Source organism: Diabrotica undecimpunctata, chromosome 2 (genome assembly GCF_040954645.1).
Source record: "Diabrotica undecimpunctata isolate CICGRU chromosome 2, icDiaUnde3, whole genome shotgun sequence".
NCBI lineage: Eukaryota > Metazoa > Arthropoda > Insecta > Coleoptera > Chrysomelidae > Diabrotica > Diabrotica undecimpunctata.
In genome coordinates, this window is record NC_092804.1 from 133,682,269 (window position 1) to 133,754,357 (window position 72,089).

The window sequence follows — 72,089 nt, forward strand, 5'->3', positions numbered from 1 at the left end:
ATTTTTGACGAAAATGAGAGTAGAGAAGCAGAAGCTTGACATTATTCGATAAAACGATGAATGTGGGTATTAACGTGTCAGAGGGATAAATCAGTTTGTGACAAAACCATTACCTTTATTAATTTTTGGCTTGAGATATTTGCCGCTGTATGCCGCAGGTTTAAAATAAAAAAATCTAATTATGGTTCATAAAAGTTACAATTTTTATCGATTGCTTTAAAGTAATTTGCTATTTGATAATTTCGTAGAAGAAAGACTTTCAAATCACAATAATTGAAAATAGAACAAGAACGTAGCATATACGGGTAAAAATTGAATAAACAACATTCGCTCATTTTTTTTAAGTTTAAATAATTTTTTTTAATTTAGTTTAACCTTTTTGTATTTATTTATGCGTTAACTTTAAAGTGTTATTGGCGTAGTACAATTTAAAGTTGCTTAATATTGCTCGTAAGGTATCTTTTAATATATATTGAAGTCTCTCCTTGCAATATAAAGGACGCTCCAGTAACATATGGCGTCAGTATAACACTGAGCACAATATCACATAGGTAGGCACTGTGGTTTTAATTTCTCTCTCCAACAGATGTTTATGGGTAATGGCGGTGTGGTTAAATAGGATGGTTTGGCGTAAAGCCTTAGTTGGCGTTAATTTCCAAGGTAATATCGAATGTTTTACTTCTCGTAGTTTGGATGTTAACTGATTCCACTTGATCCTCCAAGTATTGATTACTAAGTTTTTGATTATAGGTTTTATATCTAGATGTGGAATGCTTCTGGTTTCTACAGCTTCCGGAATCGAGACTGCTTTTTTGCCAAGGAATCTACTTCTTCATCATTAGCAATTCCGATTTGTAAAGGAATTCATACAAAGTTGACATTTATATTCAAAGCTTGCAGTTGGTTTTGTGCTGATTTAATAAGTAGTAGACATAGATTTCTAGGATAGAAGTTATTTAAGGCAGTAACAGAACTTAAAGAATCCGTAGTAATGACAGAATACTATTTTCAACCACAAAATTTATAGCATTGAGGATAGCCGTTGACTTGTGTTAAATGAATGTTAATTTGGAAAATTTACGCCTCCTATACTTTTAGAGGCATTGGTATATATATAAAAGAATATGGTTACTGTATGTCTTGAGTAGGTATAAAAATTGTAAAATAAGCAGCTGTTCTCCAAAAATCCAACACAGCTAGCCAACTGCAGGATTAACATGGAAACATCATCACAGATAAAAATAAAAAATATGTATATAGACCAAATATATACAAGAACTCTTTGATGGTAATAAATTCCAACAACCTCCGTCCTACATATGTAATGACTACTTACCAATCACATCAAATAAAGTGGAAAAAACAATGGCAAAGCTCCTGGACCTGACAATGTATATACTGAACTCATGAAGATATTTAACTCCCACGGTAATCGACAACTAACAAAAATATTTATTGACATATATTTAAACGGAGCAATACCAAGATCATGGCTGAATTCAATGTTTATTGCTCTACCAAAAAAAGCAAAATCAGTATCCTAAAATGATTTCCGGGACATCAGCTTAATGAGCCACATTTTAGAGTTATTTCTAAAAATCGTACATTAAAGGATATATAGACTATGCGAAGAAAAACACAGCCGTACACAGTTTGGTTTTCGGAACGCAGTGGGTACGAGAGATGCTATCTTTAGCATAAAAGTGCTCTTTCAACGATGTAGATATGTGAATTGCGATATTTATGCATGCTTAATTAATTACAAAATGTATGATGATCTATAAGAAGAAACAGCAAATTGAAAGAATCAGTGTGAATGGTCAGCCAATAGAAAGAGTAAAAACATACACCTACTTTATACAAACATTAATGAAAATTGGGACCATTCCCTAGAAATAAAATATAGGATGGAGAAAGCAAGATCTGTATTTCAAAAAATAACTAAGGTATTTAAATGTCACGATTTATCAGTTCCCATAAAAATCAGGTTAATAGCGATGTTATATCTTTCCTATACTGTTGTACGGAGTTTAGGAGTCGGGGACTTTCACAGACCCTACGTGCAAGAAAATTAAGGCTTTCCAAAATGTGACTGTATCGTTGAATTCGGAAGATATCCTATGCCTACCACGTTACTAACCAGGACGTTTTATTAACAATGCGAAAAGATAAAGACTTGTTAACCACAATAAAAACAGCCAAAATCGAATACCTTGATCGCATCATGAGACCCAGCGAAAGATACGGGTTGCTGCAATTAGCTCTTCAAGAAAAAGTAGAAGGAAAGCGAGAACCAGGAAGGCGAAGGATTTCCTGGCTGAAAAATCTACGACCATGGTTTAACACAACAACCACAAATCTTTTCAGAGCAGAAGTTTGCAAAATACAGATTACTATGATGGTCGCCAACATCCGGAATGGATAGGCACTAAAAAAGAGTAGAATGTCTTGAGTTCTTGGAGGATATCGACACTTTAAAGGTAAAACTCATCAAGTACTTCTTACATAGTTTGGAGAAAATGAAGTTTTATGAAAAAGTGCAATATTTTTGGACACAGAACATTTATCTTAAATCCGATTTTATTGATTTTTGGGTTGGTATTTTATTTTAAGACGCTCTTTGATGTTGATAATTAAATTCAAAATAAGATTTTTCAGTTTCGTCAGAAAATGCAAAAATGTACTTAATAGATTTTTCCTCTTAAGATATTTATGTTTAGGACAGTACTTAGTGAAGTAAATATGTACGTAGTGAAAAGAACGTGTACTTAAGTAATTCTTCCTTTAGTAATGATTATTGACACACAAAACTCGAGACCTTATTCTCTTACGACATGGTCAGAAATCATAACGTAACTGTCCTGACCAGTTCCCATTTTAAGCATTAATAATAGTGAATAAGAATAATAAAACAACATAACCTATTTTCAAATGTATTCAAAAAAAGTTACTCAAATTAAAGAAACAAAATTTTATTCATCTGTAGAATCTTCATCCACGTCCGGTTCTGGAAGTCTTTCAATTGTATCTGTAGTAGAAATGGGTAAGTTTTGGTACCACAAATGAGTTTCTTCAGGTATTATTCCTGACCTGCATAATTTTTCCAAATCATACCTTTTTTGCTTTGTTATGGGTAGAAGACTCCCTGACTCATCCCAGTTGCGGTTTTTTATTGTTTTCGAGGCCAGATATTGGAGATCTTTAAACTCGTTGAATTTGAATTCCTTTGTTTGGTACGGTGGCTTAAACTCCTGGTTTTTCTTTTTTAATAACCTAAAAGTACTTCGCTCAGGTCTAGCGCTTTTAAAAATGTCTTTCCAATCAGTCATAGTAAACGCTGTTTTATTTCTTTTAGCATTTTCTATAGCGGCATGCATTGAATCGCACTCCATATGCGTATGACCCGATTCCAAAAATTGTAATTCAATTTTTTTAATGTGAGTCACCTTAACGGCATAAAGCAATACAGCTGCCACCTGTTGGTTCCTATTTTGCCCTCCATATGTATCGGAGAAAAATGATATTTCACTTATTGTATTTCACAACTGCCACGTTTTCCATTTAACTTGTTCCAGTAAAAGCAATATGCATTTGAACCTGCACTTTCGTAGATAGTTAGATTGTACAGACATATTTTACGAGAGTAATAAAATTGTGATACATCCGAGAATGGCAATTGTGATACATTCGAGAATGGCAATTGCAATACACTCTGCAAATCAAAATTTGCTGTTATGAACGAAGGATCAATTTTGCAGCGTTTTTTATCTTGTTCCTTGGCAGCATTACATTCATTTTTTCTATTAATATGTTCAGAATATTCTACTTCCAAATTTTTCTTTCTTTCTACATCTGCCGTTGCATATTTGTTACATAACGCACACTGGTCCTTCTTTGGTCTGAAAAATGAGAGATTATACTCCGTACAGAACATTTTTCTTCGCACATTTGTTTATATAGCTCATACATTTTTAATATCGACAACTTACAATCCAAATACTTCTTTTGTGTGCGCTTTCGTACGTAGTGTGATTTCGTACAAGGAAAGCTTTCAATGTGGTTTTTAACTAATGCAACTTGCTCATCAGAAGCTTTATTCCCAGGTGACTTTCTACCGCGTCTGTCAATGCCTTGATAGGTGCCTGTATTGTTCATACCTTCAACAGCAGTATTTATAGACCCATTCGATATACATAGTGTTTTTTAAAAGAAATTAGCACAAACTCTGAAACGACTCTTCGAATTTTTCAAATAATAAGCTTTTAAAACTGATCGAGCTTTACTGCTCAATAAATCGACTTTTCTTCTTCGTGGCGTGATTACCTGTAAACTTTTTATTAGAAAGTCTTTTTGACGGTGATTATCATTCAATCCCCAATATACTCCGCAAATCTCACTACGTTCTGCCTCTGTGAAATTATTAGTGCAGTTAAACCGACAACGAGTACAATTTACATCTTTTGGACGTTTAGCATCACATGGTTTCATTTTGTTATTATATGGCAAACACATCGATCGCTGTTTTTTCGTCTTGTTTACTTTCCAATTTTCTGGATTTCTTTTCCTTCACCGAGTAGGAGCTTTCGCAGTAGTGTCTTCTAGTGACTGTTCATCTGAATCTGTAATTGAAGCTAAATCTGTAATGGACCTATTTCTTCCATGTTGCAGATGATAAGTTGGGTTAATAATTGAATCATCGGAAGAAAAATCTTCACTGCTAGAGTATGATACCAATGGTAGTGAAGATTGTAAAATAAGATGATACCGTTTGTCTTTTTGTTCAACACCTTCGTCGTTAATATCCACTTGTGGGTCACGGGTTTGACGGTAAATGTAAGCTTAATATATGTCAGTGTTGCCATATACTCAATTGTTTCATACTCTCACATATAAAATTAGGTGCAAGATTTATAATTATTATATGAAATGAAAATTTAAAACAAACAAAAAGTATCTTTCTATTTTAATAACTCCTATACCTAATACAAAAAAATATGGCAAAACTGTGACGCAAAAACATATAATTCGATGCCAAGGTTATGTTCATTGCCCTAAAATTCAATTTAGCCCACCAACGTTCAGTAAGTGACACATAAATCACAGAATGCATAGAATTAAAATTGTGTGTAAGTTAATGAGTTTTGCTTCTCAGTAGTTTACATACCCGAAATTTAAACATATTAGAAGTAAAACTCCGTAAGTGTTTACTGAATTTTTCCTCTAGTATGTTTGTATAAAACGGTACTTAATGATTACTGATTTTAAACTAAATAGTAACTATGATAGCGTATCAACTTATTGAATTATTTACCTTGTAGAACATAAAAATATAAGTGTTTTTAGTGAAAAAATCATTTTTGCCCAATATGTCACTTAGTGAGTTTACCTCTAAAGTGTCGATATATTGATGGTTTTAGGATGGTTATTTGCTTTTTTAGGTATGGAAAGTTTGGTATTATTAGTTGGGAAGGAAACAGTCCAAGGAGGAACAGTGTTGACATTTAGTAAACAATGAGTATCTGGAAATTTGAGTTTACGTTTGGTTAACAGGATTTGCCTGTATTGATGCTGCATGTTAGTGAAAGTTGTTTCAATTCCAGCGGAAGTTCTTAAGCTTCACATTGTAAACTTTCAGTAGGGCTAGTATAAAAGGCACCTAGTATGGTCCTTATTGCAATATTTTGTATTTGATTGAGTTGTCCTAGCAAATATGGTTTTGCTGAATCGTAAATAATACAAGCGTAAAATAGTTTCGACCTGATCAATGTTTTGTACATAAGAGTCAGAGTTTTACTATCTCCTTCCCACGTGTTGTACCGTTGTATGAGTACCGTTAACTCATACATTAAAAGTTCTATAAGATAGGAAATTTTTCATTTGTATGTGTATGGAGAGGATTGGCTTCGAAATTATGTTCATTAGCGTTAGATCATATTAATGAAATATGATTGACTTAAAATTAACTGAATTGTAATATACCTGCTTTTAAATGGTACGTACTAGTACGTATCAATTGTATTTTAGTGACTACCCCAAGCATTTTTAAATTTATTATGAATTGTGCTATATTACCTTTTATTCCTCATCGAATGAGTGTTTGAGTAAGAGTAATATCATGTCGTCGAACTCTATTGTATACCCTAGTTATGTCAAAAAATACTACGATACATTTTTGTCTACATGTCATCGCACCATGAATCTCAGACTTTAAACTAATAAGATTATCCAGTGTTAAACGATTTTTCCGAAATCTGCTTTGTTCCGGAGAAAGTAATTTTTTATCTTCTAAAAACCACAGTAATCTGTTGGATATGATTTTCTCGAGGACTTTACATTACACAAATTAGAGAAATAGGTCTAAATAAATGTAACATTCATATAGAGATTTTGGTTGATTTTGTTTATAAGTAGGGATGATGCTGAATTTCCAGATTTTTGGGAACTTGCCATGTCTTCATGAATTATTGCAGATACTCAGCAACTGTTTCCTTCCAGATGAAGGAAGTTTTTGAAGAAATATTGCTGAAATGTTATCAGAACTGGTAGAAGAGTTTTTCATATTATTGAATGAGTATTCTAATTCACCGATGATTATGGGATAATTTAAAGGTGAAAGGTCATAAGGCGGTATATCAATACTTTTGGATTCAACTCTTTCTTTTTTGGTCAAGAAATCTGAAGGAAGAACGTCATAGCTTGAGAATTTTTCAAAACTATTAACTAAAAAGCTATGTCTAGACAGGAAGTGTTTTTTTTTGTTTTTCTTCAAAGAAGTTAAGGTATTTTGAAATATTTTTTCCGGATATCTTTTGTACCATTTGAGATTCATTAATTGGTGTAGATAAATTTAATTCTAAAATAAACTTTAATAAATTGTATAAAGACTTTATACAATTCAAGTATTAAAAAAAGTCAATACGAATTAAAATTCACTTGGCTAAAAACTCGGGACTTCGTAGCAGTGAAGTTGCAGATTGCTTAGCCAAAGAAAGCGCTACAACTAGACAGCATATCAAGAAAAATTTGGAACCTCAAAAATATTATATGATATCTAAGAGTAACGTTAAAGGAAAATAAGAATTGTATTGAAAAAGTTATTGTTGTCATAGCCTCGCACGATACACACTGTTACATCCAATTATTCCGACAGTATTGTGGCACCAAAATTATTATTTTACAAGAAATGATAATTATTCTAACCATTTTAGGTCGAAATTTGGACATGGAAACTTCTTACCCCTTTACACTTATACTTGTATAAAATAGGTGTAGCTATCACCCAACTTTGTGAAACCTGCAATGTGGTTTGCGTCTTTTGGATCACATTCTTATGATTGTAGTAAATTTGAAAGAAAATGACAGGAACTTAATAATAGTTCATTATTGTCAGACGTATACCCTTTTTTAAATCTATATTAATTTGCTATCAATAAATATGTATAAATTTAATTTACAGCTTTGAGATTGGAACTTGATGCATTTAGAACTAGTCCCACTAGTAATCTACAAGTTCTAGCTAAAGAGCCACCTCTAAACATAATGCGACAATAATAACCACTAAACTACATTGCCAAAATTCAATTTAAAAACATCATCCTCTTTTCTCTCAAACTTTTTACCCAAGCATCCTCTCTTTTAAAAAGGCAACAAACTATATACCTCTAATGGAATGAATAAAGTCACAAATTTTAATATGTATCAAATTAGTCTATTGCTATATACAAATGCAATATTTCCTCCATTTCTAATTGCATTTAAATTGACCTAACACTAAGAAAGTACCCCAAAGCAAATACAAACTTCTGGATAATTAAAAATTTTTTTGCAAAAATCATATCCCATTAACCCAACTACTTACAAATATTTGCCGACGTCTCTAAAACCCCTGATGCACAAGCTGCTGCTTACTTTTCTGATAAAGAAAAGCATACACTTACCTACAAATTGTAGTATACTCACAGGCGAGACCACAGCTATATTAAAAGCCTTAACTTTTTTCAAACCGAGTAACACGATGAAGTGCGTCATCATTATAGGTTTAGTTAATGCGACATTGAAAATAAAGCAAATTTATACAACAAAAACATTATATAAGCAATAAAAAATGAATTAGAAATACTACATTTCATGGGAGCGAAAACAGCTTTCATTTGGGTACCATCGCCTACTGGATTCTGGGTTAATAAAAAAGCAGATCAACTAGCAAGTACAAGCCGTATCAACTAGAAGATACTACAAAAATTACAAAATATCCATATTATAGTGACATGAAACATCTGATTAAAGTTCATTACAATAACATTTTTGGCAAAATTATTGGAAAAATTCAGCAACCAAATTAAACCCAATATGCCCAAAGGTGAACAGCTCTTTGAATAACCCCATAAGTAAACGAGATCAAGTAATATAGAATATATAAACCGTTTGGGAATTGGTCATACTGCTGTCACACACAAATTTTTAATCAGTAAATATCCACCACCAATTTGTAATAACTGCCCATGTTTCCAAAATCAAATAAGAATGTATGGAATTTCAAACGACCTCAAATCCATCCTGACAGAAAGATAAAAATTTAAATGTATTAAATTATTTAAGAGATATAAAATTGTATTATACTATTTAATGTACTTATAATATAAGAATATTAAAACTCTTGTGTTTGTTTGTCATCCCACTATAGTGTATTTTTATGTATGAGAGAGTAATAAAACAATAAATTATGTATGCAAATCCCTAAACTGTTGATACGGGTGACTCAATGAAAAACAGATATTTGTCAACAAGTTTACAGAAGTATATAGGAAAACAATTTTAAATTGAGTATGACCACCAGGTATAAAGGTTGGAGCAGAATAGAATACAATAGTTGTGAGGGTTACTAATCCCTAAATAAGGTTGCCAGTGTCGGAGTGATGGAGGTTAACAGGTACTAATGAATTTGCAAGAAATGTAAGATGTTTATTTTATTGGTTATATATAACCAATAAAAGTTTAATAAGTACCTACCTATTTGCAAAATAAAGTTTAATTCTTTAGATAAAATAAAACGTTTTATTTTATCTATTTGCAAAATAAAGTTTAATTCTTTGCCTATTTGCAAAATAAAGTTTAATTCTTTAGATAAAATAAAACGTTTTATTTTATCTGAAATGAGTGCATTCCACGAAGTAAGGGTTTCAACAATCAAACATTTAATTCTTTAATTCCAGGAATATACGACAGTAATTGACTAGATAATTACCTTCTAAACTTATTCCACAGAAAATGTGATAGTGGGTTTTTCCATTTTGTATATAGGAAGGTCCAAGTGGCGTATTCAAAATTCTTAACAGTTCACTAAAAGTAGGTACTTCAGTTGCAAGGTGCAGTTTATTGTGTATACTAGTGTTATGGAAAATTTGGAAGTGCCGTGTAAACGCCGAAAAATTGGTCCTCTAACAGTTAATGAAAAAACATTAATATTTAATTGTTTTAAATCATTTACAGACAAACGTTTATGTGAAAGTGTTGATGAGACCGTTGAGTTAGTTAGCAGTACACTTGGTGTTGGGAAATCTACGATTTACAGAGTTATTAAAGAAGAGAAATGTGGTAGTTTTCAAATGCCACGTAATGCTCCAGGGAAACCAAAATTTCAAATAGAATATCATTTTAAAGAAGGACTTCGACGGAAAGTGCATGAATTCTTCTTTAGACAAGAATTTCCAACATTGGATAAAGTTCTTGTCTCAGTTCGAGATGATAAGGATTACCCAGAAATGAGTCGAAGTACGTTATGGAAACTTTTAAAAGAAATAGGCTACCGCTGGAAAAAGAATCCCAGAAAGTCTATTTTATTAGAAAGAAGCGATATTGTCATATGGAGAAGACATTTTCTAAGAACCATAAAGGAAATGAGAAACCAAAAAAGAAAAATATTTTATCTTGATGAAACATGGATCAACGAGGGTCATACACCAAATAAATTTTGGCAGGATGAAACTGTTACAAGTCAAAGGCACGCTTTTGTAAATAACTTATCTACTGATTTAAACCCACCATCAGGAAAGGGACGCAGGCTGATAATAGTACACATTGGCAGTTCAGACGGTTTTGTTGAAGGTGGTTTATTAACTTTTGAATCAACTCGTACCGGTGACTACCATGAAGACATGAACGCTGATGTCTTTCAAGAATGGTTCGAACAAATGATAGATCTTCTTCCTAAGAACTGTGTAATAGTAATGGATAATGCAAGTTATCACTCCAGACTTATAGAAGGACTGCCCACAACCAAGTGGTTAAAAAAAGACTTGCAGAATTGGCTGAGTTCAAAAAATATTACGTACCATCCCGGATCTATAAGAAAGGAACTTTATTCGTTGTGTAACCTTCATAAAGAAAAATTTAAAAAATACGAAATTGATAAAATTGCCAAAAATCGTGGAATGACAGTACTTAGATCCCCACCATATCATTGTGAAATAAACCCAATTGAACTGGTATGGGCACAGATAAAGAGTGAAGTTTCAAGAAAAAATACCACTTTTAAAATTCATGATGTTAAACAGTTGTTTTTGGAGGCCGTAAATAATGTAAAACCTGAAAACTGGGAAAAGGCAGTAAATCACACTATTAAAGAAGAGGAAAAAATGTGGAAGCTGGACAATATTACTGATAAAATGATCGAGCCAGTTATTATAAATCTTGGTTCTGAAAGTTCATCTTCTGAATCTGATTTGGATTTGTAACAAGTAGCTGTAAGTTTTATATTAATATTTTTATTCATCTATTTAACATACCTTAGACGGTTTTAAAAACTCTTTTTCTCTTTTGTAATTTTTAAAAATTAAAAAAAATGTGAATTTTTTAAAACCCTTTTTAATGTAGGCCAGTCAGTTCTAATATAGTGTGTGATAAAAGAGGTCACTTTTGTTTACATACACATAACACTTTATAACACTGAAATAATTCATTTATTTTTTACAATTATTCAAAGTAATTTTTCAATTAATCTTGAGCACGCCCATGGAGTGGTCGGAGCTACCAGTTAAAATTATGCTAATTACTCTCTTGTTCATAAAAATTAACTATAATAATAATTCTGCGTGGTTGATGTGGATTAAGTTTTTTAATTAAAAAAAATATGTATAAGATGTATGAAATTATTTTTAAGAGTACTAAAATATGTTATTTAAAACTTTAGTGTAGATGTTAAGCTCATTACCTCTGTTGAATATGCCAAATATCTTACCTTAATACCTATACTTTCTATGTTCAACCCTTTTTCTCTGTGATTCACCTTAGAATAACCATTAGGTGCAAAAACTAATTCTAGTTCCCTCCCATCATAGTTTTTTTTATTTCCAAAATAGTAATGCAGTTATTTTAGTAAGAAGAATTAAAGTAAGGTGATGGTTATTGGTATTACACTTTGCTGCTGGCGGGATGGGTACAATCGGGAAGCTCGATTTCCAAAAAAAGTCGGTTGTCATAATTATATATTATGCCGTTTAGAGAACCTTTTTAAGAGCCGCTTAGGCTCGTAAGATTTCTAGATTTTTTATTTGTTTGACTGTACAATATTTATTTATATTATCAACACCATACGAATTTTGTACATTTAATTATAATATATTTAATACGTAAATAACTCAATAAATATTATTTACTGATTTAAATATTATTATCAAATAAAAATAAATATAAAAACATATCTACACTTTGAACCCTGACATAAAAGAGTAAGTCAATCTAAAAACACAAGTTAAGACTTTATTTTGATTTAGTTTTATAGGTAGGTATATAATATGCCAAATTTTGTGTGGATATTTGTATTTTTCTTAGGTAAGTTATAAAACAGTTTTTTTTATAGAAAGAGATAATAATATCGTCTTGTATTATAATATCTACCTACTACGTGATTTAAGTATGTTTACGATAACTATAATTTTTTATATTTTGTTGCTCTTTAAATATACTTTTTATGACGTGTTTTTTCCATACTGCGGTCAGTATGGGCACAGACATAATTAATGGTAATGACAATTGAAATTTTGGCCAATAAAAGGGCATATTCACTCAAAAAGTAAGGTTAAATATGGTAATTTGCTTGTGCTTGTATAAGACCACAATATGTGTATGAAACGATAGATACATTTACATCAATAAATGCAAAAAATTATGTATGAACAAATAATGTTTTTGTTACTACAGACTTACTTTACTTAGTGTCCGGTCATTCATAATATTTCGGCCCAGTATCGGGCTACGTCGGTTCCATCTTTGTTGGCGACCTCCAAATTTTCGAGGGTACATCGATGAGGACAGTTTCTGCATGTAAGAATATGCTCCATATTCTGTGTTTCTCCACATTCACAGTTCACGTCATCTTGGTCTATTTTTCCCCATTTTGCCATGTTTGATTTTACTGGAGCGACCCCATTCTTATCCTATTCATAGTTTTCCACGTTTTTAAGTCTAGAGACTGGCCGTTTCATTGGACCTGGGGACGAGGAAAATACTAAGGCGGTTCATCCTGCACTGTTCCAATGAAATTTTTTCTGAATTTTACTCGTTTTTGTTGTATTTGAGCTTTGTATATGGCATGCCGTTTGTCCGCTATCTGTTTAATTTTCTCTATGTGCTCTGCAACGCCTCTGCATGTTAAGGGTTCTGCAAAACCCGCTACTTTATAATATAGATTTGAGAGTGGCGTTGGTTTCATGCACCCCGTTACTATCCTGCATGTCTCATTTAGCGCAGTATCAACATGTTTGGTTTGGGCAGATCTGCCCCAAACGGGGCACGCTTAAAAAGTTGTTCTTAAGACGGGGTCTTAAGACGTTCTTAACGCCTCAAGGAGCGTTGTTCTTAAAACGCCAGGATGTGCACCGCATTTACTTCCCGGTAGCTTTCTGAGTATACTGTTCCTACTTGTTACTTTTCCTCTTGTTTTTTGCAATGTTGTCTGTGGGTGAGGGACCGGTCCAGAGTTACCCTAAGAGATATAGGTTGATTTGTGTGTTCTAATGTCTTACCATTCCACGCAATTTGGAGGTGGAAAGCGCAGACTTGGGTTTTAGAGGGATTGGGTCTTAGGAAATTCTGCAGGTAGTACGCTGTCATTGTTTTTAAGGCAGTTTTGAGTTTCCGCTCTACGTCTTCAAAATAATATCCTTGAGCATATATTGCAAGATCGTCAGCATAGAGGAAGTGCTTGGTTTCGGTCGAGACCACTCGTTTTGGCCCATGCCTCTACTACATCTCCATTTGTTTCCGAATCTACATAGCCCCAAAATAAACTGTAACTGTTAAAGTCTCCCAGTATAAGCTGATTAGGTTGTGATTGAAAGTTAGTTTGGGGTGAAAATATAAAAAGCTGGTTTGGGGGCTTGTATACCGAGGTTATCTTGTAGTTTCCGATCTCAGTGTTTATTATCTAGACTATGGTTTGAGTTCTCACAAATACCGCGCTCCCATGCTTATTGTGTTGTACCTCCGCAATCGGTTTCATACCGGAGACTTTCGGTCTCGCTGCAGTTAGGTCTCTGTGGGTTTCAATGGATTTCCACGGTTAGTACAATTACACCTAGAGCGAAGAATAATTATGTTACAGGAATAATGTCTCAAGACTTAACAGTCAACTCAACTCTCAATAGTCTTGCAGGGTTAAACCGGAGTCTATTACCACTGCGTCGAGCTGTTGACATTATCTCCAACGTCTTCTTCTGGGTTTCCGAGGTCGCAGTCTCCCGAGCCCCAAACACTTCTACTGGTCAGTGATCACTTAGTAATGCATTGATATATATCCTTAGACATATACCAAAGCTTAGATTTACAGATTATAAATGGATTTTTTTGCAAAAATGAATTCATAAATTTATATAAATATGGCTTGAGAAGAAACTGCAGTCAATTATTGACTATCTGATCCAATCACAAAAAAAAACAAAAATAATAACCAATGATGTAAGCACCTATTAAAGTGCAGAATGTGGATCTGACCATTAAATCTTGGTAGCTTAAATTATTACTATTAACTATAAGAAAAATACCAAATAAACCCAGAACGAAAATAGTGCCGAATCCAAAACCTAAAGTAACCAACCTTTAATATTGATAGCGTAAGAGCTTAAGATAAGCCAGGCTGCAAAACTGAAGATGAAATAAAAACAGTAGAAGAGAAGTACTAGCTAGTAAAAAAAATTATACAACAAGCAACAAGAAAGGCTTTAAGATATATGTACAAAAGTAGAAAAGAAAATAACGAATAGATCACAGATTAGATAAAAGAAACAATAAATTGAACAAAAAGACATATCTATATGACTTGGTTAAAAAAATGAGATCCCGAAGCCAGAAAATTTATCCCTTTAAAGAAAAACTTATAATACATATTTTTTATATATTCAGTGAGATCACTTTAATATATAAGATATGTAAAATAAATCTTATATATTAAAGTAATCTCACTCGATATTATAAAAATAGTTGAAAACATTTAATATGGAATTAATTTATATTTAAATGAGAATAAGCCACAATTAAATGTTAAAATACGTTTATTGACGTTTCAATTTCCACTTCGGAAATCGTTCTCAAAATACAAACATTAGTAAATTAAACAATTTTGTTTTTTGTTACTTAGTGAAAAATTGTTCTAATAATTTAATTTAATCTGACTCATCTATATTGACAATTCAGACATACCTTATACATTTTAAAGTAGACGACTTTAAAATGATATTGCCAATATTGTTGAGTTGCGTTCCTGGGACGACTTTACTTATGAGATAGTTCATTCGATTACATGAAATCAACTTTAACTTGAGAATATCCGTCATAAAAGATCATAACATGTCATTCGTCTTTAAAAAGACAAATACATGCCATGATGACAGTAAAATTCTCCTGTTAGTGATTCCATAGTAAATTATGAGGGAAAAACCAGGAAAAAAATCTCATAATACTATCCCGACATGGTAAGTATTTGATCGTGCATTTAGTTTACCTTCAATAAACACCCAATTCCAATTTTATATGTTTGTTATTTAAAAAACATAAATGATGTATTCTCTATATGTTACTGACTTACCAATACTGGTATTTTCCTTTTAATAAGTTTCCTTTTAATAAGTTCCTCTTTCAATATGGGTAACCAGATCCTACTACATTCTGCCGAGGAATTCGCGACACAATTGGTCTCATTTAGCATAATTAGAGCCGCTTCTTTGATTTTTCTCTTTTTACCATCCGTTTCTTTTAGGACTATATTTGAATCATTCCATTGAACCCTATGTTCATTATCCCGTGCGTGTTTACAGATTTGAGATCTATAAAATTCTCTATTTTTAATATAGGATTGATGTTCACTTATTCTAACATTTAATGGTCTTGATGTTTCACCTAAATAAAACTGATCGCATTCACAAGGTATTTTATAAATGCAATTCTTTGTCCTTTCTTGTTCATTGTTAGGTTTGGTTTTGGTCAAAATAGATCTCAACGTGTTTGTTGTTTTGAATGTTGTTGAAATGTTGAATTTATTTCCTATCCTTTTAAGCTTTTCCGATAATCCTTTTATGTATGGTATTGTTATTTTCCTCGTATTATTCCTTGCATATGCTGTAGGATCTCGTTCTAAGTTGTTTTGTTCTATTCGATTGATTGTTGAAAATTCCTTATTTATAAACGATAAAGGATAATCATTTTTTAATAAAACAGATGTTAACAAATGTTTTTCCTCCAAGAACGAATTTTCGTTAGAACAAGTAATTTTGGCTCTATCGTATAAGGATTTAATAATTCCCTTTTTAATATTAATATTGTGATTTATTTATTGAAGGTAAACTAAATGCACGATCAAATACTTACCATGTCGGGATAGTATTATGAGATTTTTTTCCTGGTTTTTCCCTCATAATTTACTATGGAATCACTAACAGGAGAATTTTACTGTCATCGTGGCATGTATTTGTCTTTTTAAAGACGAATTACATGTTATGATCTTTTATGACGGATATTCTCAATTTAAAGTTGATTTCATGTAATCGAATGAACTATCTCATAAGTAAAGTCGTCCCAGGAACGCAACTCAACAATATTGGCAATATCATTTTAAAGTCGTCTACTTTAAAATGTATAAGGTATGTCTGAATTGTCAATATAGATGAGTCAGATTAAATTTAATTATTAGAAGAATTTTTCACTAAGTAACAAAAAACAAAATTGTTTAATTTACTAATGTTTGTATTTTGAGAACGATTTCCGAAGTGGAAATTGAAACGTCAATAAACGTATTTTAACATTTAATTGTGGCTTATTCCCATTTAAATATAAATTAATTTAAAATGCCACAAGAAAATAGCTTCAGAACAAATTTAATATGGAAGTCAGAATAGATGGAAAACGTACGAAACCTATAGCTACACGTAATGTAATAAGACAAATGAATTTTTAAGCTCCATGCTATTCAGTCTAAGAATGTATAATGTCGTAAATAGCGTAAAGAAAAAGGGTACAGAATGGGGAACAATAAAATTAAAATAATTGTTTTAAAGTTAGTTTCTTGTCGCATTGTAATACAATTTACTATTTTGTCAGGAATAAGCCACGACATGAAAATCGAAACGTAACAATAAACTTATTTTAAAGTAAAACTGTGGCTTTTTCCCAATAAAAATAGTATATTGAAATTAAAATTCTCTGTTATGCAAACGATGCAATATTGATAGCCAAAAGTGAAGAAAGTCTTCAAAGACTAGTTTTCAGATTTAATACAAAAGCAATAGAATTTACCGTATTTACCATGACGATTTTAATTCAGAAAAATAGAATAATAGTAATCAGTAAAGAACCAATAGGATGTAAACTGGAACTCGGTGAAGCAAAGCATTGAAAAAGTAATGTAAATAAAGTAGCCCCCAGCCAAATACAAAGAGCAAATAGATAAGCAGTGTACCCTAATAACACTATATGTTGTATCCGACATATTAAATCTAGTAGATAACGTCAAGAAACTACACACACACACACACTCACGCGTTTAAACCCAGCCCCTAGGAACATGTGTGAACCATTGAACTAAGGGACCCACATGTCCCAAGATCAAACGGGCCACACTTCGATATGAAATTGTACTTATCTGACCTCCAAATTATGGCACCACCCCTCCCTAACGTGTGAATTATGATGGGGTGGCTTATGAACTAATCGTTACTTTGGATGCCCGTTTTCCTTGGGTTATGTGGTTATTGGGTTATGTGTTGAGTCCTCTTTGTTCACAGATTGTACTTTGTATTGTTGACCCATCTTGTGCATAATTGCCAGGTCGAGGAAGTTGAACGATAGACAAAAGCTGATGTGTCATAATGAGCGACTGAGAATTGAACAAAAGTAGGATATCGAAGAGAAGTTATGTTCTAACGAACAATCCCAACATAGTGTGAGAGGGGTGGGGTTTAGCTCACAGCGCTTCTGAGTTCCATTACTCAATTAGTAGATTATTCTCCTGGCTTAGCATTGTTGTTGTCTACCAAAACTTTTTATTGCACTTCTGACAGTTGTCATTTGTTTGACAATTGTTCGATTTGAATTTGCTCGACCATTACTGCAAAGTTTCGCATTTGCTCATGAAAACTTGTTATGAGGCTTTTTGCCTCTTAAGTTGCTGTTACTTTTGGTATGTCTTCAGTTGGTATCATAAATGGTACATAATTGCTATCTCATCAGTCAATGTTTATATTGACTGATTTATTCTTTCCAATTCTAAGCTCTCTCTGATTCTTTTTGATTCCTCCTTCTCGAAGTCTGATTAGCCTTATCTAAAGCGCTGCCCTTTTTGGTTCGAGTCTTCTTCGTTTTTCTAAGACTTTGATTCTGGAGCAATATCGTATTCAAATTTATAGATAATTGCTCCTAATCAGAATTTTCGGGGTTTGCTGGGAGGATTCGATTAGATGTGCCTAACGGCTTGGAGATTGCAGTGGGCAATCCAACGACATTATTACGAATCTGTTTTTTTTTTCAACCGATAATTCGCTGTCCACTTACTGTTCTCTGCCTATAGACTCTGAGGCTGTTGCTACTTGATATTAAATTCAATCACTCAATATCCCGCAGTGTCATGTCAGACGTCTCATGGAGGTAACCTGCGGGCTTTCGCCCGATATGTTGCACTAACGTTATCTAAAAGACAACCTCCAAGAGGACTCAATAAATTTAACTTCCCTTGGATTAACTGTTTACAAAATCACATTTTTCGGTCCTCTGTTTGCCAGTCAAGTTATGATTAACTATAACTATCTCAACATTTTGGTGCCTTACTCAATGACGTGTGATAAGACCTGTATCGATAGCTTAATCAGAACAATCCTTGGCACGTCGACACTAGCCACAAACTACTCTGATACTTTAAGAATTTATAGGCTTAAAAGATGACAGGAATATATATATATATATATATATATATATATATATATATATATATATATATATATATATATATATATAAGAGCTATTTAAAAACAAACGGACTAAGATAGTACTAGAACAGGAAAAGTTCGACAACGGCCCAGACATAACAGAAGATGAGGTATTAGAGGCGATAAAGCGAACAAAAAACAACAAGGCAACAGGTCCTAATGAAATACCTATAGACATAATACGGTTTATAGATGAACAGCAGATTGGAATATTAATCGACTTATTCAATACAATATACAAAACAGGAATCATTCCTAGAGATTGGCTGATGTCAACATTCATAACATTACCAAAAAAACAAAATGCAAAAGAATACCAAGATCACCGGATAATAAGTTTAATGAGTCGTAGCCTCAAAATATTTTTAAAAATTATACACCGGAGAATACACAACAAACTTGAGCAGGACATAAGTAACACACAATTTGGATTTAGAAATGCACTGGAAACAAGGAAAGCCCTGTTTGCTATGAATGTACTTGTGCAAAGGTGCACGGATGTTAATCAGCCAGTATACATCGGCCAGTACAGATATGAGAGACATCAGGATTATTAGCGCTATTTATTATAATCAGATCGCTGTGGTAAAAGAGAACAACGTCTTTTCACATGAAATACAGATTGAGATGGGCGTCAGGCAGGGCTGTGTCCTGTCTCCTACTTTGTTCAATTTGTATTCAGAGGAAATAATCCAGGAAGCACCAAAAGAACTAACTATGGGAATAAAAGTAAATGGCCGACCACTCAATAATATATGGTTTGCCGACGACACTATTTTATTAGCGGAATGTTTTGAGGATTTACAACAAATGGTTAATAGAGTGGTAGAAGTCAGTGAAGAAAACGGACTGTCCCTAAACACAAAAAAGACACAATTTATGGTAATTACAAAATCCCAACAGCGCCAAGAAAACATAACAATACATGGAGCACAAATTAAAAAAGTTGAAATATATATATATATATATATATATATATATATATATATATATATATATATATATGGGTACAATAATTGACGAAAATAATAAGTACACAGAAGAGATTAAGGCAAGAATAGGACAGGCAAGAAATTCTTTCAATAAACTGAAAAAAGTACTCTGCAACAGGGACATTTTAATTTCTTTAAAGATAAGACTTCTGAGATGCTACCTGTTCTCCGTATTATTTTATGGGTTGGAGGCTTGGACATTAAAGAAAGATGTTTCGGACAGATTAGAAGCCTTCGAGTTATGGGCCTACAGAAAGATATTAAGAATAAGTTAGGTGGATAGAGTCACGAATGTCGAGGTGTGGAGAGGAATGAGAAAAGATATAGAGGTTTTAAATACAATTAAAGTCAGAAAACTGCAATATCTGGTAGATGTCATGAAGGGCAAGCGTTCTAACTTGCTGCAATTAATAATACAAGGAAGAATACAGGGCAAAAGGAGTCGCGGAAGAAGACTCATCTCCTGGTTAAGCAATTTGAGAGCTTGGTTTAACTGCACTTCTGCTGACCTCTTTAGAACAGCGGTATCGAAAGTGCGAATTGTCATGATGGTTGCCAACCTTCTTAGAGGAGATGGCACATGAAGAAGAAGAAAATAAAACTAATAACGACATACGCATCAGAAATAAGATCTGATACAGCCAAACATAGAGAGTGTTAGAAACAGCAGAAATAATAATACTCAGAAGAGCTTCAGAAAATATGCTGAAAGACCAAATAGGGACTGACGAAATCAAAACAAAATGTAATGCACAGGGATAAACAGTCGAGTGGGCATAAGAATGACCACACAAGAAATACAGTGACACTCTTTTATAGATGACAACAATTTTCCAATGAATTACAAGTGCAAACAACATTGACCACTTTGTTTTAGGGTCTGGACTATAAAATTAGACCTGATTATCAGTTAAGACTTTTATAGATAGATATATAGTTAAGATCTTTGTAAAAAAACCTAAATTAACTATACTACTTAGAAGATAGTTTATTCTAAAATAGTTCTTAATTTATTTGGAAGATGAATATATATATATATATATATATATATATATATATATATATATATATATATATATATATTATATATATATAATATAAGTAACAGCGTTTTTTAAAATAAATTTCGAGCAGAAAAAACACGTTTTAAAAGAAATAAATATTTTTCACGATCACTTAAAAATCAGGTTTAACAGATTATTTGCCAAGCCTGAGTGAGTCTTTTTATTCATAGAGGTACAAGTAAACGAGCTAACCTGAAATATTTCTGAAATTGTTTAAATTACTGCTGAGCGAAATCAGCATTGGTAATTTTGTTTGTATGCAATCAGGATAAAAAAATTAGAGGTGAGTTCACGTTAACCTGGCGTATTCGTATTTTCTTAGTACGTAATAAATTACACAAACGATTTATTGTCTCTGTTATGCAAAATGTTGATTTTGTTTTACCTTCCTGTTTACCAATTATGTAATTTAGTTATTCTGATATTTTAGGATTAACTGATTCCAGGAATATAAAGTTTCCTGCAACAACTAGTAAGTTTCTTTTTCATTTCCAATTTATAATCAAATTAAAAATAATAAAAATAATAATACATAATATTTTAGATTTAGTTGTTACATTGACTCTTATCAAACGTAAGAGCTATAACACTGTTAAAATTAAATCCGTTTTATCATTAGTTGTTCTAACTAATTGTCTCATTTTTCTTTACATACTTGAGGTACATATCTAGTTTAGACTTTTTTTATATAACATTTTACTATTTTTACTGGGAATAGGCCACAATTTTACTTTACGTCTTTTTTTTTTGGCGTTCCATTATATATTTACCACGGGAGAAAATTTCCTCAGAACTTTTTTATGTTTCCTCTATCTGTCTCTATATGTCTTTTTTTATTTAGCAATTCTTTTGTTTTTTAAAGTGCTTATTTACAGTCTACTTACTAAAATTATTTATTTGCTGATACCGCTATCTTCGTAGCTGTTGCCGACCAGTGACGGTTAAAGTTAACACCACCTATCCATCGTCCGTCAGCAAATTCAAACAAAAATATAACTTCCAGACCAACTTTTACCACTTTTAGTCCGGACAAATTTATATATGTATTTAATATATTTTTTACCACCAAAAATGAGATGTTTTAACCAAATAATGCTTCAAATATAATATGCAGCATAATTTTGAATTACGTCCCGCTTGTCCTTAAAAGTAGAAAAAAGTTTCAATTATATTGCTTAATATTTCGTCTAAATATAATCTTCTAACAATTTTAACTGTACTAATGCCCAAGTATAAATTTTTAAGTTTTAAACTGATTGATTTACGAAGAGTAATCCGGTTGTAAAAATACAGACATGTCCCTTATCTAAGGGATTGGACTTGCAAATTTTTAGTTTAGTTGTATCTTTGCAACTAGCTTGTTTATAGATAGATGTGCATTGTGCATTCTTTTAATTTTGAGTTTTGTTGAAATTTTGTTGTGAGTGGATATAATAATTGTAGTATTTTTTTGTTGTTTGTTTTTTTGAAACTGTCTATTTGTGTATAAAGAAAATGTTTAGACCATGGAAAAAATCACCTACAGTTTTTCGTGCATGGGAGGAAGAGAACTCAAGTTGTGGTAGAGAAAGTGTAGTAGTTAACAATCTTTTAAGTGTAAGTGATACAAAAAACAATGACACTGAGATTGTAACTGTAGAAAAGTTTTTAAGACTTCCAAAGAAAAGGATTGTTTTGAATAAGCAATCTAAGAGAATTTGTATGAACGTTTACAAAAATCTTCAAAATGATCCTGAAAATAGTTATAAAGGCAGTATTATAAGAAAAGCGGCCTTTCTAACAGGAATTTCGTATTCTACCATGCGCGACATCGTGAAAAGTGATGTTAAAAAGAGAAAAACAAGATCAGATGCTGGAAAACCTAAACAAATTAATATCGTGATTGCTAAATGTTTAAGGAATTTGGTTTATGACGAATACAAACAAATGTAATACCAACAATTGATATTATATACACCAAGCTCATTGCAATGGGAAGAAGCTGCCGTAAAACCACTTTACGTAAACGGCTGAAAAAACTTGGGTTCAAATACAAAATCGTTAATAAACGTGTGGCTATATGAAAAGTAAGAGGATACTAAGTACACTGGTGTTTAGATTATCTAAAAAAATGCAAGAATATCGACACTAACAGCGGACTATATATTATTTAGACAAGACACGCATGATACCGCTAGCAAGGGTTAGACTTATGGGAGGCGTTCTGATAAACTGGCTGCAATACATGAAATTTGTGAAAAATGGTTTGAAAATTCACCAAAATTTGTTAACCCTAATGAAAATATTACTGTCAATGAGCAATGAGTTGCGTTTAGAGGTCACTGCCATTCAAACAGTACATTCCGAGCAAGCCAGCGGAATATGACATAAAAATTAGGCCTTATGTGACAGTAAAACTTCTTAGGCTCTAAAATTGCAAATATATACAAGAATCGAAGCAGTTGGGGCGCCAAAACGAAATCAGGGAGTGCATGTGGTGTACCACTTAAGTGTCGTACAGTCGGAGCATCCACTGAGGTATTCGGTATGTCTGAACGTGACTCGACCGCCGCTCGTGAGGCGGAGCGAAGGTTCTTCGCCTCGATCATCTACCTCATGGTTATTTATGTGTACTCATACCACACTCATTGAGAAGCTCACCGGTGTCTCTGTAGTCACGAAGGGTCCACCGGCAATGCAGAATACCTTATCAGTTCGAAGTTTTTACGTGACAATGAATTTTCTTTTATATGTATTAATTATTTGGTATTCTGATTACGGTGTATGCCTTGGATCCCGCAGAGATACCGGCCCTTGACGCTTCGACATAAGGTCAAGTAAACACTCCACAAGGTGTATAGGAATACCGGCGGAATGGTGACTACACGTTGGTCCTATACTTCGTACGCCACCTCCCGTGAAAACAACCTTATGTTCTGTAAAGACGTTGATTGTTTCCGTCGAAAGGTTCCTAGCAACGAAAGGCTACTTTAGCTCGAACACCGAGTAAGACGTAATTCTATGTTCACCTGGGACTTTTATTCACTTCTAACCATCGGTGGTCTAGTGGAACACTGTGCCAGTTCGGCACGATCCGAAATATATGTAACTATAGCGAGAGAGGGAAAGATGGCACTGTCTGACTCCGATGTTCTCTCCGAGCTGATAGTTTTTTTTTTGATGTGATTATAAGTTCCATTATCAAACTTTCCTTCACATCAACGAAAGATTGACCAACAGTTCATTAACACCGGTTCCTATACCTTTTTGCGAATACTTTGTAGCCGATAAAGCTTCGTATGTATTCACTATTAAGGTGTTTGGACTCTTCTTAAACGAAGTCTTCGAGCAAGGGTTCACTCTTGGGTTATAATAATAAACGTTGAATTTTTAAGAGGCTCTCGCCCAACAAGGTCTAGCTGGAGCAAGGCGTAAGACAACTTAAACCCGATCGGAAGATGCGCTGCTCTTTTGTACACTTCGTGTTTGCAATTCAGCAGCGATCTGTCGTCGGAAGGCTAATAACAAAATAGTTAATAAAATCGTTTATTATTGGCCGGCCAGAGTGACAACCTGTGTGCTGATTGGTGACTTCTGGCTCCATAAGTAGTGATTTGAAAGACCACAATATTACTTGAGATAACTCATTTACATTGTAAAATTTAGGACAACTTCTTCTAAAAAGAAAAAATGCAATGCTCGAGACTATAAGAAAAAATAGGAGTTTCCAGCACAAATCTCGAATAAAGAAGTTCATAGTTCGTCTTTTTACTTCACGCAAGATACCACTGTTTTTAACTATAATTCTAAAAAAATAAAAATATTCTTATAAGTACTTTGCATCATAAAAAGGCTGTTAGTGACAAGTAAATGACAAAAAGCCCCAAATTATTTTCTTCTTCTTACAGTGCCGTCTCCCTACAGAGGTTAGCAATCATAACGGCTATTTTTAATTTTTAAACTTGCTGCTCTAAACAAATCAATCATTTGTACATTGATACCAATCACGTAGATTCTTTAACCATGAATTCTGCCTTCGGCCAACAGATATTCTTCCTTGAATCTTTCCCTGTATTATGAGCCTTAAAATTTCATATTTTTGTCCCCTTATCACGTAGCCTAGGTATTCCAGTTTTCTGGTTTGTATAGTGGTGATTAGTTGTGTTTCTCTACCAACCCTCTCCAGTACTTTTTTAATATTGTTCTGAAGCTATTTTCTTGTGGCATTTTAAATTAATTACTATTTATATGGGAATAAGCCACAATTAAAGGTTAAAATACGTTTATTGACGTTTCAATTTCCACTTCGGAAATCGTTCTCAAAATACAAACATTAGTAAATTAAACAAATTTTGTTTTTTGTTACTTAGTGAAAAATTCTTCTAATAATTTAATTTTATCTGACTCATCTATATTGACAATTCAGACATACCTTATACTCGTCTACTTTCGTCTACAGTTGTCAACTTTAAAATGATATTGCCAATATTGTTGAGTTGCGTTCCTGGGACGACTTTACTTATAAGATAGTTCATTCGATTACATGAAATCAACTTTAACTTGAGAATATCTGTCAGAAAAGATCATAACATGTAATTCGTCTTTAAAGAGACAAATACATGCCATGATGACAGTAAAATTCTCCTGTTAGTGATTCCATAGTAAATTATGAGGGAAAAACCAGGAAAAAACCTCATAATACTATCCCGACATAATAAGTATGTGATCGTGCATTTAGTTTACCTTCAATAAACACCAAATTCCGATTTTATATGTTTGTTATTTAAAAATTAAAACATAAATTTATGTATTCTCTATATGTTACTGACTTACCAATACTGGTATTTTCCTTTTAATAACTTCCTCTTTCAATATGGGTAACCAGATCCTACTACATTCTGCCGAGGAATTCGCGACACAATTGGTCTCATTTAGCATAATTAGAGCCGCTTCTTTGATTTTTCTCTTTTTACCATCCGTTTCTTTTAGGACTATATTTGAATCATTCCATTGAACCCTATGTTCATTATCCCATGCGTGTTTACAGATTTGAGATCTATCAAATTCTCTATTTTTAATATAGGATTGATGTTCACTTATTCTAACATTTAATGGTCTTGATGTTTCACCTAAATAAAACTGATCGCATTCACAAGGTATTTTATAAATGCAATTCTTTGTCCTTTCTTGTTCATTGTTAGGTTTAGTTTTGGACAAAATAGATCTCAACGTGTTTGTTGTTTTGAATGTTGTTGAAATGTTGAATTTAGTTCACATCCTTTTAAGCTTTTCCGATAATCCTTTTATGTATGGTATTGTTATTTTCCTCGTATTATTCCTTGAAAATGCTGTAGGATCTCGTTCTAAGTTGTTTTGTTCTATTCGATCGATTGTTGAAAATTCCTTATTTATAAACGATAAAGGATAATCATTTTTTAATAAAACAGATGTTAACAAATGTATTTCCTCCAAGAACGAATTTTGTTAAAATATTGAATTTTCGTTAGAACAAGTAATTTTGGCTCTATCGTATAAGGATTTAATAATTCCCTTTTTAATATTAATATTGTGATTTGATTCGAAATTTAAATATCTGTTGGTGTGTGTTGGTTTTCTATACACCTGAGTTTCGTATCCAGTATCGTTTTTAGAGATTAAAACATCCAGAAAAGGTAATGTGTTATTATATTCCTTTTCCATGGTAAATGTTATTGTCTTTTCTTTATCGTTTATATCATTTAGGAATGTGTCCAACAACTCGTGTCAACAATTGTGTCGCGAATTCCTCGGCAGAATGTAGTAGGATCTGGTTACCCATATTGAAAGAGGAAGTTATTAAAAGAAAAATACCAGTATTGGTAAGTCAGTAACATATAGAGAATACATCATTTATGTTTTTTAAATAACAAACATATAAAATCGGAATTTGGTGTTTATTGAAGGTAAACTAAATGCACGATCAAATACTTACCATGTCGGGATAGTATTATGAGGTTTTTTCCTGTTTTTTTCCTCATAATTTACTATGGAATCACTAACAGGAGAATTTTAATGTTAGCATGGCATGTATTTGTCTTTTTAAAGACGAATTACATGTTATGATCTTTTCTGTATCCCGATTGAGAACGATTTCCGAAGTGGAAATTGAAACGTCAATAAACGTATTTTAATCTTTAATTGTGGCTTATTCCCATTTAAATAGTAATTAATTCAGTACTTTTCTATTTGTAATTTTATCAGTCCATAATATTTTTAATACTCTGCGGTATAACCAGAGTTCGAAAGCCTCGATTCTTTTTAAATTGCATTTTTTTAATGTGCAAGTTTCAGCTCCATCTAATAATATTAAAAATATATAACAGCGAATTGTACGTAGTCTGATCTCCAAATTTAGATTTTTGCACGTTAGGAGTGGCTTCATTCATATAAATGCTGATCCAGCAATCTCTATTCGCCTGTTTATTTCTGCAGTATCATCATTGGTTTCATTAATCAAAGTTCCCAAGTACTGATATTTTTCTACTTGTTGTCTATCACGTTACCATTGATTGTCAATAGGTGATGTAAATTTTGTGTTTTTTTTTGTAATTAGCATGTACTTCGTTTTTTTAGCGTTTATAGTAATTCCCATCTCAGCACTATCCATACTTAAGCTTTCGATAAGATGTTGTAGATCTTCTATACTCGTTGCTATGACCACGGTGTCGTCTGCATCTCGTAAGTTGTTAATTATTTCTTCGTTAACGGTCACTGCTGCTTTATTATTATTGAGCGTGTTTTGGAAAATTTCTTCAGATTATAAGTTAAACAAAAGTGGCGATAAAACAGATCCATGTCTAACTCCTCTACAGATCTTCATTTCTTCTGAGTGTTGCCCATCAATTTAAACTATGGCACTTTGGTTCCAATATAATGTTTGCACTATATTTATAATTTTACTGTCAATGCGCTTGTTCATAAGTATTGATATTAGTTTTTCATGTCTTACTTTATCGAAAGCTTTTTCGTAGTCAAAAAGCACAAGTGTAGATCAACGTTTACATCCCGACATCGCTGAATGTTGATAACAAATAGTCCTTCGCGAGTACCCATTCCATTTCGGAACCCGAACTGCTTCTCGCTAATATCCCCCTCTAGTCTTTCGTATATTCTCTTGTATTACTTTTAGCAGTACTTTTAAAGTATCACTCATGAGGCTCAGTGTTCGATAATCAGTGCACTCTTTTGCTGCTTGTTTTTTTGGGGATGGTTATAAATGCTGACTTCAGCCACTCTTGTGGTATTATTCCCGAATGGTACACCATGTTGAATAAATCTGCCAGTACTACCAAGTTATCCTCTTCCACTAGTTTTAACAGTTCTACTGGTATTTCATCTAATTTAGCTGCCTTATTGTCTTTAAAGTTTTTGACAGCATATTTGGTTTCATCTATCGTGGTCTTCTGTCGCTTTAAAGGATTTAATTCCTGTATTTTCTGCATTTCATCTCTTTTGTCTTGAAAAAGTTCTCTAACGTACTCCTCCCATTGTTTTAATTTCGCTGGTAAATCTATTAGTACTCCTTTTTGTTTTTTATGTGTCCTTGCTGTCTATTTCGACCCATTCCAGTCACTTCTCTTATTTTTCTGTGCATATTTCTCATATCATAACTTGTTTCTAGTTCTTCTATGTTCTTCTAGTTCTTCTATCTCTTTACATTGTTTCATCAAATAGATTTCCTTAGCTGTTTTGATTTTTTTCTTTAATTATTCGTTGTATTTCTTTATACTTCTGCAGATCTTTTCATTTATATTCCTTTTTTCTTCTATCTGTAATAGTATTTCTTCTGTCATCCACTGTTTTTTAGCCTTTGACCTATGTTGTATCAAACTTTCTTGAGCTGGTTTCAGTAATGTGTTTTTTATATATACCACTGTTTATTTACGTCCATAATTTGTTCGTTGTCAGTTAGTGTTTTTTGCATATTAACATTCACAATATTTTTTAATTCGTTTTTTATTTCTTCGTTTTTTAGCATTCCTACATTAATTTTTGGTTGTTGTTTTCTGAGTTCAATTCTTTTTAATTTTATTTTCACGTCAGCAACTAACGGATTGTTAGATATAATTATTTTAGATAACAATTTCAGTAAGGGAGCAGTGGATACTCTAGAACAGCTTATTGGTACATACACATGTATATTATTCTAAACATAATTTGCATTCTGATTTCAGCTTATTTTTAATCTGTTTATTTCAACAGAGGTCCCTTTCTTTCTCTAATTCCAATAAAGGTTCACACAACAATGTTATGACGTTTTTTTCATTTAGCTACAATACAGTTAAATTATACTAATACGTCTATATTAAACAATTTGTAAATAATAATACTGATAACTACTATATAAATGTATTTCTTATTTAAGACGGCAGTGTTGGTTGCAAGTGTATATCTCTCGGATGAATTGACACGGTATTATACACGAAAAATATTTTTTCAAAGCATTGATATGACAAGTTTTCATAGCAATATACTATATAATTAATATATTTATAGACCATCACAGACACACTAGACAACTAATATCAGAAAGATCGATTTTACCCTATACCTTAGATGGATTTATTATATCAGAGTGTAAACACCATGAACTAACTGCGGAAAACGAATCTAAATTACAGGTAAGGTATATAAATGTATTTGGTTTAAACCACATAAATGACACTATGATTCCATAGGTGTAAGTTCATAAACTGCTGTTTTTGCAAGACAAAACAACACACACTCACACACACATACTCACACATATTCTGATGAATAGACTGCGACCTAGTACGTTAAAGAGTTCCCTTTAGTATTATTATTTTTTCGTTAGAACCGTAATCATTTCTAAACATTTTCTTTCTATATTTGCAAGTTTACTTATCTGTCGGAATTTGTATTTCCTAATAAATGATCTGATACATAGTAAATATTTATTATGTACTTTTGCCCTTCGTTAGTATTACTATTTTAAGTCAAGAATGCTTTCTTAGCCTTCCGTATTTTTTCGTCCATTTATATCCTTGTATTATTATCCGAGTGACGACCGGTCTTAGCCTGTGTGGCTGCTTTTATACTATCAGTATGCGCGGTAACGATACGCACTGACGTGGTCTAAGCTGACGTGGTCTGAGCTGACGTGCCCTGAGCAGTAAGGGTTAAGGTGGGGGGTCGCTGAAGCAGTTTTTGCATTTTCGAAATATATTTTAGGGCCTGTCTGAATATGATGTTGGGCTAGGGCTAAAGTAGTATCGGAATGTTTGACTGATAGACAATATGATAGATTCGTCGGTTTGTCTGTCCTATGTATGTACGTGGACAACTGGAACAAGGTATCTCGTAGACACCATGGTCTTCATTGGGGATTTGGTCTTTTACGGATCTGACGAGATTGTACAACTTGGAGTGAGTAGTGAAGATGGTTTTGATGTTTAGAGGGTTAAGAGTTCTACTGATCTTATCAGTGACACCTGGAAATAAAAGGATGAAATATTTTGGGTTGATCCGGCGGCAAGGTTTCTTTTTTGGATGGAATGGGGTTTAGATGTTTTTGAATGCTCCTATTGATTTGGGTTTGAATTGATATCGGATGACCTGTGGTTGTTGTCGCTAACTCTTATGGAACGGGAAATAAGAGTGTTGATAACTGAATTGAGTTGGGCGGGTTGATGATGTGACTGGGCATTGAGATGACGGTTTGTATGACTGGGTTTCGGGTACACGTAATAGGAAAAACTGTGAGGTAGATTTTTCTGAATAAGAATATCAAGGAATGACAAAGACGCTTCAGACTCAACTTCCATCGTAAATTGAATACTGGAATGTATTCCATTCAGGTGGGAGAGAAAAATGTTTAATGTGTCTTTACCGTGGGGCCAAATGACAAAGGTGTCATAAACGTACCGTAACCAGCAGGTGGGTTTGAGATTTGATGAAGAGAGGGCTGCTGTTTCGAATTGTTTCATGTAGATATTAGCTATTACGGGAGAGAGGAGGATCTCATTGGAGCACCTTTGATTTGACGATAGAAATGATTTTGGAATGAAAAATATGTATTAGACATGCAGTGTTTTATAAGAGATAATGTGTCTTGGGGGATTTGATGTTTAGAATCCAAGATGGAAATGGTTTCATCGATGGGAATGTTGGCGAATAAAGAAACAATGTCAAAACTAACTACTATATCTGAGGGTGGAGTAGAAATGTTTTCCAAAAGATCAATAAAATGAAAACAGTTTTTGACAAAGGAATAGGCCTTTTCGGCTTATGGTTGTAAGGATAAACAACCTGACGATGGGTCTTAGGAATGGTCTTATGGATTTTTGGAAGGCCGTATATCTTTGGAATTCGGAATGATTTTTCTCTGAGTATAAGAGACTTCTTTATGTGTGGAGGTACATTTTTTCTAGATATGTGGTGGGATCGTTTGGGACGTGTTTGTATTCTGTGGAAGTGAGAAGTTCGAATATTTTGTCGAAATAATTAGAAGAGTTGAGAATAATGGTGGCATTACCTTTGTCGTCCGGAAAGATGACAATGCCAGAATTGTTATAAAGTTCTTTGAGAGCGCGTCTTTCTGAAAGACTGATATTTGACGGTAGGGGGTTTGAAAGTATGGAGAATTCTGGCGACATCTTGTCTGGCAACTTTGACTTGGTCGGAAGGAAAATGAGAAATAGCTTCTTCAGTTTGACAAATAATTTTCTTAGTTGTACTGAAAAGAGAAGTGACTAAAAAATTGAAGCCTTTTGACACAGCTCTGGTAGCTGAATCGGATATGTGAATATCTGAGAAATTGCCAACAACAGTAGAGCGGTGTTAATTCGAAATGGGCTGTAGATTTTGCTGAGAGATAAGTTGTTTCCGTTTTTGGGTTTTGTTTTCAAAAATGTGTTGGGCTTATTGGTAAGAAATACGATAAACAGTATCCCATAATAATGGATGGATATTTAAAGACTGTATGTCATTGTAGGTTTTGAAAGGTTGAGAATTTGTTGTATCTAAGTTGCATCGGGTGGAATAATTTGAATTTTTAAGAAGTAAAAAACCAGTTGCTCTAAGAATTCAGGAAATTATTGATAAAGATTTAGTGTGATGTTCAATTTGAGGAGATTTTGGAATGACTTGATGGTCACGACATTATTTAAGGACAGCAAGATCACAGAGAAGACGGTATTAGAAGATTAGAAAAAGATTTAGTACGAATGAAAAGTTCCTCCCCGTAGAGGCGAAATATGTATATATATATATATATATATATATATATATATATATATATATAGGTTTATAAACATATATATATATATATATATATATATATATATATATATAGGTTTATAAACTATATATATATATATATATATATAGGTTTATAAACATATATGCATCCATGGAAAGTTACACTGTTTTTTTTCAAATGAAACTATTAAATACAGTATTAATTATAATTGCAAGTATTTTATTTTGCTTTAATTTTAGAGTGCAATAGAAAATATGTATAGTTGTTTTAACAGAAAAACGCTATTTGTATCATCTCAGTCAGATTTTTTGAATAATATGGAAGAATGTAGTAAAACACCTAAAGAGCTAGCTACAATTTGTCTACCTTGGAAACTAAAGTACCTTCCTGATTTGTATTTTCAATATGCGAAGTCAATGGTTAAGTTACTTTATCAGGATAACTCAATAATCCAAAGTAAGTATGTATGTCCTTTTGTTTTTGGGGCAGTAAACAAAAATGTTATTGCTAGAAACATTAGTGTTCAGAAATATAATAAATATATAATCGTAACGGGAGCTTAGAAAAAATTCACAATTTGTTTTATTAGCATTAACGTGCCCGGAACTATGGCCACGAAGTCTATTCGCACGGGGACGATTACAAAACATGACATTTGATACAAAAGCATTAAGTTAGCTCATTGAATATTAATTTAGAACTGATGATATGTGGTACTGACATGTTTCACTGTTAATTTAACATTGGCATGTTTGGCAAATGGCCTTCTGATGTCAACGGGAAACTGTGTGTTAGTTTAATATGGCCTATAGAGACTATTCGTTTGATTGTAAGGAGAATTCTTTCTTTTCTGCTGAATCCCGTCGAGTCTGGACAGAATAAAGTGACTTATACAACCTGTGGTAAATTACTCAGAAGGATGTATTTAGGAGCTTCAATGGGTTTGCCATAACCGCTTGGTGATTTTGTTCGCTTCTGTTTTTATATTTTTGTAAATTTGGATGGAAGTGGTTGACGTGGAATCTGTAGAGTAAAAAGGCTTAAAACATTTGCATGTTTTTTCAAAACAGTATACAATTGTATACAATTACCAGTAATAAATAATAGTATACAATTACCGATAATTATATACAATTATCAGAGTCGACGGTAAATGTAGGAAATATTCTTTAAAAACTCTTTATTTCCTACTTTTTTCGGTAATTGTATAGATTTCCTGGATAAACTTAATAAAAGCAAGAAATTTAAATTATAGCGAACGACACGCAAGCTCAATGCCTTTTTTACCTCATGCGTAATCAGTCTTCAGTCTACAGTGTTAATTGAGACATCAAAAGGGTTTCTGTGGTTTGATTTGATTTGACATACCTTTGCTTTGTATTTTTTAATTAACAATAATATTACCTACCTATCTTTGAAGTGTTTTCTTTATCGAGATAACGTTTTGTGTTAACCTACCTACATACAGAACTGTACATTTCATTATCCGAGAACTGATTATTTTTGATCAATGGAAGAGCGTTTTAATACAAAAGTACTTAAATGATAAATAGTAAAAAGTACAATATGGTTTTGCTTTCAAAAGGGAAGTACTAAAGTTTAATGAACAATGTACGTGTTAGTAAATCTGAAACTAGTGGTAAAAAAACCGGATGACTACAAGGGGCTGAAAAAGTATGATGTCATGAGAGTTGCGGAAACTAAAAAACTGATTTGCTCCTTAAGTAATGACAAACACAATATTTTATTTTATGTTAATTTGGTAGAACTCTTTAAATTATTTGATGAAGCACATAAATCTATTGGGCATTGAGGTAGAATAAGAATATTGAAAGAATTACAAGATACGTACAAGAACATAACTGTAGAAATTATAACGATCCATTTGGATCTGAGTGAAACGTGCCAGAAAAAACCGAACATACAAGCTGAATATAGCCGCAAATGTTAACCATGAAATAAAATATTTCGCTTTGGCAGTGTTGGGAGGTTTTTCTAATGCATATGTTGTATGCTTCAAATATGAAGAGAGAAAGCTTTTAAAAAGTACATTTTGATTATACTGTTTTATAAATTCTGCAATTTTTAATTTAAGTGAAACAATAACGAGTAAATATTTGTCTCTTTCGAGATTAATTTCAAACATCTGTTGCAATCTGGCAACGGGTTGTTTGAGGATTGCCAAATCTATCCTCTAATCTATCGAAGGACAATTGCCAAAATAAATTCTAATAATTAACTGCAATTAATCTCAAAAGAAATAAATAGTTACTCATTCTTGTTTTATATAAATTAAAAATGGTGGAATTCCTAACATAATGTAATCTAAATATAATTTTCTAAAGCTTTATCTCTTTATATTTGAAGCATACAGCATATACATTATAAAAACATGCCAACACTGCTAAACAGAAAATATTTTTGTTCCATATTTGACATTAGCGGCTATAATCAGCTTGTACTTTAGGCAAACTCAACCATAGTAGTTAAACGTATACTATCAAAAGAAATCAATAGTATTTAGATATCAAATAGATTTAATAGATATGCAAGTCCAAGCAGATAATTTCTTTAAATTCATTTTTGTCTACTAAGATCACTTAACAAAATTTGTACAATTACGGCAGTTGAAAATTAAACGTGCAGAGGAAGTCCAAATTGACAATGGACGAGAATTATTTAACACAATTATAGAATCACTGTGCTCCACGTGAAAATATTTGAAGATAGAACACGGTAAGTCAAGACACAGTCAGTCAAAAGGATCTATTGAACGACATTGAACGTGCGAATCAAGACATCGGAAATATGCTGAGTTTCTGGTTGGAAAGCAACCAAACAAACGAGTGGTCAGAGGGTCTTCAATTTGTACAATGTGTCAAGAACCGAGCTTACTATTCTGGCATCAAGTGCAGTCCGTATGTTTGGGGTTCCTGCTAAAATTAGTTTGAAAACTTTATTACTGTCAGAAGAAACTCGAGAAAATATTTACACTGAAGAAGATTTGGAAGCGTTAGTGAAACAAGTAGAAGAAATCCAGTTATGTCCCAATTCTGAAAATTGTAAAGAAACAGAAGTTAATAAACCAAATGAGCTTTTAATTAAATAAGAACCAGAACAACCTAAGCAATTATTGTTAAATAAATCTAATGCGATTCTAGAAGAACTGTCTTTTAATCAAATTTCTAAGAGGCAATATTTTGTTACAACTAAACGGATACGTGCAAAGGAAGGTTTTTAAAAGCAAGCGAAGAAAATGCTTAAAACATTAAACTTAAAATTTGCTAATGGTAATGTTGATGATACAGTAAAATTAAGAGTGCCAGATGTTCACAGGGCACTAAGTGATTCTAGAAATGTTTTGGTTGTTATTATTAAGTGTTTTTCATTTGAACTTGGAATAATCCCTCTAATAATAATAAGTGCAAACGAATCATTTCTACATATTAAGCATAGACACTTCTTCTGGAAAACGTATAAAATGTATAAAAAAATAGAAGAGACACAAATAGTGATAAGTTTAGAATGAAAGAAAAAAGAACAGCAAATTAATATAATGTCGTCAGATGTTATGTAATTCTAGTAATTTTATAGTACCATCCTCACAAGGGTTAGCCTGTTAAAGATATAACTTCATTGTATAAGGTAGTTTATTGTTTTTGTTTTAGTGTGTTGTGAGAAAAAGTTACATAAACTCGAAAGCTTAACAAACCTTAAAGAGTTTCACTTAAAAGCCAGTAGTTTGTTATTTCATGACCGTGAATATTTAAATAGAAACTTTTTTATTTTATGAGTTTGCATTAAACACAACAGCTCTACCCAAACATTCTCTAGAAAATAGCCATTCTTTTGAATTTGAAAATGTACATATTTTGGAAAAAGAACAAATAATATGTCTTTCAAATATGTATCATAATTTAATAAATTGAGTTGTTTTTTAATACATTATGGCAGATATTTAAGACACGACCCTGAACCACTCCTACTTTAAGATACCTGCCAGATGTCAATGTCAGATACCAATTTTTAATTCATGTTAAACATTTAAAAAGTGTAAATATAAAATTTAATTATAAAATGTAATGTTTATAAAATAATATAAAGTGCTTATTGAAAATGGAAAATTTTTTGAAACGTTTATGCAAAAATTAAACAGTTTTATTTACAACAGACCGAGATATCCAGGCAATAAAAAAGTTTCTATTTATGTATATCATCATCATCATGTGCAGCTTTATCAACCGTTTCTAATTACGGTACAGCCTCCCTTATTTCAATGTTATTCTATGTTCTTATTATTATTCGACGATGTCTTAGTTATTCGTTGTTCTTATAATTTGCGCTCATTTGCGCCCATATTTTTCTATCTTGTGCTATTCGAGACCACGTTGTTCCTGTTAATTTTCTTATATCATAATCCCATCTGAGATTCGGGCGCCTCTTTGGTCTTTTAGCGTTCCTGGGGTACCACATAGTTGTTCTAGTCGTCCATCTGTTGTCTGTTCTTCTTGCTATATGTCCTGCCCATTGCCATTTCAGGGATTTTATTCTTTGGATTACATCAGTCACCTGGGTTTGCCTCCGTATCCATTAGATTATTTTACGATCCCTCTTTGTTATCCCTAGCATACATCTTTTCATTGCTCTTTGAGTTACTTATCGACGTTATTTATCTCTTTAATATCCAAGTTTCACATCCATATGTCAAGACGGGTAATATGCAGTGATTAAATACTCTCTTCTTGAGGTATAGTGGCCTTGAAGACTATGGAATTTTGTCTGGATGCTGACCACGCTTGTTTTATTAGTCTCTTGATTTCCGGAAGTAGTGATCCCGATTTATGTACGAGCTGTCCCAGGTATATGTATTCGTCTACTACTTCTAGCAAGGTTTCACTAATTTTTATTTCCACGTTGGCGATCAGATCATTGCACATTATTTTAGTAGAGGTAAAATAAATAATAAATTAGACTTACTCACAATCAATTTAATTTAACTATCCAGACGACCGGTTTCGCTTTCTACAATATGCAAAGCATCTTCAGGTCTCGATACAAAGTGATGCTTTGCATATTGTAGAAAGCGAAACCGGTCGTCTGGACAGTTAAATTAAATTAATTGTGAGTAAGTCTAATTTATTATTTCTTTTACCTTTTGAAATGGACTCACACACGCAACAAATTCATGATTATTTTAGTTATATTATATATATATATATATATATATATATATATATATATATATATATATATATATATATATATATATATGTATATATTTTGTAGTTATAAACAGCCAAATCTCCACTCCAAATCTCCCGTGGCTTGGGACTACATGCCAAAGTTTCGTTAAAATCCCATTTGACATTTTCGATAACTCTTGTCCCCAATGTTCCATACTACCACACCGTGTAACAAGAAGCATTAAAAATATTGAATTTGATTCCAAATTTTTATTATTTATTGTTTTATAGGTACATCTATGAGTAACTGTATAAAAAAATTTATGGAAAATGACACAATAACCAATTATGCAAATTGTTTGGCTAAACAGCAGAGAGGATTTAATGAAAATGATCCTTTTGTCTCAAAAAAACGTTTATGCAGGTAAAATCGCTTAGATAATATTCTTCTATAGATCGGGCGGTATTTGTTCTAAACTACACTTATTTAGGTAAATCGCATATGATCCCATTTTTTTCTTCTAGTCCCCATAGAGAAATGATAATTTCACTATGCGGACATTTCAAAAGGTGGACTAAAGTAGGTGTTTAAAAAAAATTGTGATAAAGATATTTTCTTTTTAAGTTATTAGATCTCTATTTCTCGAAAACTATGTATTTTAGAAAAATTTTTGGAAGATGTTTTGCAATAAATTTGCAATTTTTTTTTCAGGTATTTAAAAACCACATGAAAAAAAAAACTATAGACATAATTTTTGCACGATCAATCAAGTAGTTTTTGCAATCTAAATTTGTAAAAAAGTTAGTAATTTTAAAAATTATGCAAAGCCAATTAAAAAACTTGTAAATATATCACAGTATAACGTCAGCGCATGCCGTTCCCGCGCATATAGCGAGTATAAAAGCAGCCACACAGGGTAAGACCGGTTGTCACTCGACACTGAGGAGTAGGCAGATTGAGACCTCAGTACCGAGAGACAGTTCTTGTGTTTATACAGAACACGATGCTGGTATGTCTCGAGTGAGGGGAGTAGGCAGATTGAGACCCCGAACTCAAACGGAACTGTATTATCACTCTTGAAAATGGCTCCAAAATGGGTGCCGAAACGTCGAGCTTTAAATTCTCAACGCGGTTCTTCCCGAGAACTCAGTAATTTTTATTTATCTGACCGACCGCGGAAATTTATCCGAACATATATATATATATATATATATATATATATATATATATATATATATATACATATATATATATAAATATATATATATATATATATATATATATATATATATATATGTATATATATATATATATATATTTATATATATATATATATATATATATATATATATATATATATATATATATATGTATATATATATATATATACATATATATATATATATATATATATATATATATATATATATATATATATATAAATATATATTATATACAAAACTTAGTTCAGAAATATACTTGTGGATGAGTTCTCGGTCACAAAAGAGGAGAACAAAACAAGAGATATTGGTATTTTGCCCTTTAATGAAAACGTTTCGTATAGTGATCCATGTGCATTATCAGTTCTATTCAAAAGTAGATCAATAATTTTATAATTATAACGAAAATTTGAAAAAATAATTTCCAGTTCAAATAATACTCGCTTCCGTCAAATTTACAGCTACATATTCTTGATATTCTTTATATAAGTGATTTATATTTAGAATGACCTGATGATGTGTATGGATTCATATACGAATTATTTTTAGTTTTAAACCTGTTGTAAAATATTTAGTTTTTTAATATTAATTTGCGACTCGCTAACCTACTGCTTGGTAACTACCACCTAGTTGTCTGTTAAATATAAATTTCAGAGCTTGGTCTTAGTTTGTATAAAATTTCGTCTCATTTTTAATTTTAGATATATGTTTTAGTTAGTAATTGTTGTATAAAATACCTGTTATAGTTATATAATCTTATCATTAAAACTATTTCAGCGCAGCTAAAGGACTTGCCCAATGCTTTACAGACACCTTACTAACTAAATGTGAAAAAAATGCCGATCTTAAAACATTTACACAAGATTTCCTGAAAACTCGAGATGAACCGTGTGCAGGTGATGAATAAACACAATAGATTTATTTAATAATATTTTCTAATTTTAAGTATACTGACCAGCATTCTTAAATATATTCTCAAAATCGTCAAAATATGAATCATAGCTTAAAATTAGTCAGTGAAAACCACATTTTATACAAATAGCATGTACATTCTTTATTGGTCACTATGTTAAATACTAAATATATTATTATTGACATAAATTGTGGTATGAAACTGATAATGTTCGTTAATGCAAATTGTTTCATGATATTGTACATTAAGCTTTTAAGTGAAATAAAGTAGCCACTGGACAGCATAATAAAGTGTTTGTTTGTGCTTAATAGTTATTAAGCTGCAAACATATATTTATGGTTATTGGCAATGCGCGCTCCTACAATACCTAAAATATAACAATAATTATTTTTTATTCTTATCAAAGTTAATCTAGAACGACTAAATAGTCCAGTCGTCAGAGAGTTACCTCTAAAAACCATACGAACAAGCTGAATTTTTGCAGAGAATATTTATTTTGGAACCCCAAAAAAGATGCAATAAAGTTTACCACTTTTACCCCTGGGCTTCCCCCTAAAACCCCCTCGCAGGGTGGTTAAAACGCAAAAAAATCGATTTACCAAAAATCTGTACACCGTAGAAAAAAAAACGGGTGTGGCAGTCCAGTGGGACTGCCGGTAGAAGTTATACTTCTATACACGTGTTCGCCGTTACAAATTGATATGGGAGTCAATCTGCACAACCATTACATATTTAATGCTATAGGTAAGAGAGCAGAAAGAGAAAAAGAATTAGGTATATAGGTATATGGTGCATCGTTTGCTGTATATAAACATTTGACCTGTAATAGGAGTATATTAATTGAAGGATTGTATTAATATTTTAATGAAAATATATATTTTTATTTTCATATACATATGTATAAAAGGAGTTGAATGCAAAAAAAATTTTTTACACATACTCTGCAGTAAAATTCATTGTTTATTTTGTTATTAATATAAAAATTACAATACAATACACTGCAACATAATTCAATATAATAATACAATACAAATTAAAATGCAATATTCATAAGTATTTAAAACTGCCAATATACATAACTTACTTTACGAAGATAAAAATAAAAAACCAACAACTCGGATTATGTTGTAAATTTTCATTTTAATTTAAAATTTAGCATTTTTGCGTATATTACATATATTTAATAACATTAACGTGAGGTTTTTAAATATTTCAAAAATAAAAAAGGAAATTCATATTGGGATTCGAACTCACGTACACCAGCGTATGAACCAAACACGTAAAAGATATGCCAATTAGACATGATACTAACGGATTTCAAAATTGACAGTTGTCTGTCATACAGTGATTATTTTGAAATACAAAAGCCTAAAATAATTATGAACATTTAATAATTAGATATACAAAAGAAACATTTTTATTCTCGAGAGGAAGAGAGAGAAAATATATCTTATGTCTCTCTCTTACTCATTATCTTACATATGTAATGGTTTCACAGATTCACTCCCGTGCTTCAAAAATAGTTCAAATAAAAAATGTAGCTAAGATAATTATAAACAAAAATGTTTATAAGCATTTTTTGTGTACAATTAACCGATCTTTTAGAAACAACGCTTGAAATGACCGTCGATTTTGCATGTCAGTCAATAAAATTTGTATCAGCTTGACGGTAAAAATTCGATATCTTTGGATCCAAATGTCCTATCGATAAACATCAAGATGCATTTTAAAGGTAGAGTGTGCAGCTTTCGTAAGCAGTTTTGTATTTTGCCGATAATATACTCGAAAGAAAGTTTTTATAAAGGTGTTAAATAAATTACCGTATCGCGATTTTTACCATTTTTTACGATTCTCGTGAGATCAATAAAATTGATCACTTAAAGAAATATCGAAATTTTTATTTCGACACAATATATAAATAGGAAAAGAACTATACCGTTTTATTTTTGTGCGTAAAAAGTAATGTGGACCTATTTTAGACTAATGCTGAATTGCTAAATTTAAAATATTTACTAGATAAGAATATAATTAGAAATAAGTATATTGAAAAAATGTTTCTAAATATACAAACAGCGATTAACGGTAGCTTTTGTTTTTCAAATCTGGGAAAGTTTAGAAAATTAATTTATGCGGATTCTATTGTTGGCTGTGTATCGAAAACACAAAAATCTACTTATTCTTTATAGAAGTCTATAAATGGTCGGTATGTTCTGTTATTTCCTCAGGCTTGTTCTATTTTTTTCTCTATCGTTTTTATATTACTATTTTTGTGTTTGATTTGTTCATCATCATCTCCATTTTATATTTAGATATCTTGTCATTGGACTAACCTCTCTAAGGTCAATTTATATTTCGCACCTCAAAGACGCTTATTAATAGAATGTTTATAACTAATAGATTGCTAAATATACGTTAAAAAATTATATTTAGTTATCTTAATATACTCTCTATCTAGTATGTTATAATATTTATTCTATATGTTATTATTTTTTTTTATTAAAACGGTGCATTTTTCTTATTTAAATAAGTATATAAATATAATTATTAACCCTGAACTACTATTGTGGGGTCAAATTTGACCCCAGGACTTAAAATTGCGTGTGCTACTGGTAGACAATTTGGCAAACGACTTTGTTATTCCAAGCATTTTTCCAATTTAGTACATAGTTTAGCATGCCGCTTAGTAGTAAACAATCAGTGGGATAGTGCACACGTGCTGCTGAGTTCCGGTAGGATTTGACCCCAGCATAGTAGTTACGTTATTATTATTTAAGACATTAAAATGGCTTTAAGAATAAATAAAGAAGAAGTACGGTGTCCAGTGATAATGTTTTTGACTTTCTCGAATCCCTGGAGGAGCCAACCGAGAATATTGACACTTATAGCGACTCTAATAAGAGTGATACTAACAGCGAAAGTGAACACTCGAATCACGACACAGATTCAGAAATTGACTTAAGTGACTTATCAAGCGACGAATGTGAAACAGCTCCGGCACCATAAAACTCGCCTGCAGAACATTAATACACACCCTTCTGGTTTTTGTGGACCTGCCTTAAGAACAAAACCATCCAGTCCACTTGAATCTTGGTCACTTCTTATAACACCTGACATATTGGTTCCTATTCTAAAGTACACAAATTAAATAATTACTGAGCTCAGTTTGAATTACGGGGATACCTGTACAGTTGTCGATCATTGAAACAAACGTGAACTTAAGGCTTTTTGATTTCTTTATACCTTTCAGGTGTACTAAAGTCCAGTCATGAGAATGTTGATTCTTTATTTTCGACAAGTGTTTTAGGTTGGCCAAGTTTTTGTGCTACTATGTCAAAAAAAAGCTTTTTATTTCTTCTTACAGCAATAAGATTTGAAAACTCTAAAATAAGAGAGCAAAAGAAGGCCAATGCTTGCAGCAGTGTCCTATTTATTTAACTGTTTCGTATTTAACTATAATAACAAACTACACTTGTTTCGATTATGTTATAGTGGACGACATGCACGGTGGGTTTAGAGGTAGATGCCCTTTTATAATGTAAATGAAAATCAAACCAGCCAAGTACGGCATCAAGATCATGTGTTGATATGAAACAAAAACACATTTAGCATTTTCTTTTAAAAGTTTAATAATTTTTATTATAGCATCTTAATTTTCTTGAAATAAAATTTAAGTTTGGAAAAAATCTCTTTTTTATATACACATGCATTTATTAAAAATACAAAAAAAAATAAATACCTATATTTTTATATCTTGTTTAGAGGTTTTTTTGAAAATTCGGGTCATCTATGACATGGCCTCACGATAGTAGTTATGTGGGTGTAAATACACAATAGCATTTCAGGGTTAAAATAAGTATATTTATATCAATATTTTTATTTTTTGGTAAGATCCTTTTATTCGCCAAGTTAGACCAATCTGATATCCGCGATATTAGCCGTTAGGACAATTAAATCTGATTTGTTATCTAGATTTATTGTTAGTTTTTTTCACAAAGTATATAAAACATTATATAATATTGAACACCCAATATTCTTATGAAAAATTTTTCTTTTATTTTAGTAAATATTTGTGATTATTTACTACCTTTACTTTTTTCTTTAATTAGTTTAATTTTAATTTAATTTCTTTAGATTTCTGTTTCTATCTGTTGAATTTCTTTCTGTTTTTATTTTCACCTATCTTTTATTTGATATTTTCTTTCTTCATCTTTTTATTTCTAATCTCATAGCATCTATTTTTCATATATTATATATATATATATATATATATATATATATATATATATATATATATATACATATATATATATAATATATATATATATATATATATATATATATATATATATATATATATATATTATATATGATATTATATATTAATATGATTTGTATTTAGGTACTTTTGGCTGTCGTTTTAAAATTAAACAACGCCGCTTTTAAAACTATCGCAATTTCGCTTAGAGGTCGCTTAATTATTAGTCAAGTTTTTGCCAGAACCTAACTTTTGAATTTAAATTATTTATTGTTTATGTTACATTCGACGGCTTTTTAGCTTATTTTCACTATTTGTCTAAATCATTTTTATTTACTTTTTAATTTATTTAAACTGTAATTAAAATGTTTTGTATTTTCCGATTTTTCGAATCCAAAACATATGACTTTTTAATAAATATTCACTTTCAGGAACGAAGTTGCCAGCCGCCTTGAATTTTTCATTTAAACAAAATAAACTATTTATATAACCCAAAAGGGGTGGCCAAAATGCCCCCCCCCCCTTGAGTGGTAAGTTTACCTTACCAGTGTAGTCACTTGTTCCGATAAAAATTGACGGCATACTTTCTAAAGTTGTTATTACATTGTAGTATGGATTTATATGTGATTCACGCTTGGTCAAATGGCCCTTGCCGCAACTCGGCACCACATTGACACATTATGATGGTTTCTTAAGTTTAGCTAAAGCTTTAACTACGTATTAACTAAAGAAACCTATTCAAAGGGTTTAAAGAAGATAACGTCATGTGTATTTTATTGTCTGCAAACTTAAGAGAAATCGCAAGTTAAGAATATAAAACTTTTTCTTGTGACTGCAGATGCCAAAAAAAGAATACTTAAGCTTCGCTTCAAAGAATAGGGCCTGCGTAGCGCAAGCGGTAGGATGCTTGCCTCGCAAGCCGGTGGTCCGGAGTTCGAATCCTACCGCCGGCAAGAACATCTAGACATTTTAAAAATGTCTATAGGCCCCAGGTCGACTCAGCCTGAATAAAAATGAGTACCTTGGGTAAAACCAGGGGTAATAATAGACGGTTGAAGCGTAGCACTGGCCATGTTACCTTCCGTGTATACCGTAGGCCCTAGATATAGCAGACTACCCTGCTATACTCCCAAAGCCGCGACAGCGGTATAAAACGGGAGACTATTATATTATTATTCAAAGAATATTGAAGAGGTAGAATTTATATTTTTAGTATGAGGTCATTCTTTTATACCACCCGACCGTTTATTCGGTCTTTTCGAGAAGTATTTTAATAATTAAGAATTTATGGAGAATCAAAATGAGAATTCAAAAGTATGTGACCCTGTATGAGTGTAAGATGACTAGGTATTGCCGCATATATTTTTGATTGGAGAAGGAACTTAATTATTTTAAACCTATTTCTTAATTGCATAATATAAGAATGCAAACAAAAATATGTATCAAAAAGAGCAGGTACATTCTCATATACATAATTATAATCCTTTAGGTGCAAACAAATTTTGATGAAAATTTTTTTGTATTAGTTTGATAACAGAAAATGCTTGTTACCATATATTTTGTCATAATAGCATTATGAATAAATATCTGAGCATTGACAAAAAAGGAACAGTTGGTCGACCAAGACTTGAAATTGCTGAGAGCTGATAAAATCCTGTCAATAATAGTTTTGCAAAAAAAAATATTTTTTTATTATTATATGAAAAGTCAACACTTTTTAATGGTTGATTGTAAATTTTTTTAATACTAAACATTTTTAACTATCTATTCTCAAATTTTTATTCTTAATTTATTTTTTTTTTTTTGAGTTTTGGCACAATATTATATTCATTTATCGGGCCGTTTGACAAAAATTATTAAATCTATATTCAAGATTATGATTTTTCAATAAAATAAAAAGATAATATAGTCAATAAAAAAATAAAAAGTGACGTTTTATGTTACGCAACAGTATATTTTATTATGTTAAAAATGTTTCATGTATAGCATTTTTCATATAAAAATTCTTGCACGTCACAATTTCTAAAAAATAACGTCACTTATATTTAAAATATCCAGAACGTCAACCATAGAGTTAAAATTTTCATAACACAGCTAATAATACGAAACCCATACGTAACTGCTCGATGTTTCATAGGCGTCAACATGGTGTAATAATCAGAAAAATAAAATCATCATTATATTAGAAATTTTAGAATTATATCGATTAAATAACCAAAATCATTTGTTATTATTAATAATATAAATTTTATTAAATAAGTCTTTAAGTCTAATATTCCACAAAATAATAATTTTAATTAAATAGATTAGACAATTGTACGCAACTTATACAGGAATACTTCAAATTTTATTGACAGTTCAGCGTGTGGCAAAAGTGTATAAAGTGTTGCCGCTTTTTGAGAGTAAGAATTTTGTTTATGTTTTGATTTCTTGCAGAATTTGATCATAATATAATATATATTAATAAATTGTATTTATAAATACATATTAAATTTAGATTAATAGCTTTAAGAACTAATTATTGTTGTGTATTGTGATTGTGCTATGCCACAACAAATAAATAGTCTGTAGAAAGCTGATAAGCTTTTATATAAGATAGATTATTTTGAACAAGAAATAACGACAGGACGTTTTTACTATTAAAGCCCTAACAGAGGTAAGTTTAACATTTAGAACATATAATTTTGTATTAAAATGTTTTCTAATGGATTTTAGTGTGTTGCAGTAGTCTTAAAGCTATTTTAATATTTAGTATAAGTGTATTTACTGTTAATATAATAGTTTGACAAATAGTTGACATTTTAAAAATTCCTCACTTACTAACTATTCTGATGTTTTGGCAACGCTGTGGGGTTCTGACATCGTAAATATTAAATGACGTGTAAGCATTTTTATATGAAAAATGCTATAAATACATACATTGCACTGTCCTCTGTCGGCGAGAACATTAGTTGTATTTTCATATTTTGTTTTATTTATTGGTTAGTTGTTTCATTATAATTTGTCTTTCATTTTCTTTAAGTAATATTGTAGTTATCTTTAATTAAATTATGAAATATTCGTCTGACGTAAAGAACATATTTTAAAACCGTTATATATATACGGAATATTTCCCTTCGATCCTCATTTTTATTTTATTTTTCCAATATATGTCGTGATGCCGAGTGAAGAGCATTTTATATTAGGTTTCTAGCTGTCCCTTGCATGATACTGAGTAGTTTGATAAGTTTATTTAGACCTCCTGGGAAATGCTTTACGGAGTCAATATCGGAAAGAAGGAAAATCACGTAAATTAAAACAAACAGGACAGACCTTTTACCTAATATTCTCTTGGGAGCTTATAGTATGTACCATATTGAATATACATAACGTAGGGAACGTTCACACAAAAAGGTAAATATAAAAGATAAGATTTAAAGCCAAACGACTTGAATTTTAGTAAGATTTAACACTTTCTGCATATCGCAAATCATCGTTAGCTCAGGGAAATTGCATTAGCTCATTTTCTCGTGGCATTGATCTGGCCACGAAAACGACACTTGTTTTGAGTAGTATGGACCACTGTAATAAAAACCTATATTTCTGCAGTCTTAACACTGAGATGAAATCAAGAATTTATAAAGCTTATGTAAGATCAATAATGACATATACCTCAGAAATAAGAGTCGACATAGCCAAAATGCAAAGGCTACTGGAAATGGCAGAGATGACAGTATTGAGAAGAATTACAGGAAATACGCTGAGAGATCGAAAGATAAGTGAAGACATGAGAAGAAAATGTAACGTACAGTTTATAAATAAATGGACACAAAATAGAAAAAAATAATGGAATAACCACATAAGCAGAATGGAGGAGACCCGTGTCGTCAAAATGGCAAGAGATAAGTTACCAATTGGCAGAAGCAGTATCGGACGACCGTGCAAAATATGGAGTGATAAGATTCCATAGAAGTCTTAATCCGCCAATGAACAAGTAGAATTGCTTATAAAAAGAAAGAAGAAGAAGAATGTCAGAAGTTGGGACGAAGTTAGTCTCTTTTTTTAAATTGATAGCATCTTTATTTATAACAACTAAGAGATATTATTAGCGTCATTTAAAAGAATATACTTTAAAGTTTGAATTTGAAAATTCTAAAAATATTGCCTTAAACGGAACCGTTTATAAAGCTTAAAAATGTGGTCCTCAAAATCGGCCAGCATTGAAGCACGCGGAAGCAGTGGAAGGGGAAGGAGCTGTTGACTGTATTGTAACATTTTTTTTTATAATTAAAATAGTAAATAATTTTTAATTCCTTTACCCCTGTTGCTGATACGTCCATGGCCGTATCCGCAAATAAATCTGCGAGTGAGCTCGCTCACCCTTAGCAAATTTTATTGGAACATACCGACTATCACGGAGTTCTTAAAGTACGGATGGTCGTACTCATCAAAAGAGGCCGAAGTAGAATATTGTATGGTAAAGCTTTGTTAATATTTTTCGGTACCAGGCGGGTCCTTTTTGATAATTGAGTAAACATAGTCGTAAAAGCTCTTTATAGTATCTTTCTGAAAGAACCTAATTTAAAAGGTTCTATTCTTTCTCAGGGTTCCCAACTATAAGAGTCTCGTTACTTACCTAGAACATTTCTATATTCGGGTATCTTTTGGCGTTCTTTTAGGCAAGTTGTCATTTTTTAGTGGGGGATATCCCACTTTTTTTGGAAGCTTGTTAAATTTTAGGAGGAAGAAAAAAAAACTCTGGGTAGGATAGTCTTTGAATAAAGAAGCTTGTTTATCTTACCGTTGTCTGTGAATTTTTTCTTTTAGTATGTATACACAAATCTTTGAAAGATCCTAATCAAATACCATATTAAATTAAATATTGTTATAAAGTACCTTCATTTTGATTAACTTCAGAGCTCTATACTAGTAATGTATAGTAGAATCAGTGAAATAGTGCAGCAGTCATCAAGATTTATTGTAAGTTATCGTAATCATATTACCTTCAATAATTATCTGGGCAAATAATATTGTAATCATATTACACAATCCTGGACGAATCTGCGTCAACCATTTCTTCACCTGTAGTTAAGGTTAGCTACCGATTTATCAATTCAACTAAAAGAATATTTAATTCTTTCATACGAACTTTCAATCAGTTATTAAGAACTTCACACAAGTATTTTGTATTCTTTTGAATTTAAATTTAATTAATTTTGTTTTATTTGCTATAATTGCTATCTATTTTTAAATTTACTATACCCGTTATCTCGAGATAAGCCCCTTAACAGCAAAGAGAAATTTCTTTAATCAGCTTTAGTTGAATTTTTTTAAATACTTCCAGGCTCTCTTCGCTGATAATTTAATTTGTGCATGATTTTATTATATTGTATCTGCAAAGGTATTTTTTGATTATAATACTGTTTATTTCCATATGTATACAACCATTTATTAATTGATGGTGCATTTTTGTTTACTTGTGTTTACATTCAGCCGCCTATTTAATTTTATTTTTGAATATATTGTTTTGTTTTATCCATGAATTTTATTTCTCGACTCCTAATAAGTTTCCTGATAAAATAATACCTCTGAATATTTGCTTATTACATTAAATTATTATTATTATACCTTCGACCAGAGGAAAGATCAGGCTGATTAAGTTTCGTAGGTAAGTAGGTGGACGAAGTCCACCTAATATATTTAGTATTTGTTTATGTAGTGTGTTGACAAAATTTATTTAATAGTTAACCGTGAATATCTTTCATTGGATTTGGTCTCAGAACCTTAATATCTTCCCTTATCTCTTTTCGTTTCTAAGGTTCCTTAATTTTTCCCTTGAACCTCAAAAAGTTAAGTGGCGCCCTTTTTCTATCTCATCTTACCGTTGGTAATTTTACCCATATATCTATTTACTATTTCTGTATCTTTTTTAATATATATTATCCTGTCCTATCTTTACTTATTCGTCCGTTGGACCCATTCCCGGTTCCAAAAGCTAGTTTCGAACCCACGACTTGCTCTCTACCAACCATCTGGCTGTCGTCCGCAGTGTCTCCACTGGTGACCTTTCTAGCACCATCCCAAAAAGGTTTCTGAGGTTATACATATTTTTATGGCGCCAAAAGTAGAGCCTAGGTCCTTTTGTTTTTTTCTTTGTCCGTTGCCTTTGCGTGTCTTTCACATTTTTATGACCTGACAAACGTGGGACCCGATTATCTGTGACGTTTTTGACACTTCTTTACCTAATCATTTTCGTAGCTTTCTCTATACATTTATACAACGTCCAAGCTACGATGAGCTACGTCTGAGGTTATAGTATTTTTGGTTCTTTTTTATGGATTTTGATGTTTATTTTTTTAATTCTTATGCAATTTTTGCAAACAATACGAATATGTGTTATTTAAATAATTCAATTGTTAAATAAACCATCCAATTTGTTTATTTTTTAATTTTTTTTGAATTTTTTGTTTTATTTTTTTTCAGTACTATTTGAGGTCATTTTTATTGAAAACATAATGCTAACCAAACAAACTACTAGGCAAACATTACTGAATAAAATGTGCAGTGCACTTAATTTATATCAAAAGTTGTTACTGAAAATAACTTCTTACTAATACTGTAAAAAATATATAAAACGATTGTTTCATATTTTTATTGCTGGAGCAATTTACTGTCGTACTTATTATGCTGTACTCTAGCAATTTAATTTGCCTACCACGTTTTAACTAGATGAACGAAATAAATTAAGAATGAAAATGATGCAAGAAAAAATAACAGAGATAGAGAGAAAATACAATGAACAAAGGAAAAGAGCCAAAAGAATAATAAGATCTAAGAAAAGAAAATACAATGAAGATAAATTAAAATGTATAGAACAGAGCTATAAAAATAGAGAAATTAGAAACTTATATCAAGGGATGAAAAATGAGAAAAAGGGGTACCAAGGAAAACCTGTACACTACAAAAACAAAAATAGAAGAAATTTAGTAAGTGACGAAGAAATATTGAGCAGATGGAAAGAATACTTTGAAGAACTTTTAAATGAAATTCCCACAACAGAATATGAAGAGGAAGAAGAAGTGTATGAAAATGTCGATCAAGAACGAATAGAGGAAAGACCACCTAACGAAAAAGAAATAAAAGAAATAATAGAGAAACTAAAAAATAATAAGAGCCCAGGAAGAGATGAAGTAACAGCTGAAATGTTTAAATATGGAGGACCAGTACTAATTAAGCATTTGGAAAAGTTGCTAAAAGACATATGGGAACAAGAAAAATTACCGAAGGAATGGACCGAAGCGACACTGTGCCCTTTTCACAATAAAGGCGACAAAAGTTTATGCCACAATTACAGGGGAATAGCCCTACTAAATGTTGCATATAAAATACTTGCAGTATATATAAAAGACAAGCTATCTCAAAATATAGATAATGACATAGGGGAATATCAATGTGGATTCAGAAGAGGGCGCAGCACAGTGGATCAAATTTTCCTACTGCGCGAAATACAAGCAGAAAGCTACGAATATGGGAAAGATACAATGGCCCTATTCATCGACTTTAAACAAGCGTTCGATAGGATAAAGCGCAAAGAAATATACAAAGCACTACGTGAAATGGGAATTAGTGAAAAACTGATAAGAATGGTAAAAATGACACTCCGAAAAACAGAGAATAGGGTTAAAATAAATGGCGAAGAAACAGATAAGTTTGAGGTTAGTGAGGGGGTGCGACAAGGAGACCCACTGTCATCGCTGTTGTTCAGCATCGTCCTCGAAGTTACCATCAGAGAAGCTGGAATCAACTGGTCAGGACTTATATATCAAAGAAAACACCAATGCTTAGCATTCGCTGACGACATTGTACTGATAGCCAGAAGTAAGCAAGAATTAAAAGAAATAATAAAAAGATTAGAAATGAAAGCGAGAAAGAAAGGGATGTACATAAATGAAGAAAAGACCAAATATATGGAATGGTCAGAAAGAGATTACCTACAAGAACAATATCTGACAGTAATAACAGATGAAAAAACATATAAATTCGAAGAAGTAGAAATATTCCAGTATTTAGAAGCGACATTCACGAGAAGACCAAATATGAAGGAAGAAATCCAAGCGAGAATTATGGCCGGTTACCGTTGTATTTTTGCACTAAACAATTTATTAAGAAGCAAAAACATATCTAGAAGGGCTAAGATAAGAATATATAAGACAGTAATGAGACCTATTGTATTATATGCCAGCGAAACATGGACAATGAACAAATCCGAGCAAGTCTTGCTGCAAGTCTGGGAAAGAAAAGTCCTCAGGAAAATATTTGCAGGTAAATTATGGAATGGTATATGGATAAAAAGACCAAATATGGAATTAGAAGAGATGTATGGAGAGCCGAATATCGTAGGGATCATAAAGTCACAAAGACTGAGATGGTTGGGACACATCCAAAGGATGAAAAACACGAGACTGCCAAAAAGAATGCTAATGGGAGGAATAGGAGGGAAACGGAAGAAAGGCAGACCGAAAACCAGGTGGAAGAAGGATGTTGAAAAAGACATAGAAAAACTTAAAATACCAAACTGGAAAAATAAAGCAACAAACAGAAAAGAATGGAAAAGAATAGTAACCCAAGCCATGGGCCTTCTAGGCCTGGAGAGCTAATTATATATATATATATATATATATATATATATATATATATATATATATATATATATATATATATATATATATATACCACGTTGGGTGTCACTTGTAACAATAATATATAATTGCTTATAGGAAGTTGAAATAGGGGACTGAACAAATACTAGGCTGGAGATAGGGTAAGCAAATAGATTAAAATGTTTACGAAAGGCTACTTGTATTTTGGTTGGAGAGCTAGGTCGTGTATAAAGGTATCTTTATTTGAGGGACTCGTAGGGCTAACTACAGAAGAACAAATAAAAAAAAATACTTACAGATATTTCCTGGGCAACAATACACAAGAAGATTCCTAAACTATTTAAAATGGACGCCATTTAAAAAAATCCCCGTGCTGGTTAGAAAGAAAGGCTCTTCTTTCTTAAAAAGTTTTTACGGGTGAAAATCTTTTTTAAGAGAAATAATTTTAGACAAATGGTTTAAAGAGAAACATTAAAAATTTATTTTTATTTCACATAAACAGTTATTACAAATAAAATTATCCAAATTTATCGACCAACCTTACATTGAGTTTAACATTTTAACAAAACAGAATTTAAAATTTTTGTTATGTACCAATTAACAGAAAAGGATAATACTCACTGTCATATGTCTAAATGAAATATCAAACTTTTCTGAATTATTATTTAATTAATAAGGTTAACTTTATTTAAGAAAAATAAAAATATGTCAATTAGCTGGTCCATAAAACTTATAATTTTATTTATTTATAATTTTTTAATTTGTCATGAAAGCAAATCTTTATTGTCTAGTATATTAACGAAAAATGTTTATTTTATTTAAAAAAAACAATTAACAAAAACTACTTTGCTTCACCGGCTGTACATTTCTTTTAAGTTATTAAGAAAGTTTTTTTACCTTGGAATTAGATACAAAATAAACACACATTGAATTGAAGAGTATGATATATGGGGTCTAGAAGTAAATAAAAAGAAAACCGAATACCTGTGCATTGGAGCAGAACAAAAAGATCTCATATTAGACGATAACACTACGATAAAGCACTGCTGTGACTACAAATACCTAGGTATCACTATTTCACAAGATGGAACATTAGACAAAGCCATAAGAGAGAGAAATACGTCAGGGAGAAAAGCCATCACAATGTTAAACACCATTTTATGGGACCAATCCATCAGCAAAGAAAATAAAAAGAGGATATATGAGACTATAGTAAAAAGTATCACTTTATACAGCTGTGAGGTATGGCCACTGAAAGAAAGAACACTGTCAACGCTGAAAGCGACGGAAATGGATTTTTGGAGAAGAGCCGCAGGAAGATCTAGAAGAGAAAGGATTACCAACGAACGCATTAGAGAAATAATGGGAATCAAACGAACAATCACAGATGACCTACCAACAAAACAACTTATCTGGTTCGGACACTTACAAAGAATGGACGAACAACGAATGCCAAAAGAAATACTAAAGTGGCAACCAGAAGGAAAGAGAAAACGAGGTAGACCGAGAAAAAGTTGGAGCGAAGGAATAAATAAAGAACTGAGAGAGAGGGCCATAGAAGAAGATCTATGGAACAACCGGTCTAAGTGGAGATTGGAAGTCGGAAAACGGCGGAGAACGTTATAAACCGACAAGTAGTAGTAGTAGTATAAACACACTGTCCCAAACAAACTTCAAATGATCTGGATTGACCCATGGAGACACAAAATGAACAAATCTTGGGGAGGTAAACATCGAATTAAGCTTCAGGTTATGTTAGATGATAACAAAATGTATTCCTCAAAACTTGGCTACTTAATTTTCACTTAAAACCATGTGGACTTCTTAAAACCTTGGAAACGCTGTTTTTCAAAAACCTTCGGATGGACTATATATAGCATCTAATAAAACGGTGATTAGACTAACTCCTCCTTGGTGTTATTAATTCACCTCCTTGTAACTAAAGGAATTAAACAAAAATTTTAACTGCTCACTAACAAACTTTTGATGTCAAAAACGAATAACGATAACGAATTTTCCAATGTAAAAAAATTCTTTATGACTTTAACAATGAAACCTGACTGCTATCGCGGCTGGCTCATCGAAGAGTGTTCTCATCACCCAAATCATTCTCTTCCTGGCATTACTCGAAAAAATTCCTTTTTAGTTTCTGCGTAAATATCTAATATTCGGAATCAAGATCAAACGAAATAGTAATTAAAATTAATATAAACTGACTCGAAAATTATTACAGTTACAATTAAACTCCTTTGAGATGTGGTGCTACAGGAGAATCCACAGAATATCGTGGACTGAAAAAGTAACTAATATAGAGGTATTACAAAGGATGAAGAAAGAATGTGAAGTCATAAAAACTGTTAAAATTAGAAAGATTCAATATCTGGGTCATATAATGAGGGGCTAGAAGTACGTATTACTTAGATTAATTATGCAAGGGAAGATACAAGGGAAGAGAAACCCAGGACGACGCAAAATATCCTGGCTAAGAAATTTGAGAGAGTGGTTCGGTTGCAGCTCATTAGAATTATTTAGAAGCGCGGCCAATAAAATTAAAATAGCGATGATGATTTCCAACCTTCGATAGGAGAAGGAACCTCAAGAAGAAGAAGACTCGAAAATGTTTATAATATTAATCTTAGCGACGCAAAAAGATTGAGAATATTTTTCGATGTTTTAATATATACGGGATAAAACTGAAATGCTACAGTACAATAGAGCAGACAATTGACTGTCGAGTGTCTAGCAATAATCATAAACAGTCGCAAATTCAAGAGATATACTTTAGTGTCCATACCTCTATACCAAATAAAGGAATAAGAGTAATATAACACAGAAGTATCCTTAATAGTAATTCTAATCTTCTAGTCCAATCACATAAAAGTTTTCATGAATTACTTGGGAACATATATGTTATCTACGTTTACAAATATTTTTAGATATCGGCGCTTTCAAGTAAAATATTTTCAATATATGTTTGCACCTTCTACTTTGGTCATGGCTAAGACAAGATTAAACCAAACTAACCTAACATATAAATTAACATTAATCAACATAATTAATTAAATTTAATTAACAATCTAACTTCATACTTATCTTCATATTTATTCCTAATTTGTTATTTCTTGTCGCCCCATCTTGTATCCATCAAAATATTTCAGGATTGTTAACAGCTTTTTATGTACTATTTTTTTAAAGACCTAGTAAGTATAAAACTACCTAGTAATATGTATTAAAAAAAACTAGACTAGATATATCACCTCATAAAATGATGTTAAGAGAAAAGTTTTAATTACTCAAACTTGACAAATTTTAACCAACTAGAAAGTTATCTGAAAGCATCGACAGCCATAAAGGAACAGTGACAACTAAGTAGGGTTAAATAAGCCAAAGTTTGAGGATTAAATTACCCCGACCTGATAAAATCTGTGGGGTCTTAGTTTTAGATTCCATTTCATAGTAATTAGATTAAAGTTAAAATACACTTCTCAACAATTGAAGTGGATATTATGAAAATGTGTATTTTATTTTTTGCTCATAAGGTCAAATAAAACAATGGAGTGATATAAATAAAGATTTATTTTTACTTCAAATTTTTATCCAGATGAACCGAAAGAAAGAAATTCTTAAAAAAAAAATAGAAAATAAACAAAAATTGTTAAATTAACAACCTAAAATTTCTATTCCTGTTCAATTTCTAATATCCCGAAAAGAAAAATTAATAGTGTGTGGGTCTACCTCTGTGTCGCCTTAGTGCTCTAACTCTATTTGGAAGACCTCCTATTAAATTATTGATGAACTGCTGCGGTATACGTTCCCAAATCGCGCGTAATGTATTGGCCAACTGATCTAAGGTTTGGGGCTGTTGAAGGAGCCTGTTTTGTTGCCTAGTCATTTCGGCCCAAACATGTTCAATGCAATTCATATCAGGTGAACTCGGTGGCCACTCCATTCTTGTAATGCCATGAGCTTCTATACACTCGTTGACAATTCTCGCACGGTGAGGGCGAGCATTATCATCAATCAGTACAAATTGTTCGCCTATTGCACCAAAAAATGGAACAACTATTGGTACTATGACTCTGTCTAGATATTGTGTAGCAGTCATTGTCTCATTAATTAAGACGACTAAGTCCGTGTGACCGTCAAAACATATGCCTCCCCACACGCAAACGGATCGACCTCCAAAAAGAGTGGTTGGGACTCTCAGATTTTCATTGTAACGCTGTCCTCTTTCCCTCCACACCAATATTCGGCCATCAGTCGTATACAAACGAAATCTGGACTCGTCAGTAAAGAGATAATTTCTCAAATTTTCGAAATTCCACTGATAGTGTTCCATCGCCCAGCGATATCTGCATGCACGCTGCTCCCTAGTTAGTCGTGGATGGGTAGCGTGCCGTCTAGCCCTTAAATTGGATGCATGTAACCATCTTCTGACAGTTTGACTGGAAATCGCTCGTCCAGTAGCTTGCCTGAAGATACTGTTAATTCTGGAAGCCGTGAATGTTGGGATTCTTCTTGCCGTCAGAACTACAAAACGGTCTTGCCGACGAGTTGTAGCTCGGTCTCTTCCTCCTCCATGCCTGTATGTTGCAGATCCAGTTGCTACATACTGATTCCATGCACGACTTATCACACTTTGCGACACATTTAGCCTCATAGCAACCTCTTGTTGAGTTATGCCTTGTTGGATCCAACGAACTAATTGCTCGAGCTGCACTAGTTCTAAACGTCTTTGCCGCATAATGTTTTTGTGATAAATAGATTTCTTGACTTATTGACAACCAGTAAAGCCAATACAAGCACTTTTATATGAATGATATATTCATGTTTGGAACAACATGTCTTTCCTTGTACGAGATAAGGGCCGATAAGAATAGGAAGAAAAAAACCACATGCAAAAAATATTGGCAATAAAGATAGCATATAGAGTATAGTACAGGCAATTATTTTAAAAATAGTTTTATATGTTAATTTTAGGCATTTTAAAATTATCCACTTCAATTGTTGAGTAGTGTAGTATATGAGATGGAGATGTGGATGTTGAGATAAGTACGGTGTTACAAAAGAGAGCTAAAATAAAGTTTTAATGTTGCAATAAAGTTTTAAAATATTTTTGAAACTTGTTTAATATTTCTGTTATAGAGTTTGTCCCCATTATTATTATTCCAACGTTTGAAATGCCAAAAACGCAGGTAAAATCTGGAAATATAAAATACTTTATGTAAGACTGTAACCTCTTACTTCTTACCACATTAACGGCGTTTGCCATCGAAATTTCAGGGTATTGCAAAATTTTTGTTGTAGCCATAGTTGTAAAAAATAAATAAGTAAGTAAGTAGGTAGTTAGGCATTCATTTCAATAAAGAAATGGATTTCTTTACTTTTAAGATTTGAAAATAACAGTAAAATATGATAATATGCAATATTTGTTACATAATAAAAAAGCAATATCTATTATTTCTTATTTCTTTATTTTATCCGTTATTTAGGGTTTTTAGGTCCTTAATAGATTTGAGTATTATATCATCAGTATCATATTGCACCTAAAGGTGACACCTTGGGTCAGCTATAGGAAATTGTATCTTTAGAACAATATTTTAAACAGAAATGGTTATGTCATGGTAAATAAGTTGAAATGAAACAAGAATATAAAAATTTTGCTTTGTTCCAGTAGATGACAGGCGTGTCAACTACTGGAACAATGCTATTTATTTTGTTTCAGTAGTTGACCCCTTAGCCCCTTACATATTTTAGATTTTGTAGGTTAAAATTCCATTTAAGATTCATAATAATGATTTACATACACTTAATATCACAGGTAATTAATAAGTATGAATTACCGTAAAAACTAGAAGTATTGAACCCCATTGTGTAAACTTACCTCATAAGCATATTCACTAAGATTATATTAAAAGTTTAATACGATGTAGTGGCGGTAAATATGTTAGCGTGTATAACCTAGACGTACTCTGTTGCCAAGTTTGTTGCAACGTTATTAGTTGGAAAAGATGTCAAGAAATATCTGAGTTTATAGGAAACTATCCATGAAGTATTAGTTTCTTTATTATTTTAATATAAACAGGAAGGTGTCGTCAACTGATACAGGGTCAGGTATTTGTCCATTTACCTTAATACACCGAAAACATAGCAGACAACAAAAAATAAAATTACGTTTCATTTGTAAGTATTACGAATATGTAAGAAGTAAAGAATTATATTAACACTTTTGTTGTCTTAAAATTTTCTAGCCACAAAGTCACATCAGTGGCGTCCGATATTCAACTACGTGTGTGTAAACTATATATGTTTTTATGTTATAAAAATATTTTTTTTGTAATATTACATTGTTACAGGTCATTCTATCTTTATATATTATGTACATATATATATATATATATATATATATATATATATATATATATATATATATATATATATATATAATATATAACTGTTTTGCATGGGTTGGAGTCAATAAAAGGGCTATTGATTAACTATTTTTTATCTCGAGCTTTCAATTGTGTTTACAATTATTATCAAGAGCTGCTAAAAAAACAAAATATCTTACAAAGTTGAACTAGAAAGAAAAAACAATTTTTGTTAACTCACTAAATAAAATTAGTTTAGTAAATAAAAATTGCTGCTAATACATCTTAAAACTAATTAATATAAAAATGTCCTAATCTATTAAATGCTTCTCTGAAATTTTTAGTATAATTTTGAAAATATTTTTTTTTTAATACAAAAACAACTGAATTTATAAATAAGTTAAAATAGCAACCAATTACAAATAAGCCTCAATGTAATAAATGCCAACTTAAAATTTTTATTTTTGACAATTATATTGCGAAAAATAAAATTTTGATTAAGAATTCTTTTTTGTTTAGTAACAAAAAAGAAGAAGATTTATTCACCATTGATAGATGTCTGAAAAAATGTAACAGATATTAACAACTTTTATACATCAATTATAAAGAAAGAATATAATTATAAATTTTGCTTAGATTTTGAATTTCTGATCTTTTGTTTAAATTATTATCATTTTTGCTAACACACACCATTTCCAAAAAAGTCCTTTTGAATTTATTACTTTCACTACATAAAATTTTAATGTTATCAAAATCCATAATATGGTCTTTATCGATTACATGCTCTGCCAAAGCACAAGATGATTTTTTAATTCTGCAGTCACTTTTGTGAGAAATAATGCGATTTGAAAGATTTCTTCCGGTCTCACCAACATATTCAGCCTCACACTGAGTACAACTAATGCTGTATACTAAATAGACAAATTTGAAAAAACGAATTTAGTATACAGCATTAGTTGTACTCAGTGTGAAGCTGAATATGTTGGTGAGACCGGAAGAAATTTTTCAAATCGCATTATTTCTCACAAAAGTGATTGCAGAATTAAAAAACCATCTTGTGCTTTGGCAGAGCATGTAATCGATAAAGACCATATTATGGATTTTGATAACATTAAAATTTTATGTAGTGAAAGTAATAAATTCAAAAGGACTTTTTTGGAAATGGTTTGTATTAGCAAAAGTGATAATAATTTAAACAAAAGATCAGAAATTCAAAATCTAAGCAAAATTTATAATTATATTCTTTCTTTATAATTTATGTATAAAACTTGTAAAATGTCATATTTTGATTTAATTTTCCATATATCTGTTACATTTCTTCAGACATCTATGAATGGTGAATAAATTTTCTTCTTTTTTGTTACTAAACAAAAAAGAATTTTTAAACAAAATTTTATTTTTGGCAATTTGTCAAAAATAAAAATTTTAAGTTGGCATTTATGACATTGAGGCTTATTTGTAATTGGTTGCTATTTTAACTTATTTATAAATTCAATTGTTTTTGTATTAAAAAAAATGTTTTAAAAATTATACTGAAAATTTCAGAAAAGCATTTATTAGATTAGGAGATTTTTATATTAATTATTTTTAAGATGTATTAGCAGCAATTTTTATTTACTAAATTAATTTTATTTCTTGAGTTAACAAAAATTATTTTTTCTTTCTAGTTTAACTTTGTAAGATATTTTGTCTTTTTTAGCAGCTCTTGATAATAATTGTAAATACAATTGAAAGCTCGAGATAAAAAATAGTTAACCAATAGCCCTTTTATTGACTCCAACCAATCCAAAACAGTTATATATTTTTTCCAAACGAGTCACAAGTTCTTCTTTTTTCTTATTCTTATATATATATATATATATATATATATATATATATATATATATATATATATATATATATATATATATCTACGGCATAAAGTGGACTCCGCCCATGTTAAAATTCAGGTTTAATTGAGCTCCGTGGTCAAGTGGATACCGATATACGGAGCTCACTTGACCATTCCATAATATTGGTTCTGTCGATTCATCAACATGTAAAGTTTCATAATTTATAAAAATTTTTTGGAGCCCGTAAATACCCCTGTATCATAAATGTATATCGTTTAGTTCACGTGTATATATTATAGGGGTCGTTCAGATCTTTTTCATTGTATATTTGAACCATACGTTTATCGGTTTAAGTAAGCTCTGAGAGTTTGGCAACTGTGCGATTATACCGTATATTTTCAATATATACCCTGAACGGTTTATATGGGCTCCTTATTTTTATCTACTATTTGTAGACAGTGTAATGTCATATGCATTACACTGTGTAACAGAGGATATCTTATTACCTGGTATAACTACGTACTAAAAGGTAACTGGTTCTTTAAAAAACAGGTATATAGATACAAAAGGATTTCGGCTTATTATTTAATGGAATGTTCACTTGCATAGAAAATTTTATTTTTTCTGCATTTTTAGAAATGTTGTTTTTTTATTTAATATAATTTTATTAGTTCAATGCCGAATTCGATGTTTTTTTTTATTACAGAAATTTCGTAATGTATTTTGTTTACGTGAGTATGTCTTTGTACGTTTTATGTAAGCACCCGATTAATAAAAACTACTTTTATTTCATCTACTATTCTGCGATATCTTGTATAAAGCTTTTTTATTATTTTAGTTCTGGTCTTATTTGTATACTCATATGATATCTCGATAGAAGGTTATCTCAAAATAAATATGGTTAAGTGCTGCAATAGATATTTTTGTGTTTAAATGGGTAGTAGTGTGCACAAAACGAAAGAATGGTTAATTTGTCTATCAAGGTATATTCGGCAGCAGAAGCATATAGTGCAAGCGTCTATGTTTTAAAGGCGGAAGGACGTACTCCTCATTTTTAGCTGACAAGCTTGCGAAGAATATTATTTCTGGTCCTCAATTTACCTTTTAGTTTTAAACAATGATCTGTGACTGATCAAGTGGGATACAAACTATTTTCAAGAAATTTATAGGAAGTCTACAGTTCAACAATTTCATGACATTATTGGATGTTCAGTTTGTGAAAGCGTCTATGTTAGGGAAATTGAGGAGCGCACATGAGTTTTTCAGGGGTTTTGGCTGAAAATTGGTTCATAGTTTATTTTTATTGTGCAATAATAGGTGTATCGTCTTTATAATATTAGTCCTATTATCTACCGGTATGAGTTGATCGTTTGGGTAAATGTTATACAGTGTAGGTGCTTTTATGCTACCCCAAGCGAGACCGTTTTTCATCTGCTATTCTTAACATTGAGTGATACAAAAAATATTCTCTTGTGTAGGCATAGGCAAATAATATAAGTGAGTTTGTTATTTAAGGGAATATCATATAGTTTTTCGAGAAATATTTGGTAATTTAAGGTGTCGTAAGCGGCATTTAGATTGAAAAATACCACCCCTGATACCCGATATTTTTCGTACCCGTCTTTGATGTGTTGGGTAAGATTTAGCATTTGTAATCTACATGATCTTCCCTATCTATAGCCACTTTTGTCTTTTAATTTGAGCTTTTCTTCAAATATCGGTGAAATCATATTAACGATCTTGTGCAAAAGTATTTTAAATAGCTGACAAAATAAAGATATTGGCCGATAGTTTTTGTGGTCGTTGGAGTTTTTGCCAGGTTTAAGCAAGGTAACAACTTTGGCTTGTCTCTAGATTTTGGGTGTTTCCATAATTTGAATACAGTTGTTCATCATCCGGATAAGCCATTGTGGTGTTTTTGGTCCAGATTTCGTAATAGTGCTCAGATCCTCAATGTCGGTAGTTGTATTATTTTTCATTAAATATGTAGATGGTGGATCCAAGCTCAACATCGTTGAAAGATTCTCTGAAAGCTGACTGGTGTTGTCCTTTCTTACTTTGAGTTATTCTTTGCTTTTTTTCTGACAGAGATAGCATGTCTATATCTATAATGTGGTTTTCAGCGATAAGCTTTATACCAAATACCCTACGTTAGGCCCTATATGTGTTTCCTGCACTAGAAATAAGTCAGATTCGTATTTAGCGCATATGTCTGATACGTTTAAGTAAAGTAAAGTTTCTTGATCTCTAGATATACCCTTAACAGTTATAAACATATGTTATTAGAATAGTTGGTCCTAATAAGGACCAATTTGACAAAATCATATTAAAGGGGTGACTGACGAATTAGCCGATTAATTATTTAATCATTACCCTGGGTATGCCCGATTGTTCTGATCTTCTTAGTACTTAAATTTTCGTAAAGGCTCGTTCTTTGAACCCCATAAGTAATGCCTAATATTTTACTTTTTATTGAAAATTTAAATTTTACATGCCGTGTATTACTTTTTGACGATATTTCGAATCAGATTTTTATAGTAATAATTTAAGGTATTAAAGAGCCTGTTTGTGGAAAATAAATAAGTTTGTGATATCGTTCGTAACTCATATATAGATAATAAAAAAATAAACAGTTAAAATAGGTGTAAAAAATTTCAACTTCATACATGGCGCCATTGTTCAGGTGATGATGGGTTTATCACAGATATGAAAGGTTACATTTTAATTCAAGGTTCTATTTGCGTATTTTCAATATTAAAAGAGTAGGAAAAGACATGTTTATGCTTTTATTTTTTTTTTTAAATCTATTCTATTTTCTTTCTAGAGTTCCGTCTTCTTTGAACGACCTGTGATCTTTTTTCAATTGGGCACTTGTCTAAGGCTATGACAAATACTTTGTCCTCTGCTATTCTATATTAATATGACTGATTCATTTTCTCTTTCTTGCAGCTATTTTATTGTTTATCCTGTCAATCCTGTGTATCTTTTTCTTCTTCTTCTTCTTCTTTTCATATAGACATTACTCTGTCTGTTTTTCAATGTGTCTCCAGTAAGTTGCCGTTCCATGGTTTTCGTGGTCTTCTTGCTGATCGTCTTCCTATTGGGTAACCGTCTCTTGCCGTGTCTACTACTCCATTTGTTGTCATTCGGCTTATATGATCGTTCCATTCTACTCTTCTATTTCTTAACCAGTTCTTAATGTTCTTCACCTTTTATCTACATCGTATATCTGTACTTCTAGCTCTGTCCCATAGTGTCTTACCATCACTTTTTCTAAGTGTTTTTATCTCTGTTGTTTCTAACATCCTTTTTGTCCTCTCTGTGTCAGGTCTTGTTTCTGCTGCGTATGTCATTATTGGTCTGATAACTGTTTTGTAAATTCTGCCTTTGGTTTCTTTCCCGATATTTTTATTTCTTTATATTGTTTCATTTAGGCAGCCTGCGGCTCTGTTTGCTCTATTCAGTGGATCTTACACTTAAGTTTCGAGCTTTCCGTAGCTAGATAATGTGATACCTAGATATTTAAACTCCATCACTTGTTCTATTATCTGACCTTCCAGCTCCAATTAACATATTAGTAAACTTGCTGTTGAAACCATGCATTTTGTCTCTTTTGAGGAAATTAACATGTTAAATTTTCTGGCGGTTATATGAAATTGGTGTAGCATACGTTGTAAATCATCTTCACTTTGAAAGAATAGTATTGCGTCGTCTGCATAGCAGATTATTTTAATTTGTTTTTCTCCCATTTGGTATCCTCTTTTATTTCTTACTTTTTTATTATTTCATCCATAATCCGGTTAAACAATAGAGGACTCAGGAAATCTCCCTGTCTTATCCCATTACCAGCTTCAATAGGGTCGGTTAGTTCTTCTTCTACTTTTACTTTTATTGTGTTGTTTTGGTATATATTTTCGATTGTTTTGATTATTCAATGAAATTGACATTAATTTGATAGTTTTCATTTTATTAGTACTGATGGTATATAACTAGCATCTGTTGGTACTATATATCAATTTGAACATGTGGAAGTAAGAGCACTCTCTTGTTAGTAATTTCAGTGTAAATTATGACGAAACCAGAAATAACCCATAATATTATCCCACACCTCAAAGGTCTGCCTCGCGGTATCTGGGAGACGCAATAATTCGCTTTTGATAGATAAAAACAAAAACCCACTAAGACGAACACAACATAAATCAAAAAAATCCGTCAACCTGTCAATAGGGACATACAATATTAGATCAATGTCTACGGATGAAAAAGTACATGAATTGGAAGAAGAATTAACAAACATAAAATGAGATATCATAGGCCTATCAGAAACTCGACGAAAAGAAGAAACCCGAATACAGCCTATGTCATACTTAAAATAAGAAGAACATCAATTAAAATTATCCAGGTATATGCCCCCATGACAGCTTATGATGACGAAGATATCGAACCATTTTATGAAGATATATCAAAGGCTATGGAAGAACATAAAAATCGTATTATACTACTAATTCGAGATTTCAATGCCAAACAGGGTAGAAAACTAAACAAGGAAGAAACTAAAATAGGAGATTTCGGGTATGGTCAGAGAAATGATAGAGGTGCTACTTTGATGCACTACCTAGAAGAAAAGCATCTATACGCAATGAACTCCTTTTACAAAAAGAAGCCCCAACGAAAGTGGACATGGATCAGCCCTAATGGATCCATAAAAAATGAGATCGACTACATACTGTCCACGGAACGATATATCATTAAAGATGTAACAGTTCTTAACAGATTCACAACAGGTAGCGATCACTGGATGGTCAGAGCAAAAATTAGTGTTGACGGTAACTATGAAATGAAAAGAAAAATAATTAAAACCTGGGATCTAGTAGATAGAAACAAACTAGGGCAATATAAAGAGATATACAAAGACCTATTAAAAGAACAACTTACTTAAAAATTAGACAGTGATGACAAAGATATAGATGAAATAGACAACATACTTACAGCAACGATGATTACATCAGGAAAAGAAATAGCAAAAAAGGATCTAAAAAAGAACAACTATATATCAACAGAAACAAAGAAGCTTATGGATAAAAGAAGGAAGCTATAGAATATGTAGAAATCAATAAAACAATAAGCAGAATGATAAGAGAAAATAAGAGAAAAGAACAAGAAATAAAAATAGAAAAAGTAATACAAAACAACAAAAATATGAAATGCTTAAGACCGAAATTAGGTAAGTGTGAAATAAATAAAATAAAAGATGAAAACGGACTAGAAACAAACATTAAAGATGACATTATAAATATTATCCACCATTTCTACTCAGAACTATATAAAACAAAAAAGGAACCACCAGAACAATTAAAAACCAACTTAAGGCTAAAGTAAAAAATGTCAACTCAGAGCTACAGCCAGAAATAAGCAAATCAGAAATAAAGAAGGCATTGAAAGAAATGAAAAACAACAAATCGCCTGGAAAAGATGGAATAACTGCAGATATGCTGAAATATGGTGGAAAAGTGGTAATTAACACTCTACATTCCCTTTTTAACAAGATATTAAAAGAAAAAAGAATCCCAAACAACTGGAAGGAATCCGTAACCATTATCCTACACAAGAAAGGGGATAAAGCAGATATAAAAAACTACCGTCCCATAACACTCCTCAATGTAATGTATAAACTCCCAACAAAAATTTTAACCAATAGATTGACGACAAAATTCGATGGAAACCCAACAAGCTGGTTTTAGAAAGGGATTCAGCAAAAGTGACCATTTACTAAGTATGAAAATACTTATAGAACGAGCAAATGAATACCATATTCCTCTATATATAGCGTTCATACATTTCGAAAAGGCTTTCGACAGTGTCGAACATTGGGTAGTGAAAAGTTCTTTGATTAACAGCAGAATTGACCACAGATATACGGAACTAATAGCCAATATATATAAGGAAGCCACAACAACAATTAAAGTATATGAATAAACAAAATCAATACAAATAAATAGAGGCGTGAGACAGGGTGACACAATATCACCGAAACTTTTCAATCAGGCTCTGGAAGATATTTTTAAAAGATTAGAATGGGAAGAAAAAGGTATAAAAATTTGTGGACAACGCTTGAACCATCTAATATACGCTGATGACATCGCATTGATAACAGATAAATGAGAAGAATTATTTGAAATGATGAAAGAACTGGACGTAGAAGCTGGAAAGATAGGCCTTATTATGAATTACAGCAAGACCAAAATTATAACAAATACAGATGAAAACATCACAATGAGGATCGGACAAGATGAAGTAGAACAAGTTCAGGATTATATATATCTGGGTCAAACTATAAAACGTAACAAAGAAAACCAAACAGCAAAGATAAAAAGACGAGTTAGACTGGCATGGGCGGCATTTGGCAAACTAAGCTACATTCTTAAAAACAAAAGATATCCACAGCATCTTAAGACTAAAGTATACAATCAATACCTGTTCTAACTTATGGTTCTCAAACGTGGACATTTACAAAAGCAAACATGGACATAACCATAAAAACCCAAAGAGCAATGGAAAGACAAATGTTGCTCATAAGACTAATGGATAAAAAGAGAAACAAGTGGATAAGAGAGAAAACAAAAGTGAGGGATGTTAGACAAGAAGTTGCAAAATTGAAATGGAGATTTGCCGGGCACAATATAAGACAAAAAGAAGACCGATGGAACAAAATTCTTATAAGTTGGAGACCGTGGGAATATAAACGAAGCAGAGGAAGGTCCCAAATGAGATGGGCAGATGATATCAAGAAGCACGTGGGCTCTAGGTGGATAACTATACCGACAGACAGAGAAGAATGGAAAAGGATTGGGAAGGCCTATGTCCAAAGATGGACCGAAAAAGGCTAATTAGATAGAGACAGATTCTCCCCGTGTGATCTTAGTATTTCCGTTGATTGAATAGTATAGGGTATCCAATATTTTAATTAACGGTATGTCAGAGTTTTATAAATTTTATATATATTTGCAAAATGAAGAAGAAAGTTAAGCACAGGCAGTTAAACAGCTGATCTGTCAATTTAGAAGTAAGAGCAAGTACCAACTTGCTGAAAAGCATACCATACACAAAAGGGATAATAAAATGTACTACACAAACTATAGCGATATAAGCTATATATAAGCTATATATCTATTAATTATTAGGATATACAATATTTTTTCTAATACACCTGGAACGATTGAGTGAATAATCAATTATTGACTATTAGGCAGTTAATTAGAAATGTTGGGAATACAAAAAAAAACATTAAACTAGTTATTTATAGATTTTAAACAAACACTGATATAATCATAAGAATAAAACTATGAAATACCATGGCAGAACTAGCCTTACCTAATAAACTAATTAATAAAGTATCTTACTGTCGACTTATTTTCAAATGTACTGCAAAGAGCTTTAAAAAATGTGAACGAATTATTAACAGCTGTTTTGAAAACTTAATATTATGAGACGAATTGGGGATATTATATTACACAAACTAAACCGCTTGCCTACAAAAAATATTAGGAAAATATGATACGACGCGAAAGACTAATGACTTTACAGCTAATTGCCACATAAGTATCAATGTAACTATAGCTCGCAAAATGGGTTCAATTACATTGCAATTTTTAAATTTTTCGTGATAAAATGAAGTGATTAATTGTTGTTTTGAAAAGGTAAGTTGTTTTTTATTTTTGTATTCCTATCATCTGATATTGTAATATCAACAACATTTTTCATAATTTATTCTGAAATGCGCTTTCTCTTACTGATAACGAACAAAAGTTTTATTAACTTCTCGTTAATATAATTATGTAGGAATTAAGAATTTTATCTTGTTCTTACTATAGTACTAAAGCACAAATGTAGTCATAGTCTACCGTATTTTTTTCATAGTGGTCATAGTTTTTAATTGTAGTATAGCTTATGTGTTTATAATAACTAGTGCAGAGAAAATAATAAAAATTTTTACCCTGTGCTTTATGTTTATTATCCTTTATTGTATTGGAACATCTAGAAGTATAGCAATACATTTTAATTGTTGAACAAAAGAGAAAATAAAAACACTTTTTGTGGTGTGCCACTTAACCATACACAAAATTGTACACAAATAGTCAAATGGTAGTAAAAGTTTCCGATATAGGCCGCCAGACGGTAGAGGCACCGCCGCGCTCTATGTCTATACTATGAGATGTTTTTCATACAGTTTTCGGATCAGATTTTTTCAAAACATCAAATTACATCTTCTTTTTGCCTTTCTTTATTTAGGCTAACCGCTACTGTTTTTTTCTTCGGCGTTTCTTCTTAATCTACATTAATGTTATTATATTTACAATTCTTTCTGGAACGACCTATAATTTTTCTCAAATAACCATTTTGTGGGGTTTAGTCGCCTTAAGGTTTAGCATGCTTTATCAGATGCTCTTTAAAGTCCCTTTTAATATTAATATCGTTTGAGAAATTTTTCCCAGATACTTATATTTCGTTTTGATTTTCAATCTTCTTTTAATGTTAGTTTAAATGGTCCAGTAGTGTGTTCGTACAGTTCAGTTATAAGCAAAATTAGGTGTTGTTGTACACCTAATTCTTTTAGTATCAGTCATAAGTGTATCTATTTGACTCTGTCGAACGCTTTACGATAATCTATAATACAAATCCATAGTGGGATATTGAATTCCCTAGACTTTTATACTTTTTTTTTGGACTATTATAATAATAGCTTTAAAATTAAATGTTTAGTGAAAATCTCTACGCGACTTTAATGCATTAAATATTTTAATTAAAAATCGACATTCTATTGAAATTAGGCAGTAAAAAAGTATGTTATTAAAGATTGATTTATAAATTATTGTAGTTTAAATTCAACTACGCTATAAAACAAACATTGCAAGTCATAAACTGCAGTAATCCAAAAATTACAAAGATCTCCCTGTTGTTTGAGTTTTCTTTAATTATATTAATAGGGTAACAAGCATTATAATCCTACCGAAGGGGCTTCTACTTTCATAAACTGTTACACGATTACTCTATCCGATGTACGTACATTTATGAACTAAATGTTTTAGTGACAATGCCTTTTAATAAAAAATACTAATTAATAAAAATGGAAACTTAACTTTTCCACGTTTATAATAGACACTTTCTTATGTTTAAAAATATATAAAACAAGTAATATAAATTACCGCCTTGTTTATTAAAACTAAAAAGTTAAATAAAGTTATGTGTCGGTTAACAATTTATATTTAACTACATTAGCCAAATAATCCTGAAATTCCTCCATGACTAAATTGATGTATATTTAAATAAATTTCAAGTTCCAAAATGTACTAGCTGTAAAATTTGAAAATCTACTACTAATACAATTATTGGCAACATCTCAGGAGATTAGAAGTGTACGCAAAATGGTAAATACGGATCCCACAAATGATTTATCCTGTTGTGGAGTCCACTTAATCCTACATGTTGGTCGGAGTCTAAATAAAGCGCTACTTAGATAATACTATACACGGTGTATATTCTACTGGAGTTAGTATGATACCGTTTTAGAACGGAGCTCAGATTAACCGCTAGATGTATATATATATATATATATATATATATATATATATATATATATCTATAAAGTAGTTAGGTATTATTGACTGACACGTTATGTAAAATAAAGTTTTATTTTGAGGTTGCAGTCATTAATAGGACAGGAAAGTAAAACTCTTTGTTCTTTAATCAAGCTTTCGCAAAATTTATTTGCTTCTTCAGGATATGCTAAAATATGGTATCAGTAAATACATCGAAATTAGAACTAAATAGCATTGTATAAAACTAGTAAAAAAACTTACAACATGAGGTTAATCCATTAAATTTTCAAATTTGCAAAACATTAAAACTTAACTTATTTTAAAAATTATACAGTTATGTAAGTACAATATTCCAATTTAATTTAATTTTGTATTGTTTATTGTCTTATATTGTCTTTCTGACATAAATGAAACAATCAATGTCAAAATGAATTTTTACAAAATTAAATTAAATTGGAATATTGTACTTACATAACTATATAATTTTTAAAATAAGTTAAGTTTTAATGTTTTGCAAATTTGAAAATTTAATGGATTAACCTCATGTTGTAAGTTTTTTTACTAGTTTTATACAATGCTATTTAGTTCTAATTTCGTTGTATGTACTGATACCATATTTTAGCATATCCTGAAGAAGCAAATAAATTTTGCGAAAGCTTGATTAAAGAACCAAGAGTTTTACTTTCCTGTCCTATTAATGACTGCAACCTCAAAATAAAACTTTATTTTATATATATCTATATATATATATATATATATATATATATATATATATATATATATATATATATATATATATATATATATATATATATCTACGGCATTAAGTGAACTCCGCCCATGTTAAAATTCAGGTTCAATTGAGCTCCGTGGTCAAGTGGATACCGATATACGGAGCTCACTTGACAATTCCGTAATATTGGTTCAGTCGATTCATCAGCATGTAGAGTTTAATAATTTATAAAAATTTTTTGGAGCCCGTAAATACCCCTGTATCATAAATGTATATCGCTTAGTTCACGTGTATATATTATAGGGGTCGTTCAGATCTTCTTCATTGTATATTTGAACCATACGTTTATCGGTTTAACTAAGCTCTATGAGTTTGGCAACTGTGCGATTATACCGTATATTTTCAACATATACCCTGAACGGTTTATATGGGCTCCTTATTTTTATCTACTGTTTGTAGACAGTGGAATGTCATACGCATAACACTGTGTAACAGAGGATATCATATTACCTGGTATAACTACGTACTAAAATGTAACTGGTTCTTTAAAAAACAGGTATGAAGATACAAAAGGATTTGGGCTTATTATTGAATGGAATGTTCGCTTGCATAGAAAATTTTATTTTTTCTGTATTTTTAAAGATGTTGTTTTTTCATTTAATATAATTTTATTAGTTCAATGCCGAACTTGATGTTTTTTTTAATTACAGAAATTTCGTAATATATTTTGTTTACGTGAGTGTCTTTGTACATTTTATGTAAGCATCTGATTAATAAAAACTACTTTTATTTTATTCAATCTTCTGCGATATATTGTATAAAGCTTTTTTAATATTTTAGTTCTGGTCTTATTTGTGTACTACATGTGATATCTCGATAGAAGGTTATCTCAAAATAAATATGGTTAAGTGCTACAATAGATATTTTTGTGTTAAAATGGGTAGTAGTGTGCACAAAAAGAAAGAATGATTAATTTGTCTAACGAGGTATATTCGGCAGCACAAGCATATAGTACAAGCGTCTATGTTTTAAGGGCGGAAGGACGTGCGCCTCATTTTTAGCTGACAAGCTTGCGAAGAATAATATTTCTGGTCCTCAATTTACCTTTTAGTTTTAAACAATAATCTATGACTGACCCGGTGTGATACAAACTATTTTGAAAACGTCTATGTTGAGGAAATTGAAGGAGCACCCACGAGTTTTTCAGGGGTTTTGGCTGAAAATTTATTCATAGTTTATTTTTATTGTGCAATAATAGGTGTCTCGTCTATATAATAGAAGTCCTAGTATCTACCGGTATGGATCGTTTGTTTGTGTAAATGTTATACAGTGTAGGTGCCTTTATGCTACCCCAAGCGAGACCGTTCTTCATCTGCTACTCTTACCAGTGAGTGATACAAAAAATATTTTCTTATATTGGCATACGCAGACAATGTAAGTGAGCTTGTTATCTAAGGGGATATCATATAGTTTTTGGAGAAATATTCTGTAATTTAAGGTGTCGTAAGCGGCATTTAGATTGAAAAATACCACCCCTGATACCGGATATTTTTCGTACCCGTCTATTTTTTGCCAGGTTTAAAC

General features: G+C 31.5%; 1 protein-coding gene across 2 annotated transcripts; it reads left to right on the top strand.

Annotated features, from left to right (window-relative positions):
* The first annotated feature begins 11,711 nt into the window (after positions 1-11,711).
* On the top strand, positions 11,712-39,375 carry LOC140433462 (uncharacterized). Of its 2 annotated transcripts, XM_072521461.1 has the most exons (6): positions 11,712-11,829; positions 20,954-20,995; positions 29,038-29,162; positions 32,002-32,218; positions 37,237-37,369; positions 38,944-39,375. In XM_072521461.1, exons 1-6 carry the CDS (start codon positions 11,793-11,795, stop codon positions 39,071-39,073), a joined length of 684 nt encoding a protein of 227 aa, XP_072377562.1. In that variant the 5' UTR covers positions 11,712-11,792; the 3' UTR covers positions 39,074-39,375. The 2 variants fall into 2 exon arrangements, with proteins under 2 accessions (XP_072377562.1, XP_072377563.1); XM_072521462.1 differs by lacking the exon at positions 37,237-37,369 and having other exon boundaries at positions 38,944-39,072.
* The last annotated feature ends 32,714 nt before the right edge of the window (positions 39,376-72,089 follow it).

What these genes read in the sequence shown, in the direction of transcription:
- LOC140433462 (XM_072521461.1), top strand. Translation starts at nt 11,793, where the DNA reads ATGCCAAATTTTGTGTGGATATTTGTATTTTTCTTAG. An exon ending in GATATTTGTATTTTTCTTAG is followed by an intron (nt 11,830 to 20,953) that starts GTAAGTTATAAA and finishes CTGATATTTTAG; the next exon opens with GATTAACTGATTCCAGGAAT. An exon ending in AAAACGAATCTAAATTACAG is followed by an intron (nt 29,163 to 32,001) that starts GTAAGGTATATA and finishes CTTTAATTTTAG; the next exon opens with AGTGCAATAGAAAATATGTA.